The 72,089-nt window shown below is 37.8% G+C and overlaps 1 protein-coding gene across 1 annotated transcript; it reads left to right on the forward strand.

Annotated features, from left to right (window-relative positions):
• The first annotated feature begins 33,894 nt into the window (after positions 1-33,894).
• SLC7A13 (solute carrier family 7 member 13) lies at positions 33,895-48,213 on the forward strand. Its single transcript, XM_022555056.2, is given in 7 exon segments — positions 33,895-33,963; positions 33,966-34,474; positions 34,476-34,579; positions 38,387-38,518; positions 42,938-43,299; positions 47,821-47,962; positions 47,965-48,213. Coding segments are annotated over 7 exon segments (1,440 nt in total). The 3' UTR covers positions 48,087-48,213.
• Positions 48,214-72,089: the final 23,876 nt, after the last annotated feature.

Below are 72,089 nucleotides of genomic sequence, written 5' to 3' on the forward strand. Positions count from 1 at the left end.
TATCATACTAAGTGAAGTAAGTCAGGCAGAAAAAGACAAATATTATATGATATCACTTATATATGGAATCCAAAAAAATAATACAAATCAACTTATTTACAAAGCAGAAACAGACTCACAGACTTAGAAAACAGACTTATGGTTACCAAAGGGGAAAGGGGAGGAGAAGGGATAAATTAGAATGGAATTAATAGATACACACCACTATATATAAAATACATAGACAATAAGGATTTACTGTATGGCACAGGGATCTATATTCAATATCTTGTAATAACCTATAATGGAAAAGAATCTGAAGTTGTACACCTGAAAGTATCACAATATTGTAAATACACTATAGTTAAATTTTTTTAAAAAGTTGTTGCAATGGAAATGGGAATAGAGGATTCTCGATGATAGGATTTGCTTTTCACAATACCTTTTTTCTTTGAAATTTTCCAAGAGTTTACATTCTTTTATAATAAAGAATGTTTAAAAGAGTTTTTGAAATATAAAAACAAATATGGTTAAAAAAAAAAAAAAAAAGCTCCTGCAGGCTCTATTAGGGTAGAGATCTACTGACTATAACCAGTTAGTTTTGCCAAGGACATGGTGTTTGATTGTGTCAAATCCCTTAATATTCTAACAGTAATTACACTTAAGTATATAACACTTAAAGCTACACAAGAAACAAGTAGTGCAAGAAACAATTTTTCTTTTTCCCAGGTAATATGATTTTTATTTTAATAATAAAAGATCAATATAAAGAAGTTAATGTAAAAAAGTTTTAAAAAAAGTTAAAAAACCACTGCCAGTGCACTACTTAGAGGTAACTTTACCCCAGATATTTTTCTATACATATATACAGATGAAAGCATAGGTATATAAATTGGTGAAAGTAATTTTTTAATAAGATTATATTCTAAATGAAAAATATTATATTTAAATTTATTAGTGTTTAAGAGGAATAAAATTGATAGCATATTATGTTCTAAAAGACTTTTCTAAGCTTAAGGTAAGAGATAATAAAATTCATTAAGAAGTTGAAGTCATTCTTAACAATTACTTATTTCTATTTTAAACAATATAGATTGAATTCTGTGCTATGGGAAATGAGGACATTACTAACGAAAGCTAACACTTACTGAGTGATTACAATATGCCAAGCACTATTCTAAATGCTTTAAGTGTATTAGATCATATAATCCTTAGAACAACCCCAAGAGATGGAAGTATCATCTTCATTTTTTAGATGAAAAAACTAAGGTAAAGAAAATTTACATGACTGCCCAGGGCTATGTACTTAAGAAAGCACTAAAACTAGGATTCAGGGCTTCCCTGGTGGCGCAGTGGTTGAGAGTCCGCTTGCTGATGCAGGGGACATGGGTTCGTTCCCCGGTCCGGAAAGATTCCACATGCCGCGGAGCGGCTGGGCCCGTGAGCCATGGCCGCTGAGCCTGCGCGTCCGGAGCCTGTGCTCTGCAACGGGAGAGGCCACAATGGTGAGAGGCCCGCGTACCGCAAAAAAAAAAAAAACCAAAAAAACTAGGATTCAGACCTGGGCCTAGAACCTTGGGTTCCTAACTCCCACTGCCCCTTTTCAGATTGGTGCCTGCATCCCCATTGGTTAGTTGAATTCTTTTTTATACTGTCAAATTGTATGTCACTTTTATTGTTTTACGTTCCCTTTGTTTTGTTTTTGAGTTTAAGGTCAAACTGAAATTTTTTTCTACCTCTTTTCATTTTTTTTCCAGGTTTATTGACAAATAATTGACATATATCACTGTATAAGTTTAAGGTGTGCAACATGGTTTCGGGTGTGATTTACATATATTATGAAATGATTACCACAAAAGGTTTAGTTAACGTCTATCATCTCATATACACACAGTAAGAAAGAACAGAAAAAAAATTCTCCTTGTGATGAGAACTCTTGGGTTCTACTCTCTTAATAACTTTCCTATATATCATATAACAGTGTTAACATGTTAAAACTAATTCTTATTTATCTTAAAACTGGAAGTTTGTACCTTTTGACCACCTTCCTCTAGCTACCCCTACCCCTAACCTCTGCCTCTGGTACCACAAATCTGATCTCTTTACCTATGAGCTTGGGTTTTTTTGTTTTATTTTTTTAATTTTTAATTTTTTTTGTATTAGATTCTACCTATAAGTGAGATCATACAGTATTTGTCTTTCTCTCTCTGATTTCTTTCACTTAGCATAATGCTTTCAAGTTTCATCCATGTTGCCATAAATGGTAGGATTTCCCTGGTTTTTTTTTTTTTTTTTATGGCTGAACAATATTCCATTGTATATATACAGTCGACCCTTGAACAACTTGGGAATATGGGGTGCCGACTGTCCCATGCAGTCAAAAATCCATGTATAACTTTACAGTTGGCCCTCAATATCTGTGGTTTTGCATCTGCAGATCCAACCAACCATGAGTTGCGTAGTACTGTAATACGTATTTACTGAAAAAAAATCCATAGATAAGCAGATCTACACAGTTCAAACCTATGTTGTTCAAGGGTCAACTGCATACCACTGATTTTCAAACACAATAGCTTAGTATTTATTCCACATTTAGGTGAATTTCATTCCATCTCAGTCCTTTTACATGGTTTTTCCATTTCTGAGTTTGGTAATTTGGGTTTTTGTGGGCTTTTTTTTTTGCTTTGCTTTTTTTTCCCTCCTAATAAGAACCCATGAGTCCTATGTTCCTGCAGTTTTTTTCTAATTTGGAAGGTCTGTTTGATATTCTCACATCTTCGTTGAGTATAATCTCCTTGGGCCAGATGAGTGTTTTTTTTTCTTTTAGAAGTTTTCTGCATGTATTTCTCCACTATGTTTTGGTTTGCATCATGCTGTGCCTCAATTCTTTCTCCTTTTCAGTGGATTTCTTTTTTTTCCCTTATGCCTGAAGAATTTCTTCTTTTCCTAACTTTTCCTTTATTTATCCCTCTCTTTCTCTCCCCTCTCTTTTTCTTTCTTCTCTTTGTTTTCTTTATTTTTAAAATATCATGATTTTACTAAGCTATGGCTTGATTAGTGTTGATTATGTGTGTTCAGGCTATTGGAATCATTACTTATTTGAGGGTTATTTGTTGGTAGTAATTCTTTGGAGGCTTTTGTTATTACATTTGTTTAGTTCTCTAGTTTCAGGATGCTTCTGTTGAATTGTGGGTATCTGTGCTACTTATCTATTTATATTTGATTATTTCAATGCCCACCCACCCTTATATTTTTATCTGGTGATTGACTGTATTGGTGATTTTCTCAAACTTTTCATCTATTTTAGTAATTCAATTTTCATCTCTGTCCATTCTGTTTTTAACTCATTTATCTGTAATTATGCTGTTTTGCCTCTCAATTGAATTCTTCTAAACTCTCTGTTCTTTTCTTCTCATCTTTTTTTAGCTTTTTTACATTGATTAACATAGTAGATTACCTACCCATTTCTTTTTACCTTATTCTTGGTTAGTGTTGTTCAGAATTTATTTTTGTTCTAATATATTTAATTATTGGTTCTCTTTCCACTGTGCCTAAGAGGAGTTGACTTTCTTTTCTGTGATACAATTTAGAGATGTTTTCCATAGCACAAAACATGATAGGAGTAGGGGATAACCCGGAGAAAATTATATCTAATATTTGTAACAATACTTAGGCTCTGCTCTCATATCTGAAGTTTTTTGTTAACATTCTGTACAGGGGTTATCTATTAGGGTTAAACTATCTGCTGTAACAAGTAATTCTCTAACCTTGGAAATTTAACACAATAAAAGTTTATTTTAGTTCACTTAGGTCCTAGTCCAGTGAGGATATTGTGGAGGAAGGAGACCTTAGTCTTTCAGGGACTAAACTCCTCTATTTTGGGAGGCTGTCATTTTCAACATGTGGCTTCCAGGGTCATTATGGAAAGGGAAGAGAAAACAAAGAATCTCACATGGGTCTGGAAGTATCATTTGTAACTTTTGCCCACATTCCATTGGCTGAAACTTAGTTCCATGGCCCCATGTAGTTGAAAGTAGCTTGGAGATGCAGAGAAAATGTGTGCTCAGCAGAAACATTAGCTGGGTTTGGTGAACACATAATGATGTTTCTGCTGCAGGTTCACTCCCTGCTTTGGTGCTCAGAAAATAATTGTGAAGAGTGAGTACCGTCAAGCGGCAGATCAATTCTCCAATTCAGTGTGATTCACTGTGAATCAATCTCATGGCTAGTTTCCCCTATTGAACCAGTTTCTCCCATCATTCATTTCTATGACAGAAATAAGATGACTCACTGAGTTTTACTTAAAAGGCTAGGTATTGGAGAATTAGAGAGAATTCTTAGGAATTTGTTTACTCAACAATATAGAGGGGCAAAGACATACAATTTCAAGTGCTGCCATGACATCCTTGAGCCCCAAAGCCTGTCAGTTCTCCTGGTCTTGCCAGATATGCCTCCCACCCATAAGGAGAGACTTCTCACGTGGCTAGTTTCTCTTTCAGCTGGACCAGCTGCACTGAACTTAGTCCCCAACCTACTGGGTTTTACCTCTGTGTTAGCCTTCAAATTATTCAAACAAGCAATCACGTCCTCCAGTGGGGATTGGAGGCACCTCATCCACTTGTTACTACAAAGCCTGACTCCCAGAGTCATTGGTTCTCTCTGCTCCTGTGTGCAATCGCTGTGTGGCCCTACGTGGCCTACCCTAAGGTGTGAGCTATGTGACTAATAAACTACTGTCATTCTCATCTGTCCAGTGTTGGGTGTCATGTGTTCAGCCATCTCATACTATTTAGGGTGAGGAATCCCTCCTTCACCAATAAGGTGAATTGGAAGTGGTCAGAACAGGAGTGTTAGGAGGCTTATCACACTACATCAACCAATTTTGCTTCAGCATCTTGTGGAAAACAAATATTAGATGGCAATATTAGATGACACTTGTCTCATTGTTTGGTTTAGTTGGGATTTTTTTTGTTTGTTTGGTTTTTGTTTCCATTACTTAAATGTTGTGGATAGACAGTTTCAGAATAACTTTGCTTTGCTTCAAAGTTCTTTATAGGCAGTGATCTTGTAGAAAAGTGTAGAAGGAAAATGTGTAGAAGCAAGGGTATCCAGGAGCAGCCAGCATCAATATTATTATTGGACATGAACAGTAGACCAGACAGGAGGAAAATCTAAGTAGAATGAGATTTTTGGTATACTGGCATTAGAAAGAGAACAAAAATAACTCATGAGCTTTTAAAAAATGAACTCAATGAAGCTATTAAAAAAATGAACTCACTGAAGCTATTAAACTATTGAACCATATGATGTAATTGTAATTTCATCATTCTTATTATTTTATGAGAGGACAATATGTTGATGCCATTAAAGACAAACTAGAGCTACTGAAGTCCTTAGAGCACCTTATAGAGCAAATACACCCCAGGGACACTTTGTATCCTAGGGCCTAACTCTGCTTCAGAAGAGCAGTCCTGCAGCTAATCAGGCATAAATGCTTGAAAACAATTACCAGATCATTCATGAATTAGCACTCTGCATTTCTTCTTAATCATATGACAAGTAGAATAGACAACTCCTTAAGTGGTGCTTTGAGAACTCCTAACCCAAAATGTCAACCTAGCACCTTACAATTTCCATCTTAACTTTCTGGTTTGGTTTGAGTTTGGAAAACTATTTGATCTTCATTGTCTCAAAAGATAAGGAGAATTTTGATAGAAAGAATGTGTAGGTAACAACATTCCTATTATGAATAAGTATTGGTCAAAAAGTTCTGGACTTAAACCAGGAAAAGATACTCTATATATAATTGTAGGCTTGTGTAAAGTATCAGTAATAATAATAACAATAATGACAGCTAACATGTATGAAGCAATTGCAAAATATTAGTCTAATTGCTAAGAATATGACTTGAATTATCATATCTAATACCTACATCAGCAAAAAGTTAGAAACCTTTATTATCTATGATTTGCAGATAAAGAAACTGAGCCTTAGAGAAATTGAGTAAAGAGCCATAGATACACAGCTAATGAGTATGGGGGCTGAGAATCTAACCTTGGATTTCTGACCCTTCTGTCAGAGCTCTTAACCAAAGCACTGAGAGAATTCTGGGATGCAGGACAGAACACCCGGAATAAAGACTACATGGGTTACCTTCTTCAAAAAGGTTTCTCTCAAATTCTAACTTAATTGCTAAGTTATTTATCCAGCAATTATTTATTGGCCACCAGCTATGGTCTTGGGACTGTGCTAGTTATTGTGAATATAAAAATGAATGAAAGATGGTCCCTGCCCTCACGCAGCCCACAGCCCAAAGGAAGAGTTAGAAAATGGACAAAGAACTGCAAATACAGCATGGTAAGGACCATGTAGGGACAAGCAAAGAGAGCTAGGCACCCCACAGGTGGCACTGGGGAGGTTTTTACGACTGGCAGTGGTGACAGTGTACTATGACTTACCCTTCTTTCGAAGTTCTAAGAGGTACAATATTTTCCCTCCCTTTCTTCATTGCTGTTCTTTGTCCCATTCTTTCATCAAATAGCACACATAATTAAATAAAAATAACGAGGAGAGCCGCACAATGGTTAAGAGCTCATTAACCTTTCCACTCACTAGCTGTGTGACTTTGGCCTAGTTACTTAACCTCTCAGAATCTATGTTTTCTCATTTGTACTTCTTAGGTTTGCTGTGAATATTAACTTAGGGAAGAACAAATCTGACTGCATATTAGATATGTTTCTTTTACTTTAACATTTGTATTCTATTGTTTTTCTTCCTTAGGAATGTTGCCCATTCTCAAGCCTCTGACCTTCAAGGGTATAATACTTTTCCATTCATACAGAGATAAAAAGTTGCAGAACAGAGAATAACATTTGTTTCTTTGGAGGTTTTCAGGAACACCTGTGACCTGACCTAGGTGGACAGCTACAAGAACAAAGGATTCCCATACCAAGATGTCTGCAACAACCAACCATGCCCCTCCCTCAACTTGCCTTTAAAAAGGCTTTGCTGAAACACTTCAGGGAGTTCTAGGTTATTTGAGGGTATGAACCACCCATTCTCCTTGCATGGCCCTGCAATAAACCTTTCTCTGCTCCAAACTCAGGCGTTTCGGTTTGTTTGGGCTCACTGTGGGTCAGGCACACGAACTTGCCTTTGGTAACAGAATGAGGCAATGCCAACCCTTTCTAATTATCTTTCCCTGCTTTATGTTTCAACACAGCCCTTATGACCTATTGATATGTTGTTTATCACTAAACTGTACACTCCATGAAAGCAGGGATATTATCTGCTTTTTTTCATTGGTATAACCCATGTACCAAAAATAGTGTTTGACTCTTAATAATTGAATAAATAAATGACTGAATGACAACGAAGCACTTAGCACAGTGTCTGGCCATAGTAAACATTCAATAAGATGAATTTTTATGATTATGATTATACCCTGACATACATTTGCATTTTAAAAGTGACAAAGTTAGCCTCAGGTGTAAGGGAGAATTGGCTAACATTTGTCTTGTGTGCCCTATTTAGTTATCTTCTGCTCATTCCGGCTTCTCCATTAATTTCAGTTTTTGACCGTCCTGAAAGGTGTTAGGCAATTGGCTTACCCTTCACACTAGTATTTAAGAATTAGGAGAAAATGCAGAAAGACTCAACAGCAGAAACATGAGATTAGTGGCTGAAATATTGGCACCAGCAGTGGAGGTATTCTGGGGGAGGGGAAGGGATAAAGCTCAGAAATGGCTGAGGGAATCGTTGGCCAACACACCATTTTTTATTCTCCAGCCCTTCCCCCCTTAATTCCACCTCTTAAATCATACCAGTAACCTGCTACCTTCTGACTGAAACACAGCTGGTTGAGGTTTTCTGGGTTTATAACATGAACTTTGTCTAGCCTGAGATCTGATTACTTGTTTGCCCTAAAGAATATCTCCCTAAGCCCATGCTCGCCAGGGCTGCAAGTGGTCATAATCCTGACACACACGTGGGGTGGGATAACTAAGGAGTGTTCCTTCTATCTAAGCAAAATCCTGACAAAGACGCCCTCTGAAATTGTCTCCTTTCATTCAGTCTCATTTTATACCTTCAGAGGTACTCAATTTGCTATAGGTTCTTAACACAGATTCTGTTTTCTGTATCATTAGAGAAATACGCAGATACCTTCTTATAGGTTTTCATATCTAACCTGTTAATCTATTTTGGTTTTGATCCCAATGATCATCTCCATTTTATCTATCTATAATATTTTCTCTGTAGGGTATGTTTTATTTACTTTTAGGATTCTTTAAACTGTATTTCATTTTGTTTTGATGAAAATCATTGATTTATAATTGCTCTCAAATGCTTCCTTACCTGATGCAGCAGATGAATAGCAACCAGAGCAGGAAGTTATGAAAAACATAGCTTTGTGAGGATGCTTCAAATTCCAAATAAAGATTAAATGTCGGCTAAATCAAAAATAGTGAAAATACTATAATGCATTTAATTCTGAAGTGAAATACTAGGTCAATGTGCCCAAATTCAAACCTCGTTTATTGTAGGTTCACATTGTTTTCCATAATATGTATCTCTTTAAAATTGATCTGCATGTGACATGATACTATACATAGAGAATCCTAAAGATGCTACCAGAAAACTACTAGAGCTAATCCCTGAATTTGGTAAAGTAGCAGGATACAAAATTAATGCACAGAAATCTCTGGCATTCCTATACACTAATGATGAAAAATCTGAAAATGAAATCACAAAAAACACTCCCATTTACCATTGCAACAAAAAGAATAAAATATCTAGGAATAAACCTAAGGAGTCAAAAGACCTGTATGCAGAAAATTATAAGACACTGATGAAAGAAATTAAAGATGATACAAATAGATGGAGAGATATACCATATTCTTGGATTGGAAGAATCAACATTGTGAAAATGACTCTACTACCCAAAGCAGTCTATAGATTCAAGGCAATCCCTATCAAACGACCACTGGCATTTTTCACAGAACTAGAACAAAAAATTTCACAATTTGTATGGAAACACAAAAGACCCCGAATAGCCAAAGCAACCTTGAGAACGAAAAACGGAGCTGGAGGAATCAGGCTCCCTGACTTCAGACTATACTACAAAGCTACAGTAATCAAGACAGTATTGTACTGGCACAAAAACAGAAATATAGGTCAATGGAACAGGATAGAAAGCCCAGAGATAAACCCACGCACATATGGTCACCTTATCTTTGATAAAGGAGGCAGGAATGTAAAGTGGAGAAAGGACAGCCTCTTCAATAAGTGGTGCTGGGAAAACTGGACAGGTACATGTAAAAGTATGAGATTAGAACACTCCCTAACACCATACACAAAAATAAGCTCAAAATGGATTAAAGACCTAAATGTAAGGCCAGAAACTATCAAACTCTTTGAGAAGAACATAGGCAGAACACTCTATGACATAAATCACAGCAAGATCCTTTTTTGACCCACATCCTAGAGAAATGGAAATAAAAACAAAAATAAACAAATGGGACCTAATGAAACTGCAAAGCTTTTGCACAGCAAAGGAAACCATAAACAAGACAAAAGGACAACCCTCAGAATGGGAGAAAATATTTGCAAATGAAGCAAATGACAAAGGATTAATCTCCAAAATTTACAAGCAGCTCAATAACAAGAAAACAAACAACCCAATCCAAAAATGGGCAGAAGACCTAAATAGACATTTCTCCAAAGAAGATATACAGATTGCCAACAAACACATGAAAGAATGCTCAACATCATTAATCATTAGAGAAATGCAAATCAAAAGTACAATGAGATATCATCTCACACCAGTCAGAATGGCCATCATCAAAAAATCTAGAAACTATAAATGCTGGAGAGGGTGTGGAGAAAAGGGAACACTCTTGCACCGCTGGTGGGAATGTGAATTGGTACAGCCACTATGGAGAACAGTATGGAGGTTCCTTAAAAAACTAAAAATAGAACTACCATATGACCCAGCAATCCCACTCCTGGGCATATACCCTGAGAAAACCATAATTCAAAAAGAGTCATGTACCACAATGTTCACTGCAGCTCTCTTTACAATAGCCAGGAGATGGAAACAACCTAGATGTCCATCATCGGTTGAATGGATAAAGAAGATGTGGCACATATATACAAAGGAATATTACTCAGCCATAAAAAGAAACGAAATTGTCCTATTTGTAATGAGGTGGATGGACCTAGAGTCTGTCATACAGAGTGAAGTAAGTCAGAAAGAGAAAGACAAATCCTGTATGCTAACACATATATATGGAATCTAAGAAAAAAATAAAATGTCATGAAGAACTTAGGGGTAAGACGGGTGTAAAGACACAGACCTACTAGAGAATGGACTTGGGGATATGGGGAGGGGGATGGGTGAGCTGTGACGGGGTGAGAGAGTGTCATGGACATATATATACACTACCAAATATAAAATAGATAGCTGGGGGGAGCAGCCGCATAGCACAGGGAGATCATCTCGGTGCTTTGTGACCGCCTGGAGGGGTGTGATAGGGAGGGTGGGAGGGAGGGAGATGCAGGAGGGAAGAGATATGGGAACATATGTATATGTATAACTGATTCACTTTGTTATAAAGCAGAAACTAACACACCTTTGTAAAGCAATTATACTCCAATAAAGATGTAAAAAAAAAATTTATCAGCATGAATGTTTCATTAAATAAAAGAGTTGTTCATATTCAATTCTTTTTCCCTGTACTTTCTCTATTGAATTTGTAAGTTATGCTCAATTAAAAGGAAATATTTGGACTAAAATAAAATACTCTCTTCAGTTTTTCTATTTCTACTGATACTGATTTGAAAATGAGGGTAATGCCATTTGCCCAATCAATATTTTCTTCCTAGTATTTTATTCCTGGGGGTGGAGGAAGCTGATATATTGCGATACTTATCTGTTTTTTTTTCCTGTGTGCATTCAAAAAAAGTCTCAAATGCCTTAGAGAAACAATATTATTGTGTGTGCATATTCAGTTCAAAATAAGACCCACATCAACTTTCTGTTCAAATACCATGATTATATGACAAAATTTGATTCTTGTGACAAAGTTTGCTGTTATTATTCCCATTTTTGCAGATCCAGTCTCACAGCTTCCAATTCACAATATCTGGCAGCTATTTAAATTACAAATGAGAATAATCATAGGCCAGGATTATCAACTCTTTTATTCTATATATCAAAATTCCCTTAATTGCTTTGGAAGCCACATCAACCAACAGAGTCTTGTGAAACATTGTTTTATAAGTAAAACATGTTAGTCTTTTACATAAAATTGTGACTGTTAAGCCTCACTTTCTCTTCCTGGCACTTGATGACAACATCCTTAGATTGAACTGAGGAGGATACAAATGGAACATACGAAAATAAAGTAGTAGGAAAATATTTTGATTATTATAAATATGTATTTTTTCTCCTTAACGCTTTGTAAATTTTACAGCCATTATACCAATTAAATGTTCGTTTTCAGTGGTGTGCTGGAGTCGGCTTGTACTTGTTCACAAGAGCTGACTGTGACATCCTCTCAACTCCAAGTTTAGTGACATCAGGTTGTTGGCTTGAAATTAGTCATAGTGGGAGTATCTATACCATGGGAAGTAGCAAATAAGACAAACCAGGGATTTTTTTTAAACCCGGAGAGCTGGTTGTTAAACATTTACCAGCATTCCACAACTAGTATTGTTATCATTGTTAATTTCCTGATTTTGATAATTGTACTAAACTATGTAAGAGAATATCTTTGTTTTTAGTAAACAAACCCTGAAATATATAAGGGCAAAGAGGTTTTATGTCTACAACTTACTCTCAAGAAATTTGATATGGTTATATACATATAATCTCTGCACATAGAGAGACAAAACAGAGAAAATGATAAAGCAAATATGGTGAAATATTAACACTTGCAGAATTCAGGTGGTGGTTATAAGGAATTCTTTGCACTATTTTTGTAACTTTTTTGTGAGTCTGAAGTGATGTCAAAATAAAAAGCTAAAAGCAGTGTTCTTGAGGCTGAGATAAAGTGCTACAAGAAAAGGAGAATGCAAAAGAACAAGCGAACGCCAAGGGCACATTCTTGAAATGTTGTACAAGGCAGTGGACAGAAGCACAGACTCTGGAGGGGGGAAGGGGTTGGGTGGAAGGTGGAGGTGTGGGGGTCGGGTTTGCCTTGGCTCAAAGGACAAAGATCAACTCTGCTAGCTCTCTTCTGTGGACTTGGCCCACTTACTCTCTATGTGCCTATTTCATCTGTAAAATGGGGTAATGATAACATCTATGCCATGTAGTTGTTGTATTGATTGAATGAGTTAATGTATAAAGCACTTGCATTAGGACCTGGCCCTTAGTGAGCAACTGCTATTGCTTTTGTCAGTGGATGTGAGTTTTAAAACAAGACATCAAAACTTCCAAGAGCCAGGTGCTCGGTAGAGAAAAATGCTCTCTGAATTCCAGAACCTTGACTTTAAGTGTCAAGAACCAAAGCTGTGGGCTTAAAGCAAATAGTATATCACAACATTATGGAGTATGAGACTATAGGATACAGATAGAACAGTTTTAAGTCACGATATAAGGAAATTAGAAAACAAAAACCGAAACAGAAACTCAACAACCAAAAATATGCCCCCTTGGTTTGAGAAAAACATATGGGGAGGATTTGGAAAGAAGAGCCAGAGAGCTTAGATAAAATGCTAAGCTTTATTCCCTGACTGCCCATTCTCCCCTTTCCTGGATGAAATCTTTGTGAGTATCAATGATGATGGTAATATTTACTGAGCAGTAACTATATGTCAGAGTGTTCTAAGTGGTTTACATGGATTATCTTTATAATTCTCCCAACACCTCATTGTCGGTGGAATTATTAACTCCATTTTACACATGAGGACTTTGATGCAGAAATATTAAGTAAATTGCCCAGGTCACACACTTTAAAAATGTTGATACAGAATTAGAAACCAGACCTTAAACTCCAGAGCCTGCACCACCTCTAGTGAGCTTTGGGATCAGAAAGTGACTTGTGCCTTGTATCCCATGCGGAATTCTGGGAGGAGAGAAACCTGACAGAATATTTACGTGAGAGTCAGCCTTCAAGATGTCCTACAGTGAACTCCTCCTCCTGGTGTTGGCATGCTTGTGTAGAGCTGCTCTGCAGTGTAACAGTGTGCCCAGTAGAATGGCATATAACTTCATAGTCTAGGTCACAAAGGACAATGTGGCTTCTTTGTTCTCTTTCTCCGATCACTGGCCCTAGGAGAAGTTAGCTGCCATGTCCTGGGGAGTCCAGAACCCCTACTGAGAAGCTCACCTGGTGAGGAACTGAGGTTCCTGCCAGTAGCCAGTGAGGACTGAGGCCTTCTGCCAACAGCAACATGAGTGACTTTGGAAGCAGACCTCCTCCAGCCCCAGCCAAACCTTCAGATAACTGCAGCCTTACTGACATTGTTACTGAACAAAAGTTCATGTGCCTGACAGTGAGGTCAAATAAACTGAAACATCGGAGTTTGGAGCAGAGAAAGTTTTATTGCAGGGGCAAGCAATGAGAACAGGTGGCTCATACTCGAAAACCCCGAACTCCCAGATGGTTTAGGAGGAGAAGTTTTTATAGGAAAAATTTGGGGTGAGGGTTGCAGGGTGTGTGCCTGTCTTCTGATTGGTTGGTGGTGAGGTAACAGGGCTATACTCCAGGAATTTTGTGTTCAGCCTGAAGTTGCCATCCTCTACCTGGGTGGGGGGCCTTAGCTCTGCAGAAGAACTCAAAGATATTGTTATGTATATTCCTTGGGGAGGAACCAGGACCCTGACCCAAGACTACACTATTTTTTTAATCTATATCTATATCATCTATATCTATATATTTTAATTGAAGTATAGTAGATTTACAATGTTGTGTTAATTTCTGCTGTACAGCCAAGTGATTCAGTTATACATATATATATTCTTTCTTAAAATATTCTTTTCCTTTATGGCTTATCATAGGATATTGAACATAATTCTCTGTGCTATACAGTAGGACCTTGTTATTTATCTATTCTATACTTAAAAACTTACATCTGCTAACGCCAATCTCCCACTCCATCCCTCCCCAACCCTTCTCCCTTTTGGCAACCACCAGTCTGTTCTCTATGTTGGTGATTCTGTTTCTGTTTCATAGATAAGTTCATTTGGTGTCATATTTTAGATTCCACATATAAGTGATATCATAAGGTATTTGTCTTTCTCTTTCTGACTTACTTCACTTAGTAGAATAATCTCTAGTTACATCCATGTTGCTACAAATGGCATTATTTCATTCTTTTTTATGGCTGAGTAGTATTCCATTGTATATATGTACCACATCTTCTTTATCCATTCATCTGTCTATGGACATTTAGGTTGTTTCCATGTCCAAGGCTGCACTATTGTTTCTTGACTGTTCCTCCCTTGGTTCTGCATTCCCTCCCTTCCCTGATTAGCAACTGAATCTTCCCTGTGGAACTCAGGAAAAGTCAAGGAGGCTGAATGAAGCTTATTTCCTACAAACAGGAAATGGGGGACACAGAAAGGATTTGTACCTGGGAGCCCCACAGTGTCCTGCTTGGTTTCAACATCCTGACTGCAGCTTCATGAGAGACCCCAAGCAACAATCACCCACCTAGGTTGTTCCTGAATTCCTGACCAACAGAAACTGAGATAATACATTTTAAAAATTTTAAACCACTAAGTGTTGGGGTATTACGTTATGTACCAATGTGTGACTAATACAGTCTAGCACAAACAAAAGATAACTTCCAGAGAAATGGTGGCATGGCATGTTTGTGCAAAGAGAGAATGAGCTGGTCTACCCCTCCCCCACCAAATGTTTTTGGTTAAGAATTAAGATCTGAGAGGGGAGCCCAGGACTAGGGTGATGGAACGCTGTACCAGGGTCTGCAGAGTGGATCACCCATGCCAAGGCAACAGACTCCATGTAGCATCAGCTGAGGATGCATATGGGAAGCAGTGGAGACAGAGGCTGATACCCAACATCAGGTAGCCCAAACTTCACTCTCAGTGCAGTTGTACCTGAGACAGGTCAGCACACACTTCCACTTCCACAAGCCCAAGACAACTCTCTCAGGAACTTATAAAACCCCAAGAACTTTACCACTGGGTAAAAGGGGTAAAAGCAAAGAGAGAGATGGGACAGTCATGACAGACTAAGTTTTAAACTGAAAGTGACGAAGTTACCTTGAATTGACAAGGATGAATTTTCTACCACAGATACAAATTAGGGCTTGAGAATAAAATTAACTTCAGTTATGGAGAAATAAAAGTTATTTACAGACTTTTGCACAATCAATATTTGTATTTACAAATCTTCACACCCATTATTTCACAATTCGTAGGGACTTCTTGATACCAGAGCAAGATGAAATAGATCGTTAGTGTCACAGAAGGGCAATGCCAATTTTCTTTGTTCAGAGTTGTAACTGCATTATTTTTGGTGATGAGAAATAAGCCTTTATGGAGAACAGGACCTCTTGCTTTGCACTAATGCTGGTTAATACTCCTGATATACTTACAATGTTCCAGGGAGTTGTTTTCACTGTTTTACAAATATTATACTCATTCTGTTCTTACATAGAATCTATGTGGTGCTTATTGGCATCAGCCCCACTTAAAAATGGGGAAACTAAGGCACAGGAGGATTAGGCAAACTGCCAAAGTCGTACATAGCCAGTCTGGTTCTGGAGTCTATAATTTAACCAGTGCCTTCTCATGCTCTTCAGAATATATCTTATATTTCTTCAAATCCTTTTTTTCCAGTACATCAGGTTTATCTTAAGAGCTGTGACTAAGTTGGAAAGGTGTATGATTTGGACCCAGATTTAATGTGGGTTTTCCTGATGATACTAGACAAGGAACTTACTGGCTGATTTCTAAAATGGGGTTAATTGCACTCATCTGCACGCACCGATGTTTATGGAGATGATTCCATTAGTATCTGGATTTCACTTTAAAAGTGAATAGCTTTAGGTGTCCTGGCTATGGAGTGGAGAGCCCCACAGATCTTTAAGGACTGGCTTGTAAACATGTAATCAGAGGATCTGATGCTGCCTGAGAATCCAGAGCAGGTTTTAAATAGCTCACAGAGTGCTAAGCTGGTCTTTCCACGTCCAAGTTATCAAAAATAGTTTCCTAGTTTGTGTGAGTAACCTTTCCTGGCCGCAGACACTGAGCCATAAAGGCTATTTTGCCTTTGCCTGTCTCCAGAGGCAAGAGCAAACTCCTGACTTTTTCAAATATGAACTATAATTTAAAGATCTAAATAATCTCAAACACAGTGCTAGCACACAGCCCTGTGAGGCCCTTGGGTTTCCCTGAATTTAATGGAATCACTCTTTCCAGCAAATACCTCCAAGATAAGGAACAGGGCCTCAATGGCCAATGTCCTGCTTTAATCAGAATATTCAACCAGAAACAGAAGCCGTCACAGAGGCCAGAGGATTCTCCTATAGACAAATCGAGAATCTCTGATATTGTTGATTAACTTGTTTTACCTGACTTGTCTAAAACTTACTGGAAGAAGCCTTAATACAAGTCTGATGGCTTTGCTAACTTTTTTCATTAGTCCTGGAAGATAGTTGCATCCAACATTTCCAAATCCATTTTATGAACTTGCCCCTTGGAAGAAGTTCTGACTAACATCTATATGTGAAGCCAGCAGGGAATAAGAAAAATGATTGTTATGCTGAGATATTTTCTAGGTTGGTAATCATGCGGACATGTTGTGAAGTATGAAAACTAAACAAAAAACAAACAAAAAAACCTGAGAAGATAAACATTCAAAGTACTCAGGGAGTGGAATTTTGGCATTATTCTCCACTTTAAAAAAATCTGTTACTTTGGTCCAGAAAAAAATAGTTTCAGTGCTCTTTTCGGTAAAGAGATTTCTAAATTCCCATCTGGTAGAACTTGTTATAGTCACATGAAATACTGGGTCATAATCTTTTAATACCCTTTTTTAAAAAAATTATTTTTTACTGAAGTATAATTGACTTACAATGTTGTGTTAGTTTCAGGTGTACAACAAAGTGATTCATATATATATATATATATATATATATATATATATACATTCTTTTTCAGATTATTTTCCCATATAAATTATAACAAAATATTGAGAATAGTTCCCTGTGCTATACAGTAGGTCCTTGTTGGTTATCCATTTTATATATAGTACTGCATATATGTTATTTTTAATACCCTTTTCCCCCCAGTTTTCCAATGAGTAATTATTATTAGGTAAGCCATGATTCAGGATCCCGGGTCGGGATCACCATGTACCCAGGTCCTCCTTTGCCACCGGGGAAGAAGGATGGAGGACAGAGGAGGTGGGTGGAGCCAATTTAGATCTTCTCAGGACGTATCGTCCCAGACTGACACCCAAGTTATGGGGCTGAGGGACTTGTACACATGGTACCATTTGCACCCTGAGATATGGCTCCCTTTAAGTGTCATTGCCTTCTCACAGGGGTGCAGGTCCATGGAGTTCTGCCTGCAGTTCTAGGTCTGGTTCTGGTTGGGGAAGGGGCTGTCAAAGCGGCAGTGTGGTGGTTCTTGATTTTGGCCTTGATGTCTTCAGCCATAGTGTTGACTCCTAGACATGCCCCCAAAGCAGCTGGAAGCTCAATGTCTGATACCATCGTTAATCAACAAAAGACTTGGTTTAATTTTCTAGGTGAGTTAGTTGCAATTTGACGTGGTTTATTTTGCTGATTCATAATTATAAGTCAACATCTATTCAGAAAACAGAATAAATAGCATTTTATTTTCCTTATTTATAAAATGAATAGATATTTCTTGAAACTTTGCATTATTCCTTTTAATGTGGACAACTCATTAGGCCTATTTTTTTTTTTTTTTTTTTTGCCGTACACGGGCCTCTCACTGTTGTGGCCTCTCCCGTTGCGGAGCACAGGCTCCAGACGCGCAGGCTCCGGACGCGCAGGCTCAGCGGCCATGAGTCACGGGCCCAGCTGCTCCGCGGCATGTGGGATCTTCCTGGACTGGGGCACGAACCTGCGTCCCCTGCATCGGCAGGTGGACTCTCAGCCACTGCGCCACCAGGGAAGCCCCCAGCTCATCTTTTTGATCAGGTCTTAGAGAGCAACACAGGCCACTAAACCTTGTATGTGTTGCGTACATTTGGGCCAACTGGTCGCCCCTGGTAGACACAGATGCTGGGGGAAAGTAAGTTCTCATGGAAAGAGGTATGCAATGCAGAGCAATATTGGCGTTTTCGGTATATACAAAGTAGGATACTAAAGGTTAACCTAGTTCCTAGAATATTTAGTTCTTTTAAAATAAAATCCTTGCAATTTATTATGGAGCACTTGAACTTGACTTATTTCATAATAAGGATCTTAGGACAAAGAAATAAAAACAACTCTTGAAAACTGTTGCTTACACTGTTGGTTGGCTGACCCAACAATTCTTCCTACCACTTAAACTGGAGAATTTCCCTGAATTTTCTTGATTTTCTGGCAAAAGAAACATGTGAGGCAGCACTGCTGGTCTTGTCTTCCTCTTGCCCTGGTGCTAAGCCTGAGCTCTAGCAACCGTCTTGTGACCATTAGGGAACTTGGCAGGGGTAAGTCACTAAACTGATGTCTACCTCAGTCTTCCTCTGATGCGAGAAAAAAAGATGACTATATTTTAAAAAGCTACTCCGATTTCCTGTAACTTGATTTGCATGTAGTCCTAACTGATACAATAAAATATGCTTATACCATATTTTATCAGTATAACCATATTATACCATATTATACCATATTTTATCAGTATAACCATAAAATGACCAATAAAATATGGTCATGCCAAAGACTTAGAGGACTGATGATGATATTGAAGCCAAAGTGGACACCGTCCCATTTTCTCAATGCAATGAAAAATTTCAAGACCAATTCAAAATTGAAAAGTGCGTTTACTAGTTTGACATTTCTCCTTTTCATTTATCATTTTTGTCTTCATAACTCTAATTGTTAGTATCACCTCATATGAACTGGGCAAATTATATTGTCTTACAAACAATGGTTTTTACAGATTTGCCATTTCTCTCAAAGCATTATTATAAATCAATATAAAAACTTCTACTTTGGAAGAACTCTTAAGATTTGAATATAAAATGTAATTAATAGCAAAGGATAAATTAGATCTCTTTCCTTTCTCCCTTCCTTTCTTCTTTATCTCTCTTTGTTTCCAACTCATTCCTTCCTCTCTTAATGTTTTTCTTTATTTAATCTTTCCACTCTCCTTTAAAAAAAAACTTTCCTATAGTTGGTACTTTTCTTTTATGAGAGTAATGTGATATGCTTCTCATAAAGAATATAGACATTTTTCTAACTATTTATGCACCTTTGTGGTAGACATTTTTTCCTTATGAATTTTGTGGGGATTTTGCCAGCATGTTATACAACATGTTATACAACAAAACCAGTAATGGAAACGTTTTTCAGATTTTCAGTTTCAAATAGTTTTCCCCGAGTATTTTTTTCTGTAAAAATATAATCCACGTTTGAAGTACATGCCATTATGTCACAGGGGATTTTTGATCCAAGCCAAAATATGAGATCACAAATAATAATCACATTTGATTATTTACCAATATTTTTCCACTCACATATATTAAAACACTGTGTATTTTAATGTTATATCTACTTGCTAAATATAGCTCCATCAGTGTCTGAGAAACAAGATAGGATTAAATAATATAATTTGGTATGTTATAAATATTTTAAACTGAACAGGATCAGAAAAAAAAAAAGCTTAATGTTGAGTAAGACATATTGAAAGGAAACTCAACCATTTCCTTGCACAAAAAGGGCCACTTAGTATATAAATGAGAGAAAAAAAGCAGAACGTACTTTCCAGAAGTTAAAATAATCTATTGAAACACTGTTTCTCTGTCTGTATTAGTCTGAAAATCTGAACAGATAGTGTTTAACCAGAATCCAAAGTTCGGGGGCAAGATTGTTGAAAGATCTCTAAGTTTAAAATCACTGTTTGTTGAAGTAAACCTTTGTTCCCAGTCTGTAAATTATTAAAATAAGTAAATAATGAGATCCCAGGCCTCCTCATGTGAGCTGTTTCCTGATGCGCCTCACTCTCTGGCAGTTCATTTCCAGTGATGGTACCAGCACTTTCAGATGTGCAGAGGCTACGCTGGGGATTCCATGACTGCGGCGCACGTATCCTCATGCAAAATACAGGCCAACTGTTCCTGCCATACTTTCTAGAAGTTCAAGTTTGGGAATCTCAGTGGAGGGCAGACTTCTTGCTTTAGAAGCTTCTCTAATGTCCATTCCTTTATTTTCTGTGTAATTCACTTTGATTTTTATCTCAAAGTTCTTATTTTGCCTGAGGCAGAAAACTTAGTCATTTCTAAGTAAAAATAAATTCTGTTATTTTCAGTCATTTAATTTTGAAGTTTAATTATATTCACGATGTTCCCTCTGTTTAGTCTTTTCTTACTATCCTTTTTCCTGGGTTGTATTTTTAAATTTTAGGGGCTTATACAACTCCCACTCTGGGTGATGTGGGAGGGGCCTGATCTCCTGCAGGTCTTGAATTGTTCAGTCCTACACTGGATTTTTACTTTCTATGTAATTTATCCTATCAGACTCTTGGCAAAGGCGAAGTATGATGTTTTCTCTAATGGCAACCTGGACAGAATGTGGCATTATCTTTGCATCTACTCTGCTTCATAGCACTGTTGATGCCCTGAGCCCATTCTATCCTTTCTGTTTTGAGGATGACCCACAAAGGACCCTTTGGATGTGTATCTCTTCAGCCCAGTTGTAAGACCATCTGCAAAGGTAGCCATGCTTTCTCCCAGTTAACGTCCATGCCACAACTGGGACCCAAAGGAACTTTCAGACCCCCTTCTACACTCCACAGGTGCCACAGGTGTCTCTGGAGGATGTGTATATCTCTTTCTCTGCTAGCCTGCCACCCTATCATCCCTACTTCCCCACTGAACTGATGTTCTGAGACTTAATTTCCAAGGTGGGAAAAGAAAATTCCCCACATTTCCTACAAGCAATTCTGGTGTCTGAGAATTCAGTTCAATTCTGACACTTCATACCCGGAGATAGAATCAAATTTCATAGGTACAGGGCTCAGTCCCAGAAGACCACTCTCCAATTCAGACGCCAGATGCAAACACAGCTTTTCTCTGTATTTGTGACTAATTGGCTGTAAACAAGAGGTTCCCACAACCCTCTCCTTGGGTTTGATTAATTTGCTAGACAGCTAACAGAACTCAGGAAAATCCATTTACTCAGTAGATGACCAATTTATTATACACGAATCAACAACCAGATGAAGAGATGCATAGGGTGAGGTCCCTAACAAAGAAACCTCTGTCCTTTCAGAGCTTGGGGCACAGCGGTATGTGGAAGCTCTCTGAAAAAAAGCTGTCCCTTGCGGGTTTTAATGGGAAACTCATTACATAGTCATGATTGACTAAATAATTGGCCAATGGCAACTGATGCGACTCCCAGGAAATCAGGGAGTGGGACTGAAAGTTCCAACCCTCTAATCACTTGGTTGGTGCTCCTGGCAACCAACTCCCTTCCTGGGTTGGGATCCAAAAGTCACCTTCATTAACATAAACCCAACTGTGATGGAAAGGGCTTGCTATGAGTAACACCCACTTCACCTTTATGGCCCTGAAGACAAGAACTGAGGACAAGAGACCAAAATATTTAAAAAGATGCTCCCATTACTCTTATTGATCAAAAAATTCCCAGAGTTTTGAGAGCCAGGAACTATGCATGAAGACCAAATATATCTGAGAAATATATTTTGGTCATTAGAATGACCAAATATATATACTTCTTATAAATCACAATGTTGCACCCACCCTTCTCCTATTTCCTTGAGGGTGCAGTAGGCTCCCGACTTGCAGAAATCTCAGATGGAAATAAGGGCACAAGTTTCTTCTATTTTTGGTTCCACACGCACACCCCGCCTCAATCCTCCAGAACTTGACATAGAAGGTACGGCTAAGAGTAGTGTGACCAAATTTCCTGATTTGCCTGAGAGTGAAGAGGTCCCCAGGATGCAAGACTTTTGGTTTGAAAGCATAGAAAGTCATGGAGTTGGTCACTCTATAAAAGGCATGTCCTCTACAGTGTGCTTAACTCTCTTTTTCCTCTCCAAAGTCCTTACTATTTTTTTTTTTTTTTTTTTTTTTTGAGGTACGCGGGCCTCTCACTGTTGTGGCCACTCCCGCGGTGGAGCACAGGCTCCGGACGCGCAGGCTCAGCGGCCATGGCTCACGGGCCCAGCCGCTCCGCGGCATGTGGGATCTTCTCGGACCGGGGCACGAACCCGTGTTCCCTGCATCGGCAGGCGGACTCTCAACCACTGCGTCACCAGGGAAGCCCAGTCCTTACTTCTTGCTCAGAGTATTTCTTATCAACTGGGGGCTGAGAGTATTTTTTCTCCTTTAAGTATTTTCTGTCTGAAAAGGGACTTTTCAGCTTAGAAGTGAAGAATTTGATATCTATTTTTTCCCATTCAACTTGGAAGTATACACTTTTGTTTTCCATGTAGTTATATTTGGGAGGATTAATGGGAAATCAGGAGGAATAAGAGAAAATACAAATTAATATTGATACTTCACATATCATTACCATGGTTCTTTTTTAAAAAACTTTATTGAAGTATAGTTGACCTTCACCTATTTCAAGTGTACAATTTAATGATATTTAGTAATTTTACCAGGTAGTGTTACCATTTCCATAAAAGTTTTAGAACATCTTTTCTTTCCCAATAAGATCCCTCATGACTATTTACAGTTCATTCTTATTCCTAGCCCTAACCTCAGGCAAACACTAATTTACTCTCTATCTCTGTAAACTTGTCTTTTCTAGACATTTCATGTAAATGGAATCATACAATATGTGGTCTTTTTTGTTTAGCTTCTTTCACAATGTTTTTCAGGCTCAACCATGATGTACCATGTATCAGTAGGGGTTGTTCTTTTCAATGCTGAATAGTGTTTCATTGTACGGATATACTGCATTTTCACCCTATCTATTCACCAGTTTATGGACGCTTAGATTGTTTCCAATTTTTGATTATTATGAATAATGTTGCTATGAATGTTTTTGTGTAAGTCTCTGTGCAGACATATATTTTCATTTCTCTTGGGCTTAGGGTAGAATTGCTGGGTGATATGGTAGTTTAATGTTTAACATTTTGAGAAACAACTGAACTGTTTTTCAAATGCCTGCACTACTTTACACTCCCACCAGCAACATAGGAGGGTTCCTGTTTGTCCACATCCTTGTTAATGTTGTTAATGTCAACATAACATTTTGTTAATGTCAGTCTGATTTATTAGAGCCACTCTGGTGGATGTGAAATGGTGCTTTTAATCTACATTTCCCTAATGGATGATATTGTTGAGCATCTTTTCATGTACCATTTTTTCATCATCCATTCCTGTATCTTCTTTCATAAAGGACTGTTCACAAGTTTGACCATTTTTGATGGATTATCTTATTATTGAGTTGTCAGCATTCTTCATAGGTTCTGGGTATAAGTCCTTTATTGGGCATGTGTTTTGAAAATATTTGCTTCCTATCTATTGCTTATCTTTTCATTTTCTTAATGGTGCCTCTTGAAGTGCAAAGGTTTTAAACTTTGATGAGGTCTAATTTAATAATTTTTTAATCTTATGAATCATTCTTTTGGTCTTTCCCTAAGTCTTGAAGATTTTCTTTTATATATTCTTCTAAAAGTTTTACTGGTTAACTTATTTATTTATTTATTATAAATAAATAAGTTATTTATTTAACTTATTTATTGGTTAGAGTTAAAATCCTACATTCAAGTATATAATCCATTTTGAGTTAATTTTGTGTTTATTCTGAGATGAAGTCTATCTTTTTGTGTGTGGATCTAATGGTCCCAGCAGCATTTGTTGAACAGACTATCCTTTCCCCCCAGTGATTTGTTTTGGCATCTTTGTAAAACAAATCAGTTGACTGAAATATAAGGCTTTATTTCTGGGCTCTCAATTCTCTTCCATTAATCTGTATACGGTTGACCTTAAACAACACAGCAGGTTAGAGCCACTGGCCCTCCTCACATTTGAAAATCCACATATAACTTAGAGTCTGCCCTCCACACCCAAGGTTCCTTAACTACAGTTCTACATCCGTGGATTCAACCAACTACAGATTGTGTAGTACTGTAGTACATACTATTGAAAAAAGCTGCATATAAGTGGACCCTCACAGTTCAAATCTGTGTTATTCAAGGGTCAGTTATATTTACATGTCTATATGCCAATACCAGACTGTCTTGATTACTTTAGCTTTTATAGTTAGTTTTGAAATTAGGAAGTGAAAGTTCTTCAACTTTATTCTTATTTTCAAAATTATTTTGGCTATTAGATGTTTTACATTTTCATATAAATTTTTGACTTTGTCAATTTCTGTAAAAAGTTTTTTAGTAGGGATTGTGTTGAATCTATAGATCAGTTTGGGAGAGAACTGCCATCTTAACAATATTGAGTCTTCTAATCCATAATCATAGAATGACTATTTATTTAGGTCTTCTTTAATTTACTTCAGCAAAGTTTTATGATTTTTAGTGTATGCTTTGCACTTCTCTTGTTAAATATATTCCTAAGTATTTTATTCATTTTGGTGCTATTGTGAGTGAAATTTCATTCTTAATTTTGCTCATGTATCAAAATACAATTGATTTTTGTAAATTGATATTGTATCCAGCAAACTTGTTGTACCTTTTTAAAAAAATTAATGGACTTTATTTTTTAGAGCAGTTTTAGATTTACAGAAAGATTTAGCAGAAAGTACAGAGAGTTCCCACGTAACCCTCCCCCCCACCACTCCCCTCTACCCCTTCTACACAAATTACTCTATTATTAACATCTTGTTAATATGTTATATAATACTAAAAATTGGCTTGCCATGTGATCCAACAATTGCTGGATCTACTGTAAGAAGTACATTTGATGAGCCAATATTGATAAATTGTTATTAACTGAAGTCCATAGTTTATATTAGGGTTCACTCTATGTTGTATATCCTATGGGTTTTTACAAGTGCATCCACCATTACAGTGTCATACAAGTTGTTTCGCTGCCCCCAAATTACCTGTGCAACACCTGTTCATTGATCCTTCCCTCCCTCCAAATCCTTGGAAGCCACTTGTCTTTTTACTGCCTCGGTAATTTTGCCTTTTCCAGAATGGCATTGCTGTGACGTTAATAAACATTAAATTAGGTTTTGTTGAGTCCTGTGATGACAGATGGTGAGCCCTGGTTCAACAAATGACCACAAGGGAGTTGAAATAGAGAAGTTTATTGCTCACAGGTCCTGGAGGAAGTACACAGCATATGTTGAGGGACCACATGGGGAGGTCAAGGCATGGTGTAGGTAGAGAGAGTGACAGGATGTGGGGCATGTGCCTTTATTAAGGTCCATGGGTGGAGTGCTTTGGGGTTTCCAGGCTAAGTCAGATTGGTCAATTCAAACCAAAAAGGGTAGGGCTTTGATAAGCTCCCCAACTGTCTTATCTAAGGGGTACACAAGGGGAAGGCTCTGGGAGGAGGGGTGACTGTTTATCACAAGGGCTGTTGGGGAAGTCATACTGAGAGCTTACATTTACCTGTGACTGCAGGCTGTTATCTGGACAATGTTCTTGCATGAGGAGCTAATGCCAGTTTAAGACCCCTGCAAGTTTCTTGGCCAAAAAAATGGATGCCAAGGCTGCAATACCATGGAGTAGCTTAGCTAAATTCTCAACAGTTGGAATGATGTATTATGTAGTGTCTTTGAATTGGTTTCTTTCACTTAGCAATATACATTTAAGGTTTCTCCATGTCTTATCATTTCTTTTAATTGCTGCATGGTTTTCCATTGTATACCACGTAACAATACTCCGTTGATATACCACAGATGTTTATTCTTTCACCTCTGAAGGACATCTTGGTTGCCCTCAAGTTTTAGCTAAGTTATGAATAAAACTTCGTGGGCAGGTTTTTGTGTGGAGATAAGATTTCAACTCATTTGGGTAAATACCAAGGAGTGCAAATGCTGGATCATATGGTAAGCCAATGTTCAGTTTTTAAAGAAACTGTCAAATTGTCTTCAATGTGGCTATACCATTTTTGCCTCCCCACCAGCAATAAATGAGAGTTCTTATTGCCCGACATTCTTACTAGCATTTGGTGCTCTCAGTGCTGTTGTCAATGATTTCAGCCATTCTAACAAGTGTGTAGTGGTACTTTAATTTGCAATCCTCTCATGACATATGATGTGGAGCATCTCTTCATGTGCTTATTTGCCATCTGTATATCTTATTTGATAAGGTATCTGATCAGTTCTTCTGCTTACTTTTTAATTGGGTTGTTTGCTTTCTTATTGCTAAGTTTTAAGAGTTCTTTCTATATTTTGGATATTTTGGTTCCTTACCAGATATGTGTTTTGCAAATATTTTCTTCCAGTCTGCAGTTAGTCTTTTCATTCTCTTAACAGTGTCTTTGCAGAGCCAAAGTTTTTAAATTAGGAAAAGTCCAATTTATCACATTTTTCTTTCATGGATTGTGTTTCTGGTGTTGTGTCTAAGAAGCCATCACTAAGCCAAAGGTCACCTAGGGTTTTTCTTATGTTGTCTTTAAGAGTTTTGTAGTTTTGTGTTTTACATCTAGGTCTATGATATATTTTGAGTTAATTTTTATGAAATGTGTATGGTCTGTGTCTGGATTCTTTTTTTTTTTTTTTTTTGCATTTGGATGTTTAGTTGTTTCAGCACCATTTGTTGAAAAGATTCTTTTTTCTCCATTGAATTGCCTTTGTTCCTTTGTCAAAGACCACTTGACTGTATTTGTGTGGGTCTATTTCTGGGATCTCTATTCTGTACCCTTGATCAATTTGTCTGTTCTTTTGCCAATACCACACAGTCTTGATTGTTGTAGCTTCCTTCTGTTTTTGATTTCTAATTTAACTCTATTTGTATGACAAATCCATTTAAATTTATTAATATTTATTTCATGAATTAACATATGATCTATCTTGGAAAACGTTCCATGTGTGGTTGAAAATAATGTATATTCTGCTGATGATGGGTGTTAGGTTAAGTGGGTTGATATTTTTTAAGTTGTATAAATTCTTTTTGATTTTTGTTCCAGTTCTATCAATTTTTGAGAGCAACTATTTTTTTTTCAACTCTTTTTTTTTTTTCTTTTGGCCATGCTGTGCAGCTTATGGGACCTTAGTTCCCCTATTAGAGATCGAAACCTGGCCCTCGGCAGTGAGACCTCAGAGTCCTAAGCACTGGATTACCAGGGAATTCCCGAGAGCAACTTTGTTGGATTTTCTGTTTTTACCTCCAATTCTGTAAATTTTAGTTTCATATATTTGGGACTCAGTTATTAGGTGTTTATAATTATTATTTGTTCTTATAAGTCAATCCTTTTATTGTTATAAAATGTTTCTCCTATCTAGTAGAATTTTTTTTAAGTCTATTTGTCTTTTATTAGTATAACCCCTCCAGCTCTTTCTTGGGTACTATTTGCATTATGTATCTTTTTCTATCTTTTAACTTATTTGTGTCTTTGAATCTAAGTGTCTCCTATATACCATATATAATTGGATCATTAAAAAAAATTCCATCATGCCTGTCTTTGCATTTTGGATCAGAGCATTTAATTATTCACATTTAATGTAACTGCTGATAAGGTAGGATTTATGTTTGCAATTTTCCTATTTGTTTTCTATATGTCTTTTTTATTCCTCTGTTCCTCCATTACTACCTTCTATTGTGTTAAATAGATATTTTCTAATGTACCATTTAAATTCTCTCTTTTTCTGTTTACTCTTTTTAAAAAGTTATTTTTTTTTAGTGTTTGTCCTGAGGATTACAACTGGCTCCTTAACTTAAAGCAATCTAATTTAGATTAATATTAACTTAATTTCAATAGCATACAGAACATTTGCTCTAATGGAGAAGATTTGCTCCATTCCCTCCTTTTTCCTATGTGATATTATTGTTATATAAATTATATCTTTAAACATTATAAGACCATCCACACACATTTATATTAATTGCTTTATACAGTTGTCTTCTAAATCAGATAGAGGAAAAAATTTACAAAAATTGCATTTGTATTGTGTTTTACATTTATCTATGTAGTTATCCTCACTGATAATCTATTTCTTCATGTGGATTTGAGTTACCATCTAGTGTCTTTTCATTTGAGACTGAAAGATTCCCATTAGAGCTGGTAGTTGTGAATTCCCTCAGCATTTGTTTATCTTGGAATATATTAATTTCTCTCACTATTTTGAGGAATAGTTTTGCTGAATATAGAATTCTTGAATGACAGTCTTCCCCCCTCCACCCCCAGCACTTTGATTGTATCATTCCACTGCCTCTGGCCTCAATAGTTTCTAATGAGAAGTTAGCACTAATCTTACTGAGAATTTCTTATACATTATGAGCATTTTTATTTTGAGGCTTTCAAGAATCTAAGTTTGATTATAATGTGCTAGGGTATGGACTTATTTAAGTTTATTCTATTTGGGGCTCATTGGTTTTTCATCAGTTTGAAAGGACACTAGTCATGCTGGATTAGGGCCCACCCTAATGACTTCATTATAAATTGATTACCTCTGTAAAGACCCTATTTCCAAATATCATCACATTCTGAGGTACCAGGTATTGGGAATTAAATATGTCTTTTGGAGTAACACAATTCAACCCATAATATAAACTTTATAGAGGGCTTCCCTGGTGGCGCAGTGGTTGAGAGTCCGCCTGCCGATGCAGGGGACGCGGGTTCGTGCCCCGGTCCGGGAGGATCCCACATGCTGCGGAGCGGCTGGGCCCGTGAGCCATGGCCGCTGAGCCTGTGCTACCGGAGCCTGTGCTCCGCAATGGGAGAGGCCACAGCAGTGAGAGGCCTGTGTACCGCCAAAAAAAAAAAAACTTTATAGAATTAGTCTAGGAAAGTGATTAAGCACACACACACACACACACACACACATACACACACCAGCAGCAATAACAACAATAACAACAAACTTTGGGGAGGAGGGATCTGATTTCCAGAGTTGCCGCATTCACATTATCTAAAATGTCCAGTTTCAAAAAAATTTTTTGTGGCTCATGAAGAAACAAGAAAGGCACAGAGGAAAAAGAACGTATGAATACACAGGAAAAAAAGAGCATGTAACTGGAGTCTTGCATCTGCAAACCAAGAAATTCTGTGGATTGCCAGAAATCACACGAATTTGGATGAGATGAGGAAGAATTCTCACCTAGTGATGTCAGAGATTGTGTGGCTCTGCTGAGATCTTGATTTTGAACTTCTAGCCTCCAGAACAATAAGACAATAAATTTCTGTTGTTTTAAGACAGCTCTTTTTGGCAGCCCTGATAAACAAATACAGTTTGTATTCCCTAGTGTGCAGCCACTGTATTTTCTAGTAGGTGGGCTTAGTAGTCAGCTAATGACTGATCAGAGATTCCCATAAATGCTTGGGACCAATAAACCTTCCAGTCTTTGCTAAGGAGCTCTCCGTGTGAGTTGAGGCACTCCTTTTATGCTCAGGCAAATTACTAGACTAACTTACGCTTCATTTCCGGTTTTCACAGGGCCTCAGTGTCAGCCAGAGGTGAGAGCTTGGAGCCCTGTTAGGTCTTTCCTGGGCATTTATACAGCCCTGAATGTGCACGTGGCCTTCTAGATATTTAAGAATATATCAGCTATTTCCAAAGGCCCTTCTGGACATCTCCTATTTTAGGCTGGAATTTTTTTCCCCTGAACCGGCATTGCTGCCTTAGGCTGTTGTTGTGTTCAACAATTGTAGTTGATTGCTTGAGTTAAATACTCTGCTGAGAGGGGTTTTTCCGAGCCCTGCATATGGGGCTTTTCAAGGAGTCAAGAGATAGGTCCAGTAAGAAGAATGCTCTGGAGATGGTGCTCTTGGAGGAGCTCCTGGTTTGCCCCTTTTCAGTGGCTGCAACACTGCTCATTTTTACAGCTACAATATGTCAGGGCTGCTGGTTTTCAAGACTAGTTCGGAGTTAGGGGAAGGAGGATGGGAACAGGCCAAATTTAAAAATCCACAAACTCAACTATTCTAATGGAAGTTCAGAAGTTTTTCTTGAATAAATTCTCCCTAGATTGAGGCAGGTCTTGGGTTAGTTTCTAAAGTATAGAAAAAGATGATTTTGACAAAATTTTCAGTATTTTGTTGCTTTTATGGAAGAGCAGACATATGGGGATCCTCAATCTGACATTACTTATATTTTAAATCAGGGCTACAAAAAGTAGAATTAGACATTAAGAACATGAAGTAACACAGGATTGGAGGCTTATGAATTGGACAATTTCCTTTACCTCTGAAAGCCTCTTTTTGCATATCTGTACAATTGAGGTAATGATATACACTCAACAAGACTGACACCGTTAGGTCTGCCTTCATGACAGATCTTCTCTTACAAGGGCAATTATAGAAAAAGAAAAATAATGATAAACAGGAAAAACACTGTAAACCCTTCAGGGTGGCATCTCGCTGTAAAATTTAGTCTTTTGAAATGTCTCTTCTCTGCTGTTCCCAATCTTCTGTTTCTTAAGTCATGTGTGAAAAGGCATGGGCATGGCAGTTTCTCATTTAGCTTTGCAGAGTTTCTGTCTAAGGACTGAGCTCACCTATGTGCTATGTGGAAGATAATTCTCTGAGCACTGGAGGTGCTATGCCAGTGAGCCTAATATTGGATGATTTACAGATTCTCCCCTTTGATGGAGTAACCCCACATAGAATCTTCAAGAATACCCCCATTAAAGTAGGGGTCCCGTTTCAAAGAGTGTTTTCCCTGAGTTTGGAGAATCTCTGGTAGTCCTGAGAAAGCCAGAAATGCAGGTTGATATTCCAGCCCAAGTTTCTTATTTTACACTCTTAGTTTTCAGTGTCACAGACATACCTGAATACTATTAAACTCTAGGGATGCATGAAATGCCATAGCCTTTTGCTCCCTGTATCAATTAGAGCAGCAGAACCACTAGGAAATTGTATCTACATCTACATCTATTTCTATATCTATGTGTAGATCTATCTATATCTATTTATCTTCATTTCTTTATCTGAATCTCTATTTCTATCTCTATCTATAAAAACTAAAGGATTTGCTTAGAGATTGACTTTATGTAATTGTGGGAGCTGATTAAGTAGTCTCTATTAAGGCTGTTGTCCTCAAGTCTGCTGCTGGGAAGTTGAAGTTCAAGTCATCCAGAAGGGGTGATGCATGTAAAAGTGAAGGAAAACAAGAACAAGCTGGAGCCTACAAAGACGAACTGAAATCTGCCAGTTTTTATTACTACTAACCTTGATGGTGTGGACATCTTGCAGAAGTTGGGGCCCTTCTTGGTGGAACTAAACACATACCAGACCCAGAGGTTGAGCAGCTGAAGGAGGATCTTGGTGAAGGTGGAAGAGTTACAGGCTTACCGTCTCATGCTAGAGAGATAAGCCAGCAGATATATGACAATTACAGCAAAGGGGTGGGCCATCATGTATAACACAATGTATATTGTAAAAGAAAAATTGCCCAGAATGCTGGTTACAAATGGCAAGGCAGATTTTATTCGAGCTACTGCCATAGGGGAAAGGGACTTCAATCTAGAAATGAACTTGACACCAGATACAGCAAAGACACCTGGGAATTTGTAGCCATGGCCAGAGTGAGGGAGTCAGTGAATGGAGAAGGACTAAGAGGAACTTGATTAGATAGCAAGGGTGTGGGTATTCTTGCTAAACTGTGCTGAACAGACCATGGATGAAGGCTCAAAGGAGCCTGGCTAAGTTTGGTCAAGGAGGGGTTCCTTGTCAGTGTGAAATATCAAAGTGACTGCTGCTTCGCTTCTGCTTTCTAAATCTCACACAAGAATCTTCCTTATGGTCCGTTCTAACTGAGAAATTTGGGAAATGTAGTTTAGCATAACCAAATGTGTAGTTCAACACTACAAAGCTACCACACTGCTATTTGGGAGCCATAGTTCTTTCTCTACTCTTATCTTCCTGCTGTGAAATCCAAGGCATGGGTCGTGGATTCACTCACTGTCTCTCCTGAAAGTAGGTAGGTGGGAGATTGATTGACATGACATTGGCTAACTCTGCCCCCTGCTTCTACTTTGTTTCTTTTCTTCCATGAGTTAAATTATATTTTACCCTCTTTTAAAATATTTTATTGTGATAAGTACCTAACATGGGATCTATCCTCTTAAATTTCCAGTGTACGTTATTGTTGACTGTAGTTATAATGCTGTACATCTCTAGGGCTTACTCAGAGCTGAAATTTTATGACTGTTGATTAACAACTACTCATTCCCCCCTGGACTCAGCCCCTGGTAACCACCATTCCAGTCTTTGACTTTATGAATTTGACTATTTTAGGTATCTCATATAAGTGAAATCGTGCAATACTTGTCTTTCTGTGTGTGGCTTATTTCACATACTGTATTTCTATTTTAAGGTGAGCTTTCTGGTCTCCTTCCCTCACTCCTAGGTCCTTCTCTCTGGGATAGGACGGGAGGCATGCTTTCATTTGCGTAGTGAACCCGCTCATGTTTTTTGAGATCTGTACAGTATTATTACTGGACTTTCTGGTGGATCAGATGCAATCTGCCAGAAAATAGCCAGTTTACCCACAACCAAAGCAAAAACGTAAACAACTTCATTTTCATTTACTCTTAAAGGATAATTTGGAAATAATTTACTTCCAAGGCAGGGGGTGTGCTCCAAGCTTATGAGGCTTTAGAGATACTCAGGACAACACTTTGCATTGTAGAGTCAACATATATAAGAGCTATTAAGGCTCAGACCTTGCTCAGATGATCAGGATCCTCTTTCCTTCTGTCCATGGGGGTCAGGCCTCATCCTCTACTTCCTGTCCACATCTTTCTGCATGTGACCCAGGAAGCCAGAATGATGGCTGTTTAGGGGACAGGCTTATGTTGCAGGGTCTTTCACTCCCTCACCTTGTTAATTGGTTTCCATGAACTTGATTAAAGGTAAATACTTGGTTTCTTGAAAGCTTGATGGTAAAAAATGGGAGGAAGAGGGAGTAGAGTAAGTGAGAGGATAGTAACTGAGCTAATTCCTCAGTGTTCATGGGAGGAAGTCAACGGACACTTTCTTAAGTAGAGATATTTAAGAATAAAAGTATTTTCATACTGTTTAGAGTTGTGGAAGCAACCACCAAAAGGAACCAAAACCATATATACTTTTAAATGGTTGTTTCCAGAGAAAAGAACTGGGAATGTGTTTGGGAAGGAGTGAAGTAGAGCAGGAAACCACTGTTTTTTTTTTTTTTTTTACGGTACGCGGGCCTCTCACTGTCGTGGCCTCTCCCGTTGCGGAGCACAGGCTCCGGACGCGCAGGCTCAGCGGCCATGGCTCACGCGCCCAGCCGCTCCGCGGCATTTGGGATCTTCCCGGACCGGGGCATGAACCCGTGTCCCCTGCATGGGCAGGCGAACTCTCAACCACTGCGCCACCAGGGAAGCCCAACCCCTGCTTTTTGCTGTAATACCCTGTCTTATTGAAATCCTTTATTTCCATCTGAATGTATTATTTTGATAATAATTTAAAAAACAAGTCAAACTTAAACCCTTCCAAGTAATCTTACATTATTTTACTTGGATGCATCACATGTATTTTGTCAATGATTGAACATAGGCTATATTTAACAACGGTGTAAAAAAAAAGGGCAGCACTCTTTTATTTCAGAGAATCCATGAACATCCTTTCCAGCAACATAGGCAAGAAAATTCAGAAATTATAATTTATATAAATAAAATTTAAAAATTCTTCAATTACAATGGATGCAGAGAGGAAGATACAGCTCAAGAGCGTATCTGGATATTCCTGGGGCACAAGTTTTTTAATTAATATAATTATGTTAATTTAATTGGAGCAGGCATTTTTGTGGCCCCCAAAGGGGTATTGAAGTACTCGTGCATGAACGTGGGGCTCTCCCTGTGCATCTGGGCTGGTTGTGCCTTATTGCCCATTATGACCTCTCTCTGCTCCGCAGAGAGAGGTATAACCTTCCCATGCTGTGGAGTTCACTACTATTGTCTGAAGAAATGTTTTGGCAACTTGATCTCTTTCCTGAACCTCTGGGTAACCTTGTTTCTGGGGCCAGGGCTAGCTGCCAGTCAGTCTCTGCTCCTCACTGGGTACAGCATCCAGCCCTTTTCTCCCAGCTGCTGTGCTCCAAAGCTGCCAAAGAAATGTCTGGCCCTGGCCATATTGTGGATTGTGGGAATCCTGAATTTTCGTGGTGTGAAAGAGGTGACTTGGCTTCAGATATCCAGCACCGTGTTGAAAATGGCCATACTCGGCCTTATTTCCCTAAGTGGAGGAGTGTTGCTGGTGAGAGGGAGGAAGCAGAATCTAGAACTCCTTTGGTGCTGAGTTTCCAGAAGCCTCCCAGTTTACAGAAGCTGTCTTCCAAGGATATTTTTCATATTCAGGTGGAGGATACTCTATGTATATAGCAGGTAACCAACAATACCTTGAGAAAAACAATCTCAAGCCATGACTTATTGCACACCATGTGAAATGCACATCTTTTATTATATTTTGTGTTTCATTTAAAATAAATGATTCAATCTGTTTTTTCTTCCTTATTATTTTCTAAATCAGATCAAGATATGCCAGCTCTGCACTTATCACCTACTCTTAATTTTTCCCACAGTTATTCCAAAGTATTTATTTTCTTGAATAACTTCTCTTTTTCAGCTTTCTATTCCGGGACCACAGATATGGGACCTCCATGTCAAACTAGTTTTCATTCTATTAATGGATGAATTCTCGGGCTGTGGAAATACTCCCTTTCCATGAAACGGTGAATCCAAGAATAATCCAATGCAGGCTATGTTTGTGTTATGGGTGGGTGGGTGCGACACACTCAGGCTCTTAAGTAGTTTTAAAAAGAATAGAATCATAGATATCCTTGATTGCTCTAAGGCTGGACTTAATACTCTTCCTTTCAACATCAGGACAAAAGTTTTCTCTTCACTTTCAAAGTCAGTCTCTTCCCTTGAACTCTACCTGTATCCTTTCCCTCTCACCTCCTCAGGAAACTTGCACACTTATTTCATGTTTCTCAAAGTCAACCATTTTATCAGTTTTTTTCTTTGACATTTAAACATGAAGCAGACGCTCTACTACTGAACAAATTTTTCCTTTAATCTTAGTACCCCCTGTAGTGACTGATGTGTCCATCATTCATTAAATCACTCGATCAGCAGATATTTTTTTAAACACTGACTATTTTTAAAGTCCTGTATTAGGGCCTGAAGATGAGTAAGATGTATTCTTTACCCCAAAGAGGCTTATAGTCTAGTAGAACTGGCAATACCTAGATTTTGGCCTGACTTCTGCCACTTACTAGCTTGGCAAGTATCTTTAACTCTCTGGACTTATTTTTTTTTTTCTCCTTCATTTGAAAAATGGGCATTATCACTTAAAATCACTATAATTCTGTGCCTTATGAGCAAATAATGGCATGATAGTATTTAATAAGTGGCTACAAGGGAAAAATACAATTACTATGGAAATTCAGTGGAAGGTAAAATCACCTTTTGCTGTGTCATCAAGTGGAAAAGGTAGCGATTTTCATTGAATCCAAAAAGTTCTAGCAGTAGAAAAATCTGAGTGAAGCTGTGGAGACTAGAAGTGTGCAGGTGTGTATAAGACATGGCACACAATCTTGGGTGACTGCAAAAATGCTTTCCACCTGATGGGCTTTATGATAGATACGATTGCTAAGCCAAGCACCTAGAGAGAGGAGAACAAGATGGCATAGGACTGGAGACAGATGACTGGAGAATGCCAACTTTTAGGCAGTATGTGGAGAAAGAGGATCTGCTGAAGAAGCCAGAGGAAGTTTAGAGAATTATGAAAGAAAATCACCATGTTTCCAAAAGGGAGTGAAATCAACATGGTGAAATGCTTCAGAAATTGAAGAGTGTGAGAACTGATCAGAAAAAATTTTAAGAGGTCATTGGTGAATTTTGAGCATGAGAGGAAATTTGGCTTTGAATTTAAAAGTGAAGTATTGAGAAAAGAAAGCTATAAGAGATTAGTCTTTTATGAGTAAATGGGTCACTGCAATTTGAGAGGCTAGCATAATGAGAAAAAATTTCTTTTTCTCTCTCTCTCATTTTGTCTCTCTCTCTTTTAAGGATAGAGGAGATATCTTTGGTGTCTATCTGTGCCAATTTCATTTTGTTCCATTGCCAAAGATGTTTCATTGCTAGATGACTTTGCTGAAGACAGATTAACAAAATTTGCTAACCTATCAATTATTACAGAATTCTTGAAAACCAGCTAGCAGTAAACAAAAGCTGAAGGAATTTCAGTGTATGCTGGGATTGTTAATTCACTTAATAAATTTTAAGTATAACTAACATCTAAGTAACACTTTTACCAGTAAAATAGTAATTTGTAGGCAGCTGGCTTTGCCTACCATAGGAACAGCCATCTTTTAAGTTCAAAGCCAAGGATATTCACTACCTGTCTAGCTATTATATTGTATATTATATTGTATTATATTCCTATCCTCTCTGTAACAATCTAATACATAATGAGAAAGAGCAAAAGGCCCAGAGGAAAGTACAGGTTATCCTAAAAAGTAGCCCTTCTGCTTGCCCAAAAGCTTTAACTAATAACCATAGTCATTAATAACTTATTAAGTGCTAGGCATTTGATTGGAATTTTATTGTCTCTGTATTTTCCATTTCCCCAATATATAGGTAAGGAAATTGAAACCTTGACAGTCAATAAATTGTCCAGAAGCTCATAAATAGTTAAGTGGTTCAGGCAGCATTTAAATGAGAGTTTTCTAATTCTTTACTCATCAAGTACTTAATCAGCTCATATTTGTGTATGCCATGGGCATTACATTCAACCTTTGGGCAGATGCAGATGGAAGGAATCTGACATTTGTCAAAGGACAAATATTTATTAGTCAGAGGGATTTAGCTTTAAGTACCAGAAACCCACACACATTAGCTTAAACTAGCAAAGGGGAACTTGCTGCAAGAATGATGCTGTATTTCAAGGGAGACCTGAGCAACCAGTCTTCAGGAGCAACAGGAATTAGGGAAGCTCTAGAACTTAAAAACTAGAGTTATTAGCTGGATTTTTGTGCTGCCATTACGTGCTTTTTTCCTGATTCTCTCAGTTTTGTTGACATATGGTTCAAATTCTTGCAAGAAATCTTCTCGTGTACTGGCAATGATTGGTTTCCAGTGAGTCAGAGGTCTGTGCTTGGTCCTATTACCTATTACCAGGGCACGGAGTCACATTGTGTACACACAGCTATAACGTTCAATTCTTTATGTCAGGGATAATTCTCAGAGAACGGTGAGACTGGGGAAAATGGTGTCACAAATGGGACAATATTTGAGAATAAGACTATCCTGGAAAATCATTATATATGATGCTAAATCACGTCTTTTCTGCACACGATATTGGCATAAAGGGAAGGTAAAGAGACTACAGGGAGAGAGTATTTATGACGGACTCTTTTACTCTTTTCACAAATGCTATGAGAATGTATAATAGGACAGTTTTGTTAGTCTAGGAGATTTTTAGCTCCTATTTTCCCAGAAGAAGTTATGATTGCTGAAGGAAGGGTAAGTGTCAACTAGGCAACTAGAAAAGGAAAGAACATTCCACGTGAGAGAATGGGCTGAGGGGCAACTAGGAGCACGACACTTTTGAGAAACTGAAAGAAGACCAGTGTGCCTGTAACACGGATAGCAAAGGGGATCATCAACTTGTCATATACTGTATTCTCACAGCCCTTTCTCCCTTTTCACATGGACGCTTACCACAGTCACTATTTTAACTTTTCTTTAGGTGATTATTGAATTAATCATAGGTCCTCTTCTTAATGTTGAGCTTCATGTTTGTTTTTGCTCACCACTGTATTCCCACTACTCAAACTCATTACCTAGTACCTAACAAAGGAGACTGAAGACACAGGTAGACTCCGAACCTACAGGGTCTTATGGGCTAAGTTTTCACTTTCATTCTTGTGCATTTCTTCAGAAATTTTACCATCTATGGGGGAAATGAAGACATTAACCCCCTTTTTTTTTCATTTAGCACCAAGCTGTGAAGGGAGGGGTGTGTGTAGCAGTTCCTACTGTGTGCGTGCATGCGCGTGTGGCGGTGGTGGTGGCTGGGGCGGATAGGAAGAGTCCAGCCCAACACTTGATACATGGAGCAATTTTAAAGGTTAATTTAAGGCATAAGTTTTACCAGTTGTGATTTTGCTCTTTTGCGTGTTATAGGGGAGCTGAAGAAACCCAGGAAGACAATTCTAAAATGCATATTTATTGCATTCCCTCTGGTGGCTATTGTTTATTTACTGGTTAACATTTCCTACCTGACTGTTCTGACACCCAAGGAAATTCTCTCTTCAGGTTTGTATGTAAATAACTAAGGCAATAAATAATAATAAGGACAGTTCTGGTCCTTTTAGCATATGTAAGTATCATTTTACCAGTTGAGACTGCTGTTTGCTTTTCATTATTTTATAGAGAGTCAACTTGTAATTTTTGAAAATAACAGAGGGGCCAAAGAGCATGATTTGGCTTAGAAATGAGTTTCACATTAAAACATGGTAATGTGTTTTCTGATAATATGGAAAAGTATATATAATGATGGCGTATGGTGCAGACTGGGTTCAAAATGTTAGTATTCCTTTCATGATCTCTTCTCACCAGAGTGACACTGTGTAATCAGTGCTTATAATATATATAATATGTATATTATATTTACTAAAAATTTCACAACATGAATTTTCCAAATGTTCTTCTAGGTGACATAAAGAATGATAAACTTGAAATGTAGGACATTAGCAGTTAAAAGAATAGATGCTAATGGTCAACTGATATACATAGTTAATATGCTTAATATGTAATATAATGTTGTTATTTACCATAAATAACTCTAAAATTTATAGTGGCAAAGGGCCCTGAACATATTGGAAATCTGACAAAAAGATAACTATTTTAGGGTCCTAGCTGTAGAATAAAAAATGAAAGAATAGGAAAACCTTAAGGAAATAAACATACATTTAAAAATGAGTAACAGATTCAAGGAATAAAAGGAAATTTGGAAAGAAATGAGGAACAGGAAATATGAAAGACCAGCAATTTCCTCAAATCAGCATTAAACGTTGAGTTATCAGCCAGTACTTTTGGGACTAATGTCTTTTGAGTAGCTATTACTGTTTTGGTAAATCTTTGGGGCACTGGAAATAAATCTAAGGGAGGTTTAATATAAAAGTCCTAACACACTTTGCCTCAATTCTTGTGTTACTGCCATGTAGGAAGCTGCCATATGCATGATATCAGTGTTGATTCATAGTGGTCTAGCTCTGTTAGGGAGCTGTACACTAGAAATAGTCAAGATTCTGAGTATTTGTGGGAACAAACCAATTGCTAAATTGGACAAAAACAAGTAATGATTTATTAACTACTTTGATTATGTAGAAAATAAATTTATGAAGCTACGTACAGGTGTGGTCAGGGCTGTTGGTCAGCTGGCTCAGCCGTAATGGCTCACTGAAGCTGGCACCTGTTTTGGCCAGTGCTCTGGCCATACTCATTGTTAAAAATGATGAATATCTCTTCTGGTGTGTCATAACAGTTGCAGCATTTTTGTGGGCGGTATACTAGTTTTGGCATGTATGGAAGACACATGAAGTGTTTTGACTATAATTAATACAATTCTTTTAGACATATCATCCTTAGATGTTGTTTAAATTCTGAAATAATATTTTTGATTTCAAATATCTACCTTTTATTGTATTATGAACTTACATTAAGGAAATAATCAGAGCTATACATGAAAAATGTATGTACAGGGACAATCATCATAGCATTACCTATGAAAGCAAAAAATTAAGGACCACCAAAATATCCAATAAATTTGAAATAAATAAATAATTTATAGAAATGTATATAATAGACCATCCTGAGATTTTTCAAAGATCATATTTTTGAAGAATACTTAAAGTAAAAAGACTGTTTATAATGTAATAATGAGAGCAAAGGCAGGATCTATATTACAATATAAAACAGAAAATATCAATAACTAATTAATAATGACCTGTTGGAATGATATTGAGGGTGATTTTTGTTTATTCTTTACTAAATTTTCCAAATTTTCTTTAATGAACGGCAAAATTTATATAGTAGGAGAAAAAATTATAAGCAAAAGAAATGGATTCCTAAATTAAGGAATTTTAAGGATTAAGGAGTGAATGTTTTCAAACAAATGGGTATATTTAAAAAACATGAAAAGCTACAAAAGGATATAGACCATCTAGGATGTGTGTGTTTTTCTTAGAAGAAAAAATAGAGTAAGTTCTACAGCACAGTAGGGGAAGCCTGTCCCTCTACAATGAGGTTTGTGGAAATGTCATAGTGAGGAGTACAGGTTCCTGGCTTTTTCAGTCTGAGGATTTCAAAGTTCCTGAAAGCCCTGCTAACACACTGTTGACAAGGGTTTCTCCCACTTGGTGTTCTTGAGGTTTCCGTGTCATACTTGAAACTAGAGACTATTGGCATAGGAAAAGATAATCCAAAAGAGTAAGTACATTGTCTGGGAGCAGAGGCTAAGAAGGTTTCTTTGACCAGAAGCAGCCTGCAGATAACTGGTCAACCAGGCATGATTAAGTACTTTGAGAGGAAACTGAAAATGTTAAAATCACTTACTAGTAAATTGGTACAATCATTTTTGGGGGGTAATTTTATAATACCTAGCTTATTTTAAAAAGTATATACCTTTTGACTCACAAGTCCCACTTCTAAGAATTTACTCTCAGAGGAGAAGTGCACCAACATCTGAGGGCACAAGTGTGTTCATTAAAGAACATTTTTAATTAGTAAAAAATTGAAAACAACCTAAAAATCCACCAGTATGGAAATAGTAAATAATTTAAGTTGCAGTTATATAATGGAATACTGAAAATTTTTAAAGATAATTAGATGGATGTATATGTATTAATATGATCAATATATATTGGAAGGTGAAAAAAGCAAGATTAACCATGCAGGAGCACACACATACACACACACACACAAATACATATATGTACACATATACATACCTCTCACAGATGCTTATATATGCATAGAAAAGTTATGAAAGTATATCAAAAAAGATGTTAACGGTAGTTACTTCTGGGGTGTATGAATGAAGGATTGGCAAAGAAAGGGACACATTTTTACTTTATGTGTTTTGGAGCTATTTATTTTACTTTTATCAAAAGCATTTATAATATAATTTTTTAAAGAAAATAAATAACATAAGGGAAGGAATGAAAAAGAAAGAAATATCAATTGTAAGATAGAGATAAAGATTATGCAGCAGAGCTGAACTAGAACTTCCTCTAATTATAACCAACCAGGTTTGAAAAGGATGGGAAATCAAAGGAGAACAAGTGCTTCACTACTGAAAAGAAGTATTTCTGAAATGTGTCTGAAAATGGAAAATGTGCAGACGTATGACTGTTCAGGAGGAATAACCAACAATACCTTTTTTAAAATGAATATTAAGTGAGGCAGGAGACATTTTAAAACAAGACCCAATATTATAGAATAGCATTAAAGAGAATAGTGAAAAGAGCACTTGAGGCTATTTGAAAGGGCTTTAAAAAATAGACTTTAAAGAACAGGAACCACTGATGAAATTTCAATTTCATCATATTGAAAAAATTTTACTGTTTGTTATAAGCCAGTATGTTGACGTGCTGGAGGCTCTCCTGGAAAACAACTTTGCCATAACCCTGGAGGACCCCTACCCCCAGGGACACAAGATCGTGTTGCACTCTTTCCACTGAAAAACTGAGAATTGTTTTTTCTGAGTCTGAATGATCTATCCTAGCTTATATATCCTACATAATATGAATTGGATTCAGATAGATTCATAGATAGTGGATAATTGTTTTCACTGATGCCTTTTATATCTACTGACTTATACTGAATTAGCATTCATAAGATCTCTTCACCTTTAACTTAAAAAATCTCAATATTCTCTAAAGATTGGTCAATACCAAGGTTTCTCAATCTTAGCACTAGACATTTTGGACCATATCATTTTTTGTTGTTTTGTCCCATGCATTGTAGGATATTTAGCAGCATCTTTGGCCTCTACCCACTAGATGACAGCAGTAACCTCCTACCTCCTCAGTTGTGACAACCAAAAATGTCTCCAGACTTTGTCAAATGACCCCTGAGGAGCAAAACCACCTCCCCTGAGAGCCCCTGGTCTATAGTTTAGGCTAGTGCCCAGAAGTCATAAGTATTTTAATCTGTGTGTAATTTATTTTCCCTATCTATATGGTTTATTTTTATTTCTGTTAAGTATTTCAAATTGCACCATGATATGGGAACTTTGTGAGTCTCATTCCTGTGTCAGCAGCATTGCACTGTGCTTTTTTTTCACTCTGACGGTAATTATCAGTACTCTGTAAACTAGTTTTAGTTTAAGCACTCACTCAATCATCCATTCAACAAAATCAATTTATTTCACAAGTATCATTGAAAATTTACTCTATGTCTGTCACTGAATGAAGTAGTTTTATAGAAAGTAAATGATCTTTGCCCTCAAGAAGTGAAATTCCTTGTCTGTTGGGGAAGACACATAAAATAATAACTGGTTTGACAGAGCTAAAATGGACACATGCATAAGGAATTAAAGTGTGAAATTAAATGAAATTCAAATTTTTAATGACTTTTTAAATGTCCTTCTTTTTTAAAAAAATAATTTTTAAAGTTTTATCATTATCTTTTTAAATACATTTTCTTCTGTGTGTTCTGGTTTTTCTGCAGATGCTGTGGCTCTCACATGGACTGATAGAGTTAACCCCTCATTAACATGAGTTATTCCTTTTGGTATTTCTGCCTCATTATTTAGCAACCTTCTGATTAATGTATATGAATCGTCAAGAGTAATATACATTGCAGCCCAAGAGGGCCAGCTGCCTTTGTTATTTAACATGCTTAATATTTACTCCTCTCCATTTATGTCTGTGCTACTACTTGTCATTATGGTGTCCATCGCGGTTGTCTTGACAAACCTAATTGATTTGATAAACGATCTTTATATTGTAGTTTCTATTTGGTCTGCTTTATCAATGACAGGAATACTAAAACTGAGATACCAAAAGCCCAATCTACCTCAACCTTATAAGGTAAAAGTGAGTTTTCTAATTTTTTTCTGTGTGAAATCAAAGATAATGGGTGTAAATGTATTGGAAGACTATATTCAGAATGTCTACAAGTAGATCTTTTTATTACTAACAAATTGTGAAGCATGTACAGATAATTTGGTCTTAGTTTTAATTTTTATTTTTATTGGGTAGATTTTACTCAATATAAAATCTCTCAGGTTCTGTTTGGTTTGTTAGAGAGAAGGATAGTCCTCTGGACTGTCAGACAAATCATTATAAGTCTTTTCGGCAGAGATTACTTTGTTTAGTCCTGTAGCTAGCTACCACTGCATACCAGCATCTTCCACAGTCAGGGTCAGATTTTGCAGGTGGGAAATAAGAAGAGGCAAGTGCTGCTGTGGGGTCACAAGTTATAACATCTCCTGTCCTGAAACGTCAGCTTAACTTGATCACCAAAAAGTTCCATCCTTTCAATTCTACTTACATTTAAACTTACTTTCAGTCTGGATGAAGAAGAGTTTCACAGGAGTGCTCTTTAATCATAGAAAAGGAAAGAAGAAAAAACTGGACAGCATAAGGAAACTATTGGAGAAAGGTGGCCTGATGCTTTGATTATCAGGATAGTAAAAACGGGCTTGATTGGCTCAGCATCATGTTAAAAGCTTTGCTTGGATTATCAAAATTATTTCTCTCAGTAATACGAAAGATGGATACTAGTGTTATCCCCATTTTACAGATAAGGAAATAGGTCTATCAAAGTTGTCACTTGCCCAAGGTCACACAGCATGGAGTGGAGCCAAGATTCAAATCTAGGCAGTCTCTTTAGGATGTTTGTCTCTCACTAAGTACAAAATATAAGAAAGAACTCTGGGAGGAAGCAACATTCTAATCATCAGCTTTGGTTGACTTACAACCATCTTTTCTTTTCAGTTCCTTCTACTTCCATCCAGCCATCCCCTAATTAGATCAATTATTGAGAAGCCACTATGATTTGAATACCTTGCTAGGTATTCTGGGTGCAGAAAGGAATAAGACTTGGCTTCTGCATTCAGGCAGACTATAATCTATGTAGACAGTCAGATGAACCAAAACCATAGTATGAGCATTGCTATGTGGTGGCCTCCAGAGTATGCTCAGAGAGTACACAGGGAAGGGGAATCTTCTTGTTTTTTAACCACTGATCCTCAGTGTCTTCAGACCTAAAATGGGAATAAATAATGCTTACCTCCGAAAAATGTGGGATGTATTAAATGAGCTAAGGCATGCAAACAATACAGAGCCACATTGATAGTTATTATTATTTATATTATTATTTGATATTCATTTGCATCAAAAAGGAAGGCAAGGGTAACCATAGCGTAAGTGCTTGAAATTTGTCTCTAATGCCCACATGAATGCTCTTCTCTCCTCTCTCAGTTTTTGGATAACTGATGGTAAGCTCTGAGATGATAGGTTATCTTTCTCAGGGGTATTTTACCAATTAAAAGGAGTTTCTTAGCCCACAGCAAACATCATCCTCAATGGTGAAAAACTAAAAGCATTTCCACTAAGATCAGGACCAAGACAAGGTTGCCCACTCTCACCACTCTTATTCAACATAGTTTTGAAAGTTTTAGCCACAGAAATCAGAGATGAAAAGGAAATAAAAGGAATCCAAATCGGAAAAGAAGAAGTAAAGCTGTCACTGTTTGCAGATGACATGATACTTATACATAGAGAATCCTAAAGATGCTACCAGAAAACTACTGGAGCTAATCAATGAATTTGGTAAAGTAGCAGGATACAAAATTAATGCACAGAAATCTCTGGCATTCCTATATACTAATGATGAAAAACCTGAAAGTGAAATCAAGAAAACACCCCCATTTATCACTGCAACAAAAAGAATAAAATATCTAGGAATAAACCTACCTAAGGAGACAAAAGACCTGTATGCAGAAAATTATAAGACACTGATGAAAGAAATTAAAGATGATACAAATAGATGGAGAGATATACCATGCTCTTGGATTGGAAGAATCAACATTGTGAAAATGACTCTACTACCCAAAGCAGTCTATAGATTCAATGCAATCCCTATCAAACGACTACTGGCATTTTTCACAGAACTAGAACAAAAAATTTTGCAATTTGTATGGAAACACAAAAGACCCCGAATAGCCAAAGCAATCTTGAGAACGAAAAAAGGAGCTGGAGGAATCAGGCTCCCTGACTTCAGACTATACTACAAAGCTACAGTAATCAAGACAGTATTGTACTGGCACAAAAACAGAAAGATAGATCAATAGAACAGGATAGAAAGCCCAGAGATAAACCCATGCACATATGGACACCTTATCTTTGATAAAGGTGGCAGGAATGTACAGTGGAGAAAGGACAGCCTCTTCAATAAGTGGTGCTGGGAAAACTGGACAGGTACATGTAAAAGTATGAGATTAGATCACTCCCTAACTCCATACAAAAAATAAGCTCAAAATGGATTAAAGACCTAAATGTAAGGCCAGAAACTATCAAACTCTTAGAGGAAAACATAGGCAGAACACTCTATGACATAAATCACAGCAAGATCCTTTCTGACCCACCTCTTAGAGTAATGGAAATAAAAACAAAAATAAACAAATGGGACCTAATGAAACTGCAAAGCTTTTGCACAGCAAAGGAAACCATAAACAAGACCAAAAGACAACCCTCAGAATGGGAGAAAATATTTGCAAATGAAACAACTGACGAAGGATTAATCTCCAAAATTTACAAGCAGCTCAATAACAAAAAAACAAACAACCCAATCCAAAAATGGGCAGAAGACCTAAATAGACATTTCTCCAAAGAAGATATACAGATTGCCAACAAACACATGAAAGAATGCTCAACATCATTAATCATTAGAGAAATGCAAATCAAAAGTACAATGAGATATCATCTCACACCAGTCAGAATGGCCATCATCAAAAAATCTGGAAACTATAAATGCTGGAGAGGGTGTGGAGAAAAGGGAACACTCTTGCACTGCTGGTGGAAATGTGAATTGGTTCAGCCACTATGTAAAACAGTATGGAGGTTCCTTAAAAATCTACAAATAGAACTACCATATGACCCAGCAATCCCACTCCTGGGCATATACCCTGAGAAAACCAAAATTCAAAAAGAGTCATGTACCAAAATGTTCATTGCAGCTCTATTTACAATAGCCCAGAGATGGAAACAACCTAAGAGCCCATCATCAGATGAATGGATAAAGAAGATGTGGCACATATATACAATGGAATATTACTCAGCCATAAAAAGAAACGAAATTGAGCTATTTGTGATGAGGTGGATAGACCTAGAGTCTGTCATACAGAGTGAAGTAAGTCAGAAAGAAAAAGACAAATACCGTATGCTAACACATATATATGGAATTTAAGAAAAGAAAATGTCATGGAGAACCTAGGGGTAAGACAGGAATAAAGATGCAGACCTACTGGAGAACGGACTTGAGGATATGGGGAGTGGGAAGTGTGAGCTGTGACAGGGCGAGAGAGAGTCATGGACATATACACACTAACAAACGTAAGGTAGATAGCTAGTGGGAAGCAGCCGCATGGCACAGGGATATTGGCTCGGTGCTTTGTGACAGCCTGGAGGGGTGGGATAGGGAGGGTGGGAGGGAGGGAGACGCAAGAAGGAAGACATATGGGAACATATGTATATGTCTAACTGATTCACTTTGTTATAAAGCAGAAACTAACATACCATTGTAAAGCAATTATACCCCAATAAAGATGTTAAAAAAAAAAAAAGGAGTTTCTTAATGATTTAAACCCCAAATGAGTGACCCTCTAATTAAAGGGTTTAATAACTTGTGACTAGCTGTGTTATACTTTGGAGGTATAGATTCATATCTATCTCTTAAATACATTGTAAAAGTGACTGCCTACTGAATTTTCTCCCTAGGTAGGGTAATGTTTGGTGCAAAACACTTGCAATACTAACACAAAGCAAGTGCCAAGTATAGGGATTCAAGGTTTTTGGCCAAAACAGAAGCCAAAAAAATCCACAAAAATAAGGAGAATTGTTTTGGCCAAAGTTTTTATTTTGATTTGTTTTGTTTTTAATATACTGAGCCTACAAAGCCATAATATTTACCTGTCAATATCTACTTGAGTAACAGAGGGTCTGAGGATACTCTGTGTTATTGAGATGAATTTCCTACTGCCTTGAGATATTTTTCTGGGAAAATTGTTTTGACTTCCTTTAGGCCTTAGGAACTCCCTCTTAAAGAACTCATGCCTTCTAGACCAGAAGATGTTTATCCTACCGGCAAATGGTCATGATTATTTTCACTCACGAACAGTCAAATGCTAGATGTTCATTCCCTACAGCCAACACCCTAACAATAAGAATTTTCAACATCTTAAATAGTAAGCCAGGTTTCTCTAAACTCATGGATAATTTAACCCATTTTCTATGAGTAGCTTATATCTTACATTTTGTTTATGTAAATATGTAAGTACCTTAAATGGGTTTTTGTATCTAATTTAAAAAAAAATTTGCTCTTTTCAGGTGTTTTTGCCATTTCTACTGGTAGCAATAGCTATCAGCCTGTGCTTGGTTTTGATACCTTTGGTGAAGTCTCCACATATTTATTACATCTATGTGTGTCTCTTTATTCTCAGTGGACTTCTGTTTTATAAACCTTTAATATATCTAAATTGAGGTTGCTTTGGTTTGAGAAGATGACATGTTATTTACAATTGCTGTTTAATATTTGCATCCCTGAAGTGTCTGATGAACAGATGTCAGAAGTAGAAGTAGGAACTGTGAAATAAAATAGCCTTCTAAAAACACACCAAGTTCCAAATAAAGATTAAGCACATAATGGAACATTAATGATAAAGTACCTATGGTAACTTTCTTTCTCGAATGAGATGATATATACAGAAGTACACAGGACAGTACCTATCTTTAAAAATCACACAGAAATTGTAATGTGTAATGAAAGCTCTGTTGTTTTGCAGAAAGCTTAAGTCTTGGTTTGCATTGATTTATTGATGATGTCTCTCCCACTCTTCCATTTTTTCTGCACCCCATCCCTTCTTTACTGAAGTTGTGGTTGTCTTGTAATAAAAGTTAACAATTAAAAATAAAAAAGCATGGGAGTTCCCTGGTGGCCTAGTGGTTAGAATTCAGTGTTTTCACTGCTGTGGCCCGGGTTCAATCCCTGGTCAGGGAACTGAGATCCCACAAGTGGCGCTGTGTGGCCAAAAATAAAAAATTAAATAAATAAATAAATAAAATTAAATTAAAAAGCATTCTCTTCAACTTTCCTGAGTCCTTCTTTTGGTGCTGATTTGAATATAGAAAACAACCCATTTGGAGAGGGGGCGGAGTCAAGATGGCCAAGTAAGAGGATGTGGAGTTCACATCTCCTCACAAGTACACAAGAATGCATCAGAGCAATTCTTGCAGAGCACCTACTGAGCACTAGTGGGGGACCTCAGACACCCACGGGGACTGGAGGAATCTCTGTGCAACTGAGTATGACGTGGGAGGGAAGGAGGGGGGCAAGAAAAGTGGAGGTGGGACAGGACTGGTGCCCCTGAAGTGGGGCTAGGGAAGAAAAGAGATTCCCACACTCAGAGGGCCCCATTCATGGTGAGGGGATCAGTGGGGACAGAGAGGGACCTTCAGGGGATTGCGGGATCAGAAGGGAATGTGGCAGCTGGTCTGTAGAGGGCGAGACACAGTGGGACCTATGTGTATGGTCTGTGTCACAGCACTGTGCACCTCAGCCTGAGTTGTGTGTCTCCTGGTGGAGAGGAGGGCTGGGTACTGGAGAGTGAGGTTTGGAGGGTGGACCTGGGGAGGGGATGGCTGTTGACGGTGGGGAGGCAGCCTGGGGCAGCAAGAGGGAAGGGCTTCACAGCCGGGAAGGTTGGCAGAGGAAGACCGGGCCACCAGAGAAGTCGGGCACCATTGTTAATTGGTGAGCAAAGGGCAGGGCCGCCATTGCAGTGCCCTTCCCCACCTGCTGGCCTGGCCTCCTTGGGCAGTGGGCACACCTGAGTGGGCTTGCCCACCCCTCAAGTCAGGGTATCCTCTACCCTCTTGGGCCCCAGTGAGCCTGCTAGGGCCCGGGTCTGAGCCCTGCTCTGCCAGGGCCTCCTCTGGCTGCACGGGTCCCAGTGGGCCTGAGCACTGCTCCCCCAAAGCCTCCAAGGACTAGGTGGGTCCTGGCAGCCTGCGCACCACCCCAACAAAGATTCCTCTGGCCGTGTGTGTCCTGGGCCTGAGCACTGCACCCCTCAAAGCCTCCGAGGGCTGCATGGGCCCCAGGCCTGTGTCCCACCCCCACCAAAGCCTCTTCTGGCTGCATGGGTACAGGTGGGAAGTCTGTGCCCCAGTTGGCCTGTGTGGGCACATGTGCTCTGGGCCAGCTTCAGGAGCAGATGCTGGTGAAAAAAACACACGCAAAGGTGGGGCTGACACAATGGGTTCAGAGACCTACCTAAAGGTCTTGGAGGGCCTCCTGGGGAAGTGTGGGTTGCACGGAGCTCACCATGGGGGCAAGGGCACTGATGGAAGAGGCACCATGGAATCCTTACTTTTATTTTTAAAATTTTAAAATTTATTATTTATTTATTGATGTTGTGTTTTGTTGTTTCATTTTTATTTTTTCTAACATATTTTTTATTTTTCTAATTTTATTTTATTTTTTTTTCTTGTTATTATTCTGCTCTTTTTTGTTGTCTGGTTTTTGTTTTCATTTGTTTTGTGATTTTGTTTTCTGTTGGTTTGTTCTTTTGATATTTTTGTGTTGTTTTGTTTCATAGTGTTTTTACTTTGTTTTTGTCTTTTTAAAAATTTCTTTTATGTTTCATTTTCTGTTTTTGTCATTTTCGTGTGTTTGTCTTTTGTTCTCTTAGCTTTTCTTTTAGCTTGTCCTTTTACTTTTGTTTTATTTTTTTGTTTTCTGTTTAGCTAGTTTTGTTTTTATTATTGGTTTTGGTTTTTGGGCTGTCTTGTTTGTTTGGGTGTCTTCTGGCTTTTTAATTTCCTTGTGGGTTTTTGCTGTTGTTGTTGTTTGCTTGTTGGATTGTTTTTTGTTTGCTTGGATCTGTTTTTGTTATTTGTCTTGGGTTTTATTTGTCTGTTTTCTTTTCTTTTTTTGTTTGTGTGTTTGTTTTTGTTTGTTCAGTTTAGCTTTATTATTTGCCTTGGGCTTTGTCTTTATTTATTTTTTTGCCTTGTGGTTTCTGGGGTCTTGGTATCCAGGCTGGGGGTCTGACCTGAGCCCCTGTGGTGGGAACACCAAGTCCAAGACACTGGGCTAACAGAGAACTGCAGGCCCCAGGGAATATTAATCAGTGTGAGCTCTCCCAGAGCTCCTCATCTCATCTTGGCACAAAGACATGGCTCCACCCAACTACCTGAAAACTCCAGTGCTGGACACCTCAGGCCAAACAACCAGCAAGACAGGAACACAGCCCTACCCATCAAAAAAAATGAGATGACAGAAAAATACATTAAACATGAAGAAGCAAGGTAAAAACCTATAAGACCAAATAAATGAAGAGGAAATAGGCAATCTACCTGGAAAAGAATTCAGAGTAATGGTAGTAAAAGTGATCCAAAATCTTGGAAATAGAATGGAGGCATGGATTGAGAAAATACAAGAAATCTTTAACAAGGACCTAGAAGAATTAAAGAATAAACAAAAAGTGATGAACAACAAAATAATTGAAATGAAAAATACACTAGAAGGAAACAATAGCAGAGTAACTGAGGCAGAAGAATGAATAAGAGAGCTGGAATATAGAATGGTGGAAATAACTGCCATGGAGCAGAATAAAGAAAAAAGAATGAAAAGAAATGAGGACAGTCTCAGAGACCTCTGGGACAATGTTAAAAACACCAACATTCAAATTATAGGGCTCCCAGAAGAAGAAGAGAAAGAGAAAGTGTCTGAGAAAATATTTGAAGAGATTATAGTGGAAAACTTCCCTAACATGGGAAAGGAAATAGCCACTCAAGTGCAAGAAGCACAGAGAGTCCCATACAGGATAAACCCAAGGAGAAACACACAGAAACGCATTAATATGCATCTAATCAAACTAATCAAAATTAGTTTGATTAATATCAAACTAACAAAAATTAAATTCAAAGAAAAAATATTAAAAGCAGCAAGGGAAAAGTAATAAATAACATACAAGGGAATCTCTGTAAAGTTATCAGCTAATTTTTCAATGGAAACTCTGCAGGCCACAAGGTAGTGAAAGGATGTACTTAAAGTGATAAAAGGGAAAAACCTACAACCAAAATTATTCTACCCAGAAAGGATATCATTCAGATTTGATGGAGAAATCAAAAGCTTTACAGACAAGCAAAAGCTAAGAGAATTCAGCACCACCAAACCACCTTTACAACAAATGCTAAAGGAACTTCTCTAGGCAGGAAACACAAGAGAAGAAGAGGACCTACACAAACAAAACCAAAACAAATAAGAAAATGGTAATAGGAACATACATATTGATAATTAACTTAAATGTAAATGGATTAAATGCTCCAACAAAAAGACACAGACTAGTTGAATGGATACAAAAGCAAGATCCATATACATGCTGTCTACAAGAGACCCTCTCAGACCTAGGGCCACCTACAGACTGAAAGTGAGGGGAGGGAAAAATATATTCTATGCAAATGGAAATCAGAAGAAAGCTGGAGTAGCAATACTCGTGTCAGATAAAATAGACTTTAAAATAAAGACTGTTACAAGAGACAAGGAAGGACACTAAATAATGAGCAAGGATCAATCCAAGAAGATATAACAATTATAAATATTTATGCACCCAATATAGGAGCACCACAATACATAAGGCAAATACTAACAGCCATAAAAGGGGAAATCGACAGTAACACATTCAGAGTAGGGGACTTTAACACCCCACTCTCACCAATGGAGAAATCATTTAGACAAAATTAATAAGGAAACAAAACCTTTAAAAGATGCAATAGACCAGATAGACTTAACAGATATTTAATTTATAGGACATTCCATATGAAAGCAGAAGAATACAATTTCTTCTTAAGTGCACACAGAACATTCTCCAGGATAGATCACATCTTGGGTCACAAATCAAGCCTTGGTAAATTTAAGAAAACTGATATATTATCAAGCATCTTTTCCAACCACAATATTATGAGATTAGAAATCAATTACAGGAAAAAAAACTGTAAAAAACACAAACACATAGAGGTTAAACAATATGCTACTAAATAGCAAGAGATCACTGAAAAAATCAAAGAGGAAATCAAAAAATACATTGAAACAAATGACAATGAAAACATGATGACTAAAAACCTATGGGATGCAGCAAAAGCAGTTCTAAGAGGGAAGTTTATAGAAAGATAATCTCACATCCAGAAACAAGAAAAATCTCAAATAAACAATCTAACCTTACACCTAAAGCAACTAGAGAAAGAAGAACAAACAAAACCCAAAGTTGGTAGAAGGAAAGAAATCATAAAAATCAAAGCAGAAATAAATGAAATAGAAATGAAGAAAACAACAGCAAAGATCATTAAAACTAAAAGCTGGTTACTTGAGAAGATAAACAAAATTGATAAACTTTTAGCTAGACTCATCAAGTAAAAAAGGGAGAAGACTCAAATCAATAAAATTAGAAACAAAAAAGGAGAAATAGCAACTACACTGTAGAAGTACAAAGGCTCATAAGAGACTACTACAAGCAACCCTATGCCAATAAAATGGACAACCTGGAAGAAATGGGCAAATTCTTAGACAAGCACAACCTTCCGAGACTGAATCATGGGGAAATATGAGATATGAACAGACTGATTACAAGTAATGTAATTGAAACTGTGATTAAAAATCTTCTAAAAATCAAAAGTCCAGGACAAGATGGTTTCACAGAAGAATTCTGTGAAACATTTAGAGAAGAGCTAACACCCAACCTTCTCAAACTCTTCCAAAGAGTATAGAGGAGGGAACACTCCCAAGCTCATTTGATGAGGTCACCGTCACCCTGATACCAAAACCAGACAAAGATATCACACACAAAAAATATTACAGACCAATATCCCTGATGAACATAGATGCAAAATCCTCAACAAAATACTAGCAAACAGAATCCAACAGCATATTAAAAGGATCATACACCATGATCAAGTGAGATTTATCCCAGGAATGCAAGGATTCTCCAATATACGCAGATCAATCAATGTGATACACCGCATTAACAAACTGAACAATAAAACAATATGATCATCTCAATAGATGCAGCAAAAGCTTTCAACAAAATTCAACACCCATTTATGATAAAAAAAACTCTCCAGAAAGTGGGTATAGAGGGAACCTACCTCAGCATAATAAAGGCCATATATGACAAACCCACAGCCAACATCATTCTCAATGGTGAAAAACTGAAAGCATTTCCTCTAAGATCAGGAACAAGACAAGGATACCCACTCTAACCATTATTATTCAACATAGTTTTGCAAGTCCTAGCCCCAGCAATCAGAGAAGAAAAAGAAATAAAAGGAATACAAATTGGAAAAGAAGAAGTAAAACTGTCACTGTTTGCAGATGACATGATACTATACATAGAAAAGCCTAAAGATGCCACCAGATTTATATTATAGAGTGTTCTGCCTATGTTTTATTCTAAGAGTTTGATAGTTTCTGGCCTTACATTTAGGTCTTTAATCCATTTTGAGCTTATTTTTGTGTATGGTGTTAGGGAGTGAACTAATCTCATACTTTTACATGTACCTGTCCAGTTTTCCCAGCACCACTTATTGAAGAGGATGTCTTTTCTCCACTGTACATTCCTGCCTCCTTTATCAAAGATAAGGTGACCATATGTGCGTGGGTTTACCTCTGGGCTTTCTATCCTGTTCCATTAATCTACATTTCTGTTTTTGTGCCAGTACCATACTGGCTTAATTACTGTAGCTTTGTAGTATAGTCTGAAGTCAGGTAGCTGGATTCCTCCACTCTGTTTTTCATTATCAGATTGCTTTGGCTATTCGGGGTCTTTTGTGTTTCCATACAAATTGTGAAATTTTTTGTTCTAGTTCTGTGAAAAATGCCAGTGTTAGTTTGATAGGGATTGCATTGAATCTGTAGATTGCTTTGGGTAGTAGAGTCATTTTCACAATGTTGATTCTTCCAATCCAAGAGCATGGTATATCTCTCCATCTTTTTGTATCATCTTTAATTTCTGACATCAGTATCTTATAATTTTCTGCGTACAGGTCTTTTGTCTCCCTTGGTAGGTTTATTCCTAGATATTTTATTCTTTTTGTTGCAATGGCAAATGGGAATGTTTCTTGATTTCACTTTCAGATTTTTCATCATTAGTGTATAGGAATGCCAGAGATTTCTGTGCATTAATTTTGTATCCTGCTACGTTACTGAATTCATTGATTAGCTCTAGTAGTTTTCTGGTAGCATCGTTAGGATTCTCTATGTATAGTATCGTGTCATCTGCAAACAGTGACAGCTTTACTTCTTCTTTTCTGATTTGGATTCCTTTTATTTCCTTTTCTTCTCTGATTGCTGTGGCTAAAACTTCCAAAACTGTGTTGAATAACAGTGGTGAGAGTGGGCAACCTTGTCTTGTTCCTGATCTTAGTGGAAATGCTTTCAGTTTTTCACCATTGAGGAAGTTGTTGGCTGTGGGTTTGTCATATATGGCCTTTATTATGTTGAGGAAAGTTCCCTCTATGCCTACTTTCTTCAGGGTTTTTATCATAAATGGGTGTTGAATTTTGTCGAAAGCTTTCTCTGCATCTATTGAGATGATCATATGGTTTTTCTCCTTCAGTTTGTTAATATGGTGTATCACATTGATTGATTTGTGTATAATGAAGAATTCTTGCATTCCTGGAATAAACCCCACTTGATCATGGTGTATGATCCTCTTAATGTGCTGTTGGATTCTGTTTAGTAGTATTTTGTTGAGGATTTTTGCAACTATGTTCATCAGAGATATTGGCCTATAGTTTTCTTTCTTTGTGACATCCTTGTCTGGTTTTGGTATCAGGGTGATGGTGGTGTCATAGGATGAGTTTGGGAGTGTTCCTCCCTCTGCTATATTTTGGAAGAGTTTGAGAAGGATAGGTGTTAGCTCTTCTCTAAATGTTTGATAGAATTTGCCTGTGAAGCCATCTGGTCCTGGGCTTTTGTTTGTTGGAAGATTTTTAATCACAGTTTCAATTTCAGTGCTTCTGATTGGTCTATTCATATTTTCTATTTCTTCCTGATTCAGTCTTGGCAGGTTGTGCATTTCTAAGAATTTGTCCATTTCTTCCAGGTTGTCCATTTTATTGGCATAGAGTTGCTTGTAGTAATCTCTCATGATCTTTTGTATTTCTAAAGTGTCAGTTGTTACTTCTCCTTTTTTATTTCTAATTCTATTGATTTGAGTCTTCTCCCTTTTTTCTTGATGAGTCTGGCTAATGGTTTATCAATTTTGTTTAACTTCTCAAAGAACCAGCTTTTAGTTTTGGTGACCTTTGCTATCGTTTCCTTCATTTCTTTGTCATTTATTTCTGATCTGATTTTTATGATTTCTTTCCTTCTGGTAACTTTAGGGGTTTTTTGTTCTTCTTTCTCTAATTGCTTTAGGTGCAATGTTAGGTTGTTTATTCGAGTTGTTTCCTGTTTCTTAAGGTAGGATTGTATTGCTATAAACTTCCCTGCTGGAACTGCTTTTGCTGCATCCCATAGGTTTGGGGTCGTCGTGTCTCCATTGTCATTTGTTTCTAGGTACTTTTTGATGATCTCTTTGATTTCTTCAGTGATCACTTCGTTATTAAGTAGTGTATTGTTTAGCCTCCATGTGTTTGTATTTTTCACAGATCTTTTCCTGTAATTGATATCTAGTCTCATAGCGTTGTGGTCGGAAAAGATACTTGATACAATTTCAATTTTCTTAAATTTACCAAGGCTTGATTTGTGACCCAAGATATGATCTATCCTGGAGAATATTCCATGAGCACTTGAGAAAAATGTGTATTCTGCTGTTTTTGGATAGAATGTCCTATAAATATCAATTAAGTCCATCTTGTTTAATGTATCATTTAAAGCTTGTGTTTCCTTATTTATTTTCATTTTGGATGATCTGTGCATTGGTGAAAGTGGGGTGTTAAAGTCCCCTACTATGAATGTGTTACTGTCGATTTCCCCTATTATGGCTGTTAGTTTTTGCCTTATGTATTGAGGTGCTCCTATGTTAGGTGCATAAATATTTACAATTGTTATATCTTCTTCTTGGATCGATCCCTTGGTCATTATGTAGTGTCCTTCTTTGCCTCTTCTAATAGTCTTTATTTTAAAGTCTATTTTGTCTGATATGAGGATTGCTACTCCAGCTTTCCTTTGGTTTCCATTTTCATGGAATATCTTTTTCCATCCCCTTACTTTCAGTCTGTATGTGTCTCTAGGTCTGAAGTGGGTCTATTGTAGACAGCATATATATGGGTCTTGTTTTTGTATCCATTCAGCCAATCTGTGTCTTGGTGGGAGCATTTAATTCATTTACATTTAAGGTAATTATTGATATGTATGTTCCTATTCCCATTTTCGAAATTGTTTTGGGTTCCTTATTGTAGGTCTTTTCCTTCTCTTGTGTTTCTTGCCTAGAGAAGTTCCTTTAACATTTGTTGTAAAGCTGGTTTGGTGGTGCTGAACTCTCTCAGCTTTTACTTGTCTGTAAGGGTTTTAATTTCTTCATCAAATCTGAATGAGATCCTTGCTGGGTAGAGTAATCTTGGTTGCAGGTTTTTCTCCTTCATCACTTTAAATATGTCCTGCCAGTTCCTTCTGGCTTGCAGAGTTTCTGCTGAAAGTTCAGCTGTTAAACTTATGGGGATTCCCTTGAGTGTTATTTGTCCCTTGCTGCTTTTAATATGTTTTCTTTTTATTTAATTTTTGACAGTTTGATTAATATGTGTCTTGGCATGTTTCTCCTTGGATTTATCCTCTATGGGACTCTGTGTGCTTCCTGGACTTGATTAACTATTTCCTTTCCCATATTAGGGAAGTTTTCAACTATAATCTCTTCAAATATTTTCCCAGTCACTTTCTTTTTCTCTTCCTCTTCTGGGACCCCTATAATTCGAATGTTGGTGCGTTTAATGTTAACCCAGAGGTCTCTGAGACTGTCCTGAGTTCTTTTCATTCTTTTTTCTTTATTCTGCTCTGCAGTAGTTATTTCCACTGTTTTATCTTCCAGGTCACTTATCCATTCTCCTGCCTCAGTTATTCTGCTATTGATCTCTTCTAGAGTATTTTTAATTTCATTTTTTGTGTTGTTCATCGTTGCTTGTTTCATCTTTAGTTCCTCTAGGTCCTTGTTAAATGTTTCTTGCATTTTCTCTATTCTATTTCCAAGATTTTGGAGCATCTTTACTATCATTCTTCTGAATTCTTTTTCAGGTAGACTGCCTATTTCCTCTTCATTTGTTAGGTCTGGTGGGTTTTTATCTTGCTCCTTCATCTGCTGTGTGTTTGTCTGTCTTCTCATTTTGGTTATCTTACTGTGTTTGGGGTCTCCTTTTTGCAGGCTGCAGGTTCCTAGTTTCCGTTGTTTTTGATGTCTGTCCCCAGTGGCTAAGGTTGGTTCAGTGGGTTGTGTATGCTTCCTGGTCTAGGGGACTAGTGCCTGTGTTCTGGTGGATGAGGCTGGATCTTGTTTTTCTGGTGGGCAGGTCCACGTCTGGTGGTGTGTTTTGGGGTGTCTGTGGACTTATTATGATTTTAGCAGCCTCTCTGCTATTGGGTGGGGTTGTGTTCCTGTCTTGCTAGTTGTTTGGCATAGTGTGCCCAGCACTGTAGCTTGCTGGTCATTGAGTGAAACTGGGTGCTGGTGTTGAGATGGAGATCTCTGGCAGCTTTTCGCCATTTGATATTATGTGGAGCTGGGAGGTCTCTTGTGGACCAGTGTCCTGGAGTTGGCCCTCCCATCTCAGAGGCACAGCACTGACTCCTGATTGGAGCGCCAAGAGCCTTTCATCCACACAGCTCAGAATAAAAGGGAGAAAAAGTAGAAAGAAAGAGAGGATAAAATAAAATAAAATTATTAAAATAAAAGAATAATTAGTAAGAAAAAAATTTTTTAAAGTGAAAAAAAAAAAAAGAACAGACGGATAGAACCCTAGGACAAATGGTGAAAGCAAAGCTATACAGACAAAGTCTCACACAGAAGCATAGACATACACACTCACAAGAAGAGGAAAAGGGGAAAAAAATAATAAATCTTGCTCTCAAACTCCACCTCCTCAATTTGGGATGATTCGTTGTCTATTCAGGTATTCCACAGATGCAGGGTACATCAAGTTGATTGTGGAGCTTTAATCTGCTGCTCCTGAGGCTGCTGGGAGAGATTTCCCTTTCTCTTCTTTGTTCGCAAAGGTCCCGGGGTTCAGCTTTGGATTTGGCCCCGCCTCTCAGTGTAGGTCACCGGAGGGCGTCTGTTCTTCACTCAGACAGGACGGGGTTAAAGTAGCCGCTGATTCGGGGGCTCTGGCTCACTCAGGCCGGGGGTAGGGAGGGGTACGGAGTGCGGGGCGAGCCTGCAGCGGCAGAGGCCAGCGTGACATTGCCCCAGACTGAGACGCGCTGTGCGTTCTCCCGGGGAACTTGTCCCTGGATCCCGGGACCCTGGCGGTGGCAGGCTGCACAGGCTCCCCGGAAGGGACGTGTGGATAGTGACCAGTGCTCTCACACAGGCTTCTTGGTGGCGGCGGCAGCAGCCTTAGCGTCTCATGCCCGTCTCTGGGGTCCGCAGCTTGTGCCCGTCTCTGGAGCTCCTTTAAGCAGCACTCTTAATCCCCTCTCCTCGCGCACCAGGAAACAAAGAGGGAAGAAAAAGTCTCTTGCCTCTTCGGCAGGTCCAGACTTCTTCCCGGACTCCCTCCCAGCTAGCCATGGTGCACTAACCCCTTCAGGCTGTGTTCACACCGCCAACCCCAGTCCTCTCTCTGCGCTCCGACGGAAGCCTGAGCCTCAGCTCCCAGCCCCGCCCACCCCGGTGGGTGAGCAGAGAAGCCTCTCGGGCTTGTGAGCGCTGGTCGGCACCGATCCTCCGTGCAGAAATCTCTCCGCTTTGCTCTCCGCACCCCTGTTGCTGTGCTCTCCTCCACAGCCCCAAAACTCCCCCCCTCCGCCGCCCGCAGTCTCCGCCCGCAAAGGGACTTCTGGTGTGTGGAAACCTTTCCTCCTTCATGGCTCCCTCCCACTGATGCAGGTCCCATCCCTATTCTTTTGTCTCTGTTTATTCTTTTTTATTTTGCCCTACCCAGGTACATGGGGAGTTTCTTGCCTTTTGGGAGGTCTGAGGTCTTCTGCCAGCATTCAGTCAGTGTTCTGTAGGAGTTGTTCTACGTGTAGATGTATTTCTGATGTATCTGTGGGGAGGAAGGTGATCTCCGCGTCTTTCTCTTCTGCCATCTTCCCCTTCTCCATTTATATGTTATACCTTGTGGCAATGACCCATACTTCCAGAACAAGGTTTAAAATTGTGTTATTTGCAACCTTGTTCTGATCGTAACTTCAGTGGAAATAATTTTAGTGTTTTAAAATTAAAAGTGACTAATATAAGTTTATACATGTATAAAAGCACATAGGAGAATTCTTATTCTAGTATATTTTTCTTCTACATTGCAGTTTACAGTGATCAGCTTTTGTTAAGTTGTTGGTTAAAACAGAGACATGAGGCTTTAGCATAACCCTTAATAGTAGGAATACATTTCTTCACTGTATCATCTTTCTATCTCAAGCATTCCCATCATCACTGTGGACTCATCGAAAGAGATGATGGTTCCAGTGACTTTCACTGTGGTTATCTGTTCACTCTGGAGGATAAGATGGCTACAGATATGGGCCATTTCACTTTTCCAAAATATTTTCTAACATGATCCACCTGGGATTTCCTTTGCCAGTATTCTGGGGATTCACTTTACCTCCCCCTGTTTCTTTTGTCCCATGTATTTCTCTTTTTCAGCTTATTCTTTTGTTTTGGAAAGGCATATTATTTTGTAACTTCATGAAAAAGGTAATGGGAGGCAAATTTCATGAGTTATTGTAAGTATGTAAATGTTTTTTTTTTATTTCCTCACTTAAGTGATAGTTTGCAAGTAGTAGAATCCTTTGGAAATAATTTTCCTTCAGAATTTTGAAGGTATTTTTCCACTGAATTCTAAGTTCCAATGTTTCTGTTGAGAATTTCAAAATCATTCTCATTTTTTAAATTTCTTTTTCTTCTCTAATTGCTCTGACTAGACATTGTAGTATGTTCTAATTCCTAATCCTATATATGTGGTCAAAGACCTGTTTTTCCTCCCATCCTGAAAATTTTTTGGTTACTTTTTTGGTCTCCAGTATTTAAAAAATTTAATGGTAATGCATTTTTATGTGTCTCTATTTTCACCTACTGTGTTGGCCCTTCAGTGAGCCCTTTCAAAATGGAAAATATTCTCATTATTTTGAGGAAATTTTCTTGGATCATTTCATTGATAAATTCCTCCTTTCTATTTCTGTTGCTTTTTCTGAAAGTTTTATTATTTTTGTGTTGAACCTCCTGAACTCGTCTTTCTCTTCTCTCCTGTCTTTAATCTCTATTTATTTGTTTGTTTGTGTTTACTTCTACTCACTGGAGATTTCCTTATGCCTCCCTCCTCCCTTACTTTAATAATCATGTTTTTAATTTCTAAGGCCTTGTTTGTATTAATTTTTGGTACTGTATTGTTTTTGTCTCACGAATGCAATATCTTCAAGTATATTTCCATTTTCCATGTAGGATTAGAGGCTTTCCTCAGATGTCTTGTAAGCCTTAACTGTCTGCTCATAATTAATAATAAGGGACCAAAAAGTTGATGGGAAACTCCAAATGTATGCATGAGGTTTACAGACTCTAAAATTGACTACTATATATATGGTGATGTGGGTGAACAAATTGTTAAGGAACCCTCAAAGTCAGAACCTGTAGATCTTTCATCTTGGGTTAGTCAGGTTCCCCAGAGAAGTCTTCTAATCTCCTTAAAGGGCAGGACTCTGACTGCTGGGTACTGAGACCTGAGCTGGGAACTGGGACTAGAGTGTGCAGTCTCGACATTTAGTTATCAGTGTATATAAACTCATTAAATCTCTTATTTTCACATGGTACTTAGAACTTCAACTATGCTGGTGTCTCCCAGAAATTAACCTGCAGTCTTTTGCTATGATAGTGCAGGAGCAGTTCCCTAGGGGTTAAGGGTAGAACTGCGAATCTAGAAAACATTTCCACTTATGGAGTAAAGTAATCCTCTTTACTCAAGTGCTGTAACTGCCCCTGCCCCAATTGTGCTTAAATCCATTAATTTATATGATGCTTTTGAGCATTCTGTGGAGTAAATCATCTGTTTCTCAGGTTCTTCTACTTTTAGTTCAGAGACCCACATCTGCAATGCATCTTTAATGTATTTGCTTTCCAGTTTCCAATATTTTGTTCCTCTCCTCTTTTCCCCTTCCTCATGAGGTTATTTATTTTAAAAATTTCTTAGTGTAATTTTACTGGGATTCCAGAAAAGGGGCTTAAATAGACATTTCTTCAGTGTGACATCTTAACCTAAGAATTTTTAAAAATGTGTTGCAAAGATTTTTTTTTACAAATAACATGTCAGTCAAGAAATCTGAATTGATAAGACAAATTCTGAATAAAGTTTAAAGGAAAGGCATTGAAAGAAATTTGACTTAAAAATCTTTGTCTCAGTGATTGTTTTAAAACAAAATATAATTAGTCTACATAGTTTTGTTTCATGGTGTAGTGCAATATTTTCTTCCCTTTTAATGGCTGGCCTCATTCTCAGGGTAAATTTGGTGTCAGTTAATTTACATATGGCAGACAAGGCAAAAATCTAACAAGATGTCCTATAGTTTTATCACTCTCCAGTTCCACATATTTAGGTTAATGACACATTCAAAATTTCTATCTTGGTTAAAGTCTTATGGAGGATGATGTGTCTAGTAGCAAGCTAGAAAATTCTTTATTACCTGGAATCTATGAGCACTTTAATGTACAAGGGAGATCCAATAGGTTGCCCCTTTCTCCCTTACTAATCAAAAGCTAATTTTATTCAGTTAAAAGGCAAAATCATACTCATCTTCAGGGAACAAATCATAATTGATCTTGGCCAATCCCTGTAACTTCATGCTTCTTGCCTGTGATTTGCTTAGGGGTGGGTGTGAGACCCTGTTTTTGCCAATGAAATGTAAGGGAGAGTCTGATGTAGAGTTTATGAGAAAGATTGTTCTCCCTGATTAAAAAACAGAAACCAGAACAAGTTCTCTGTCCTTTCGTTTCTTGGATTTTGTCATGTAAATGTGGGATGCTTGAAGCTGTGCTGGCCATCTTGTAACCCTGAGGTGAAAGTCAGAACATGGAGGAATGGAACACTCATATGGTAAAGCTGAAAAATTAACCAGCTCTAGAACTGCTTGCCTCCAGACTTCTTTCTATGTGACTTAATTTAATATGCTTATGATTTAAGACAGTTTTACCCAGTTATTCTACTTTAAGCCAAAAATATTTTAACTGGCAAAAGTGGTAAAATGCAGGGTGTTTGGTGGTCATCAAATGATGAGGTGGTAATCAATATCTTTAAACCTGTTTTATCATTTACAAATTGGAGTTAATACCCACCACTTAGGTTTTTTTATGAGAATTAAATGAGGTAGTACATTTAAAATGAGATAAGGTGATTTTTCCCGGTTACTGGCACCTGGTAAACGCTAAATAAATAGTAGTTAACATTATTTTAAATTAATTAAGACATTTACCTCCTTTCATTTTAATAACTTTCTTAATAATACTCATTATTTGGCCTAATGAGAATATACACTTTGGAGGCAAACACAACCTTATATGTATTTTTTCACGTCCAGTATGAGGCACATGATAAATGCTCCAAAAAATTAATAAAACAAGTGAACATAGTAGGCGTATGATACATTCATTAAATCAATGAATAATTCATTAAATCAATGAATAATTCATTAATGAATAATTCATTGAATTAATGAATAAAAGAATAAATAGGAGTGAGTAAACTGGTGAGTGTCAATTGTTTCTAGTGACTATTGGTTGTCCTAAAATGTTAGAAGAAATGGTGACATGGTATCCAAATAAATTCTGTGAAAAATTTGATAGATACAGTTCCTCTAGAACTTAGGATAGCATGATAATGTGAACTCTTCATAGAACACTGTGTCATGTTTCTTACCACTGACAAAGTAGTTCACTGCATCATGGGAAATTATCCTGGAGCTCCTCATGGAAAATCTCTTTGAATTGTGTTAAGGACAGACCTTGTCGCTCACTCTATCTGGAATTTTATCAGAGAATCTTACAGGCTTATGTAGCATCAAATTTCAATTTATATAATACACATTTAGCATTTTGCCATAAACAGAACTCCTTAAAACAAATGGAATGTACCAGAGAGGTTTCCACAGAACAAGATGTTCCTCATAAAAGCCTGTGACCTCTGTAATTCTCTTCCCTTTCTGAACTAATGGGCTCATTCTGGGCACCAAGCAGAGTTCCAACTCCAATGTCATCATCTGCTGGTCCCAATCTTATCACAACAGTTTGTATTTTCAAAGGAAATACATAAAATTGAAAGATAATATTCTTTTCTTTTGCTCACAGGAAACATGTACTGTGTTTTTCACTGAGAAATTCTGGCTCACATAATTCTTGACATCACAACTGATCTCAAAGCCCATTCTTGTTTTGGAATTTTTTAAAAGCTTGATTGCAAGTTCTGCAGAAATCATAGTGTAAAAAGCAAAAACTCAAAACTTCATGATGTTTTTGATGCTGGTTCAACAGAATCTGTGGTACCACAGGTCAAAATAAAGGAAATGACTTAAACCAATGATTAAATTTGTGTAAAGTCTTCTGGAAAGAAGTAAATGATTTATGTCTAAATATTTTATGAACCTAAAGGCTAAATCTGAGAGAAATGCCTTTGAAAAGCCAAAGTCATCTAAGAATTAATGCTGTAGTTTCTTTGGTTGCTCTTCTGGAAAGCCATTGAAAGGTTATGGGCATACATCTGTGGTTAAGGGAAAAAAGCCACTAATGGGACAGTGCCATACAATTTCTTCATCTTGTAGATGAGCTGAAAGATGGTCCTTGTTAAGTCTTTAAGCCCCAGTCGGTGGAAGACTCATCTTGTGGTCTGATAAGGACAAATGTCTATTCACAAACTTGTGAATCAGTAATGACAGAAGGGAGAGTGTGGTTGATTTAGGTAGAACCTGACTGCATTGAGGAAATTTTCAGCTGTGGTAAAACTAGTGCAAGGAGGGCTTAAACTCTAGTGTGAGAGAATATTCAGCTGAAGAGTTTGTGAAGCAGGGTATGCAAAAAGTATGAGAATGACAGTTTCACTCTGTATTGTAGTTGGAGATTTTGTTTGCATGTTCATGATGGAGGTGTGCATGACAATATCTTATCCTCCTAAAATTGTTGCAAAGCTTTAAGTGAAATTATGTCTATCATAAAGACTCAGTAATTGTCATTATATGTGCAGCAAAAATAGTTATTCTACAGAGGCAATTGTTTCGATTATCTTTGGATCAGACAGCTATGAAAGGAGCAAGTCAGCCATTCTATCTCAGACATCGATGATTTACTGATTCTGATTTTTATAACAAGATAGAGTGATGAAAGAATGCTGACATTTAAAGAGAGAATTACCTTTCATTCCACATCTATCAAGGCTTCTTTAAAAGCACTAGAAAGTGTTCAGCAAAGTTGAAGACAATGCTGATCATTAGACACTTAGAGTTCATTGCCATATAGTGTGTCTGAGATTGTGCAGAAGTTACCTGGTGGCCTAGTCTGTGTCAACAACTCTCCCTTCCACTCTTCTCCTCCCCATTACATCTTGCCAACTTTAAATTTCATTCTTTCAAAATTTCCAACAAGGATTAGGTATGGTTGGCTACTTGAGAAAAAGTTGAATATATTAAAAGACATATTATTTTCAAAATTTGAAGGGGTGCATTTTAGAACACAGAGAAGCAGAAAGAAAAGAAAGTCTTTCAAAGTTTCATGGAGGGGCACAGGAAGATATGAACCCATCTTCAGAAACAGGAATACAATTAACGTAGCACAAAGATAAAAGCATCGTCTGAGCCCCAAAATAAAAAATAATACATCTTCTGGGCTTCCCTGGTGGCGCAGTGGTTGAGAGTCCGCCTGCCGATGCAGGGGACACGGGTTCGTGCCCCGGTCTGGGAAGATCCCACATGCCGCGGAGCGGCTGGGCCCGTGAGTCATGGCTGCTGGGCCTGTGCGTTCGGAGCCTGTGTTCCGCAACGGGAGAGGCCACAACAGTGAGAGGCCCGCGTACCTCAAAAACAAACAAACAAACAAAACAAAACAAAAAACATTTTCTGAAAAAATATAAAGGTAAGTCTTTCAGGGACTCACTTAAAATTTATATTTTCTTCTTATCTTGGGAATGACAATTTTCTCAACTTGCTTTCTTAGTGGTGAAAATTATTTCCAAATGTTTGACTTTCTTTTAAAAGTTATCTATCTGATGGAGAGGACAAAATGTCAATGTGTCCCAAAGTTTTATTTCGTTTGAGCCAATCTCAAGAAGCAATTCTTTCAATCAGTATAAAATTCTCACCTGACTGTACCCTAATATTTCCATCTTCCTATCTGAGCTGTTGCATTTGGATTTTTTTACTGGTATTTCAAACTCAGCGTGTACAAGATTGAACATCTTCTGTATCAAATCTTCTCTACTTTTACCTCTCAGTAAGTGGCATCAATATCTTTCCAGCAATGTAGACTCACACTTAAGAGCCATCTTTGTGCCCTTCCCCCTCCTTCCCACATATTCAGTTGGTTATCTAAATTCTATTAATTCTACCTTGATAGTGTTTCTCACATTGCTTCTTTCTTTTCCGTTGCCACATCTACTTTCCTAGTACAAGTCCTTAACTTCTGACCACCAATTCTAGGGTGATTTCTAACAACGAATTTTTTTTTTTTTTTTTTTTTTTAGCAATTGCTGCAATATGCTCTTGTGGTATAATAGACAGATGTTTGGTCGTTGGCCCCCATCCCTGGCACAGAGCTCCTAAAACCCTTGGAGTTTCCTGAGTGATAAGAGTAAAAAAGAAACTTCTTTTGTTCTAATGAGGTGACTCTTAGGGATCCCTAGATATCTTCAGGATGGGGTTTGGTCATCAGAAAGACCAAGCCATGATTAGAAGCTTAGAACTTTCAGCCCCACTTTCCTAGCCTCCAGGGAAGGAGGGGTCTGGAGATTGAGTTAATCACCAATGGTCGATGTTTTCATTAATCATGCTTATGTAATGAAACCCCTAATTGATGGGGTTGGGAGAACATCTGGGTTGATGAACATATCCATATGCCAGAAGGGTGCACACTCCAACTCTAAGGTGACAGAAGCTCCTGCACTCAGGGCCCTTCTGAACCTTGCTCTGTGTGCCTCTTCATCTGGCTGGTCATTTGTATCTTTATAATATCTTTTATAATAAACCAGTAAACGTAAGTAAAGTGTGTTTATTTATGAATGGCAAATGATTGAACCTGAGAAAGGGGTCATGGGAAGCCCTAATTTATAGCTAGTTGGTCAGAAGTATGAGACACCCAGAATTTGCGACTGGCATCTGAAGTGGGAGTGGTCTTGTAGGTCTTGTGGGTCATATAGGTCTTCCTGCTAACACTCAGGACCCGAATGAAAGGGCACCCAATAGGGTCTACTGACCATTTCCAAATCTTTGACAAATTTTCCACGTATTATCCATCTTCATTTCACATAAAATGCCAAGAACCAGCACCTTGTGAATATCAGACTGGAAAACGATATACCATTGAATATGTATTATTGCTGCTGTATAGAAACTATAAAATAAAAATTTGGAAAAAAGCCATAATTAGATGACCCCTAAAAGTGTATTTATTATATTTTCTACTAAATCTAGGCCATATATTGAATTCTAAGCCTGTCAGGCCTTTAACATGTTTAGTAGCATTATTTGAAAATCCTTTCAGTTCCCTGGAATAGGCAAACTAAGATCATCTGGTTTTAATTAGCTTAGCCAAGACATAGTGAGTTAAGATAGTGAAAATTAATACCAATTTTTAGGGAATAAAATAAATCATGCTCTGGTCCTTTCCAAAATACCTTTTTTTGATAGTTGTGACCTCAAACAAGCTAGTTCTCCTAAATGATTCAGTAAATAAACTTGATCTTACTCAAAGCTTCTCAAAAAATTTTAACCATGGAAATCCTTTTAACTGTACTGCCAATTAAAACAAATGGTATAGAATTTGGAAACCCTACACATAAAACAATAAGTGAAAAAAGTTTGTCTTATAGGGACCCAGATGATATTTTTTATTCAAGGAATGTTTATATGCCCACTATTTGCCAGGCAAAAACTTTTCAGGACTTCAAATGTAATCTAAGGATGGAAATGGGAAATAATCTGATAAATATGAAGCTACAGCATCAGAGCCCATTCAACATGATAAATCCTGTTTACACAGTGTTGCTTTCCTTGTACCTGGAGGGAATACCATGAATCAGTGTAAACTTTACATGATACAGTTTCAGTACTTTACATGATACAGTTTCAGTTGAGATTAAAGACAGAACTACCAAAGAGACCAGGTCAGCATTGTACCTCATGTAGGACCAAACTTCTCTCTATAATTGGCCCAGTTAAAAATTACTTAATCAATGAATTTACTTAATATATTTATAAAAAGAGAATCCTAGGTTATTGACTTTAAGCTTAAGAGGAAAACTCAGGTTAACTGGTTTTAGGTTCAAGAAACTTTTCACAACTGACTTCCTGCCAAATTGTTAATGAATATGCAGACCTGATAAGATACAAAAGTAGCGATTCTTCTGTGCAACTTGGTTTGCATTTCCCTGAATGTTATCAATGATGACACTGCACTGATTCATCTATCTAACTAACCGTTTTTTGGGCCAGAGAGCTTTTCAGGGGATGGGGCTACATGTCACCTTCACAAGCAAGAGTCTTGGGAACTGTTCCTAACTGATGTTGATGGTGGGGTTGCGGAGGTGCTCCAGCCTTGCTAGAAATCCACTTCCAAACAGCAGCTGAGGAGCTGCAGGCAGATCCCTCCTAACAGCCCTTTATGCTGATTGGAGGAAGCTGTGGGAGAAAGCTTGGAGCAAAAGGAAGAAATGCACAGGCTGACGAAGGGCAAATTCGACTTTGGAAGCCTTGAGATCTCATCATTGCCCCTGGAATTCTGCCATGGGGGGAAAATACATCCCTGCTGGATGAAAGAAAATGTTGAATTTAACTCATCTTAAATCCTACATTACCATTAGCATGGTCCTCAACAATGTGTAATCATTGAGTGCCTACTGGGTACATGCCCTTTGACTAGGGGATATGCAGCTCTTATAAACCATGGAAAAATGTTGGAGAATTTTTAGGAGATTTAACAGAGAAATGAGTAGTCACATATTAAGCATAAATATTATATGTAAATACACACATCCCTGTAAAATGAATGAATATTGATAGCCAAATGGCTATTTTGGCTTTTTTTTTTTTTTTTTTGCCGTACGCGGGCCTCTCACTGTTGTGGCCTCTCCCGTTGCGGAGCACAGGCTCCGGACGCACAGGCCCAGCGGCCATGGCTCACGGGCCCAGTGGCTCCGCGGCATGTGGGATCTTCCCAGACCGGGGCACGAACCCGCGTCCCCTGCATCAGCAGGCAGACTCTCAACCACTGCGCCACCAGGGAAGCCCTATTTTGGCTTTGAATTAGTGTCCAGATTTGAAATGACATGTTCAAATTGAGGACAAGTACGCATCAGTTTATAGTTAAAGCAATACAATATTTTTTTAAAATTTAGTAATCTTTTTCAATAGTTACTGAACTAATTACTGTTACATTAAGCTTAAGAAATAAACGCTATTTAATAAAGATGAGTTGTGAAGCTACTTTAGGTCCTCAGAGTGCTATGTTCTTTAAGCCCAGAGCATTATTACGATACTTTCTTCCCACCAGTGGTCCCACTCCAATAACAGTGACAAACGCTGTTGGTTAATATCTGTAGGCTCTCTGGCCGCTTACTTACAGGCAAGCTCTTTGGAAACGGAAATATTAAGGACAAAGTGAACTATACTTACGGTCCCCTCAGAATTCTGGTTCTCTAAACTTCTTGGCAAGTTAACTCAAATAAGATTCAAACAAGGAGGAGGTCAGAGAAAAATTATATGTCTTTTGGGGAAGAGGAGCTGCTTTCTTTAATTTGAAATCTTGCCTCCCCTCTGTCTGGGAGTTGTCCCCTTGTAACACCCCTGCCCTCCTCCTTTAACCACCCCTGGTTAAAGGCCGTGGGCCTCTTGCCCATGGTCACCAAGGTAGGCAAGTTTAACTAAGTGCAGTCTCACTCTTCTTTACTGCCACCCACCATTCAATATACAGAATAGTTTTCTCAAACCTTGTTACACAGCTCAGTGTAATTGAGAATGTAAGATGTATGGAAGAATGTTGCCAAATATACACCAAATATGACTTTTCCCAAGGTCCAGAGAGATAGCACATAAGAAGCTAAAGCATTCCTAAAAGAACCCCTCTTGGACACATTCATATCCCTCATCTGGCTCCTTCCATTCCATGTTTCATTTTTCTGACTTCTGCTTTGCAAATATATACCCTCCTTTTAGGAACCGTGCCTCTTAACCACAGAGGTCGATCTCCTCCCACAATCCATTCTTCTCTTCCACAGAAGTACATTTTCTTCAAATCTGAGACATTCATTTCAAAGTAACATTCTTGGTGAGTTGGGAGAGAGAGTCAATGGTCTGTGCTGACATTTACTAAGTAGCTTAGCAACAGCCAGGATGGGCACGAGTCCTCCAGGACCAGTCAACCTGAGAGAGCACTGTGGGTCCACAGAATGGCAGCTTCTTTTCCCAACTGTGCAGTGAGGAATATTTAAAACACACACACACACACACACACACACACACACACACACAACCTCCCAAAGCACATCTCAATTCTGATAGTGAATTTCAATTCTACAATAAAATAGAGAAATATTTTTCTCATTCATGACCATACATCACATTTTTTTAGGCTAAGCAAAAAATGCTATTTCCCTTCTTCCATTGTTTTAATGACTAATGCCTTTTCTTTACAAAGACCCTACCAAAGCTCAGAGATTTCTTCAGGTTTTCCTGGGGGTAGAGAGGAGGTTTTACTCTTCAAGTTACCTTTTGTTTTTCCAGTTACATTTTTAGCACAATAACTTAGGAGATTCATTAATTCCTCACTTATTCATTGATTTGTTCAACAGACATTTGTTGAGAACCACTATGAGCTACTTGGTACTTGGGGGAAATATGAACATAAACAAGATGTGCTTTCAGTCCACAAATAGTTCACAATGTAATTAACTATAATACCATGTGGAAAGTGCCATAGAAGGTGCTAAGTGGGCATGGAGAAAGTTCCAATTAAATTTTCCTTGGAGAGTCATGGCCCTATTTCCCATTTAGTTTCATTTAATAATGGGAAGTAGCAATTCAGTTGTGAGAGGAACATTTCTTTTTTCATTATTATATATTCGTACTGCACTACCTCTGAGTTCATATCTGGATTTTGGAGAGGTATGTGTGTTCCCTTCAACAATCCTCTGTGTTCAATTGGAAGAAGAAATTGCCATGCCTTCAACTTAGAGTGATGGGTGATGCTGCAAAGGATGACTAGACTCGAAAGACCCCAATCACCTGGGTATATTCTGAAACTTTTTCATTTCATCTTAAGGATTAATGATTCTTACATCATAAGTATCAGTTAATTTCATCAACTTCATGCTTGCAAAAAAGCTGCTTCCTGCGGTGCACATACGACCACGCTCTCATTACTGTAACTCTCCTAGGCCTCCTGCTTTTCTTCTGGATCCACAGCTTTCTCAGGTTGGGAGAGAGGGAAGGATCAAATATGGGGAAAGGTCAGTGATGGTGTGAATGTAAAATCCATTCATCCATTTATCCTTTGAATATTTGTTAAGTACTTGCTATGGAGTGGGCATATGTGGTAGGCTCTGAAGATATAATGTTCAGTAATAACAAACACAGATAATGTGGCACACTGCTAGTTGTCCCCCTAGATTTAGTCTCCCCTTCTTTCCTAGTATAGGTGGTTGCTAGCTAAAGCCTACATTACTCAGATTCTTTTTCAATTAGTAGTGACCATGTGACTAAGTTGTGGTTGATAGGGTGTGAGCAGAAGCAAAGTTTTCTTCTTAGGGAATCTCACCCATTAAAGAACTATTGAACGTGTGCGGCTCTGGTTCTTTTCCTCTTCTAATTGACAGAGAGATAGTAAGAAATTGGCAGCCCTTGAGTCAGAGATGGAGGTCTTATGTTGAGGAAAACAGAGCTATCCCACCACCTCTGGATTGCCTTCATCTGGAATGTTATACAAAAGAGAAATAGACTTGCAACGTGTATAAGCTGCATTATTTGTGGTTCTCTTTGTTAAAGCATTTTAGTCTTTTCCTTAATTAACACCATCTCTGCCTTCATGGAGTTTACAAACTGCAAGGGAACTTAGACGTTAATCAAGTAATCACAAAATAAACATATACTTACAAACTGAGATAAAAATTATGAAAGAAAAGAAAGTGGTATAAAGAGCACATAATGAGGAGATTTGACAGTCTGAGGGGGTCAGGGAAGATGCGAGAAAGATCAAGAAGGGAGTGAACAC

Source organism: Delphinapterus leucas, chromosome 17, assembly GCF_059928025.1.
Source record: "Delphinapterus leucas isolate spDelLeu-1000000601 "Yukka" chromosome 17, BTC_Dleu_Yukka2, whole genome shotgun sequence".
Taxonomy (NCBI): Eukaryota; Metazoa; Chordata; class Mammalia; order Artiodactyla; family Monodontidae; genus Delphinapterus; species Delphinapterus leucas.